Source organism: Ictalurus furcatus, chromosome 15 (genome assembly GCF_023375685.1).
Source record: "Ictalurus furcatus strain D&B chromosome 15, Billie_1.0, whole genome shotgun sequence".
Classification (NCBI taxonomy): domain Eukaryota; kingdom Metazoa; phylum Chordata; class Actinopteri; order Siluriformes; family Ictaluridae; genus Ictalurus; species Ictalurus furcatus.
The window spans coordinates 2,604,206-2,668,145 of NC_071269.1; the positions used below are offsets into that span (position 1 = coordinate 2,604,206).

The 63,940-nt window shown below is 40.9% G+C and overlaps 4 protein-coding genes across 5 annotated transcripts in view; 2 read left to right on the plus strand and 2 right to left on the minus strand.

Moving 5' to 3' along the window:
- Positions 1-7,905, minus strand: part of avpr2aa (arginine vasopressin receptor 2a, duplicate a) — a 16,673-nt gene extending 8,768 nt beyond the window's left edge. Inside the window, exon 1 of the mRNA XM_053643810.1 lies at positions 7,309-7,905. The gene's annotated coding sequence lies outside the window, so the exon portion shown is untranslated. The remainder of the gene's footprint in view (positions 1-7,308) is intronic.
- LOC128619387 (uncharacterized) lies at positions 4,914-5,504 on the plus strand. The gene has a single exon (XM_053643553.1). The coding sequence runs from the start codon at positions 4,914-4,916 to the stop codon at positions 5,502-5,504; it is 591 nt and encodes a 196-aa protein (XP_053499528.1).
- Positions 7,906-31,960: 24,055 nt separating the features above from the next.
- Positions 31,961-44,764, minus strand: idh3g (isocitrate dehydrogenase (NAD(+)) 3 non-catalytic subunit gamma). The gene is made up of 13 exons (XM_053642625.1): positions 44,658-44,764; positions 44,016-44,063; positions 43,584-43,595; positions 43,397-43,494; positions 42,896-43,011; positions 40,759-40,819; positions 40,408-40,540; positions 40,054-40,187; positions 39,583-39,685; positions 39,230-39,376; positions 35,790-35,884; positions 35,237-35,297; positions 31,961-33,105 (listed from the first exon to the last, which is right to left on the minus strand). The coding sequence occupies exons 1-13, from the start codon at positions 44,727-44,729 to the stop codon at positions 33,004-33,006; spliced, it is 1,182 nt and encodes a 393-aa protein (XP_053498600.1). The 5' UTR covers positions 44,730-44,764; the 3' UTR covers positions 31,961-33,003.
- On the plus strand, positions 35,292-60,465 carry fam3a (FAM3 metabolism regulating signaling molecule A). 2 transcript variants are annotated; one of them, XM_053642627.1, is made up of 10 exons: positions 35,292-35,353; positions 49,530-49,590; positions 53,061-53,168; positions 53,489-53,512; positions 53,600-53,723; positions 56,263-56,321; positions 58,109-58,159; positions 58,241-58,325; positions 58,534-58,660; positions 59,777-60,465. In XM_053642627.1, the coding sequence occupies exons 2-10, from the start codon at positions 49,578-49,580 to the stop codon at positions 59,873-59,875; spliced, it is 690 nt and encodes a 229-aa protein (XP_053498602.1). In that variant the 5' UTR covers positions 35,292-35,353; positions 49,530-49,577; the 3' UTR covers positions 59,876-60,465. The 2 variants fall into 2 exon arrangements, with proteins under 2 accessions (XP_053498602.1, XP_053498601.1); XM_053642626.1 differs by lacking the exon at positions 35,292-35,353 and adding an exon at positions 48,466-48,754.
- The last annotated feature ends 3,475 nt before the right edge of the window (positions 60,466-63,940 follow it).

Here is a 63,940-nt window from a genome sequence, read left to right on the forward strand (position 1 = left end):
AAAAGTCTGAAGTTTGTCTCATCTACCTACCTACTGAAAAGTCTGAATTTTGACTCATTTACCATTCCAGTAGTGCCGGCTAAAATCCAGGTAGGCAAATTTAAACCAGGCAGGAACATTTTTCTTTCCTCTATTTCCTTTGTAGTAACCTCATAAGAACTCCACTTGTCTTGTGTTTTTCTTAGGGTGGACTTGTGGACATTCTACTCCCTTAGCTGTCACTCTTGCATTCTTGATGGAGTGTCCTGAAACTGATGTTGGTAGCCTGCCTACTTCTAGGAAGGGGCTGAATTTCTTTGCTAGGTTTCTATGACAGACAACATGAGGGTGGACAAATTAGTAGCCCAGGCATCTAGGACAAGAAGATTTTGTGTCTAGAGTTTTTTTATTTTTTTATCTCCCATACATATCGTGTAAAGAGTTACTCCTTCTTGACTTTTGCATGACAATAGCTTTACTTTACTTTACTTTATAAAGCGAAATTAAACACAACAACAACAACAATAGCTGTACAAAGACAAAAACAATACATATAACAAACATGAAGTTGAAATATCCAACATGTCTCAGGTACTGATTTATGTACAGTTAAAAGATAAGAAACGGGTTTTTAATCGAGTTTTAAAAATAGTTAAAGCTGCTCTGACATGCAGAGGTCAACTGTTCCAAAGCACGGGGCCAGACCACGGCATGGTCACCCCTGAACTTTAATCTGGACTTGGGAAGACGTAAGAGCAGCTGATCAGAAGACCCAAGAGACCTGGTGGAAGCGTACCGTTGTAACAGATCTGCAAGGTATGGTGGTGCTAACCCATTTAATGATTTAAAAACAAACAACAAATTCTTAGACTCTATTCTAAAGCGTACCCGTAACCAATGGAGCGGAGATCAAATAGGGGCAGCGTACTCCTGCTTATACGTACCTATCGATAGCCTAGCAGCCGCATTTTGAACTACCTGTAAACGAGACAAGGCTGTGTGACTGACTCTTATATATAGCGAATTAGTCAAGCTGAGACCAAATGAAAGCATGGATGACCTTCTCGAGATCATTAAAAGAAAGAAAAGGCTTGACTTTGGCTAGAAGTCTTAAATGAAAGAAGCTGGATTCGACAACTGTATTTATTTGCTGATCAATTTGAAAGGTTTTGTCAAATACACTCAGGTTCTTCCACAACCGCGTTACCGTAAGGAGCCATTGCTTACTGCATGCACTTGCTCGCTTAACTAACTAGCTTGCCATATCTCATTACATTACATCAGCTACCACTTTTTAGTTAATGAGGTTTCCAGGCAACCAAAACATAAGTGTGTGCAACACATTGGAGGTAATGAATTTATGATTTTCCACTGTTGACAAGGATTTTTACATCCCACTCTTTCGATGCACAGTAGGACTTCCACTCCTAGGATAAGCAGTCATGGTGCCATTTTTAAAACTGACTGTAGTGAATGACAGGGAGGGACGGGACATACCGTATACGAGGAGCGTCTTTACTGTATTTATCCACTTGGTATTCTTATTATTGGACTTACAAGCAGACAGGTTAAGTGGCGGCAAATCCAAATCTCAAAGCCACAAAACAAGCCATAGAGCAAACCCAAAGAGGCTACAGAATGAAGAGGTTACAGAAAGAAGGGGCTACAGAATACACCAGAAATCAAAGGTGAAAAACGGGTTAATGGATAAAGGAAGGAAAGAACGATCATTCGACGTAAGAAAGGAATTACTAAGAAAGTACACAGGAATCACAAATTCGAAAATAGACTAGGATTAAAACACAAACATAATCCGGAGCAAGCGAGTTCACCAAGCAGCTCAGTAACTTATCATCAGAGTCAAACAAACAAAGTGGGATAAGTATAGAAACTGATGAGCGCTAATGAGACAGACAATTAAACACAGGTGCAGACAGAAAATAATGGGCGTGCACAGGAAGGGTGGGTAGAAGAAGAAGCGCGAACCCCAGAAGGCATACAGGAAACTTCTGTCACACTGACTTCTGCTACGGCGGATCCTTTGTAACCTTTTCAATGAATTATGAGCTTCAACAAGTCCCAAAATGTTTTTTTGATTAGAACATGTTTTACTTTTCTTTTTACTTTTTTTTATCAAGGGCATTGTTTACATAGTAGCCTTTCCAAGAACGCAGTGCACTTTAATGTACTTTAACGAGCACAATAAGTGTGTTACAAGTCCAATAGTCATATTCTTAATAATTCCTAAAGGTAAACCACATATCGGCTTGCACGTATCTCTTCATCGTTCGTCCACGGTAACGGCGTTATTCTGTTCAGGGTTGTGCTGTGCCCGGGGGAACACACTCACGGCAATTTTAGCGTAACCAATCAAAATACCTGCATGTTTTTGAATAGTAGGAGGAAACCAGAGCACCCTGAGGAAACCCACATGAACATGGGGAGAACATGTAAAACTCAGAACCCTGAAGCTTTGCTACCCACTGAGCCACTTCACATGTTTGTCTGTTTATTGTAATCACAAACCTGGCTAACATTCTGGAAGAGTGCCTTCGACAAGACACCTAAAGCTGCTCCAATTTTTCCCCAACTACTGCTCACAAAACATGACCAATTAACAATTTACAGAAGAAGTCCATCTTTGACACCATTGGGATTACACAATACACACTTTCCCTACCATAGGTCAAACAGTTTAGCAACACCAATTTGTTGTTGTTGTTGTTGTTGTTGTTGTTGTTTTATACTTGTTAGATAAAGCCAAAGTGTTGCACAGTAAAATCAAGTTTAGTCACCGGCCATTTTATTAGCAACACCCGTACACCTGCCTGTTCATGCAATTATCAAATCAGCCAATCATGTGTCAGCTGCACATTGCATAAAATCATGCAGGTCAAGAGTTTTAGTTAACTAGGTTTAGTTATCTTTAGTTAGTTAGACTTCTATTGTTGGTGCCAGGCAGGCTGCTGATCTTCTGGGATTCACACAACAGTCTCTAGAGGTTATATAGAATTATATGAAAAACAAAACAAAACAAAACAAAACATTTTCAGGGAGGCTATGGCAACGTAATCACTTTTTACAACCATGGTGAGCAGAAAAGCATATCAGACGCACTGGGTTCCACTCCTGTCAGCCAAGAACAGGAATCTGAGACGAAACCGAGTTGATTGGAAAAACAGCATGAATCCATGGACACAAGAATTAGGTATGATATTTGACACTTAGTGTATGCTAAATTTCATTCCAAAAAGTCATTTAAACACTTAAACCAGGGGTATGCAACTAAAAGGTCCATGCGATTCACTGCATGCAGAGGTTCAGATAAGCAGCTAAGCTTGACCATCAGTTGTTAGTTCATAGCTGTAAATACACATCATTTTGATGTGGTTGATGTTTTGTTTCACACTGGCGTGACACATTACCACTTTTCACTCATAACACACACTCTGAACAAATTAGACATCTGTTTGGATGGAGAAGCAGAGAATAAACACATACTTCTCTGTTTAATCCATTTTCTGTGTGGTTTTTTTTTTTTAACAAGCCATTTCGTCAATAATCAGACAAGAACGGTAAATTTATTTATTTGTTTGTTTATTTTTAAATCTGTGTAAATAAGTCTGTGAAAACTCTTTGCGTTCTCGATGAGCCACCTTATATAACTGCATAAGCCACAGCAGAGGTAGAAATGGTTCATGTTTTTGAAAAAATGTCATCACTAAAGTATTGAGATTATTATTATTTCTTTCATATGTTGAACAGATCTGCGACAGAACTAAGCACAGAGAGAAGTGCTCGGTTCGATCCCGTGGAATATTTTTCTTGGTCCACAACCAAACTGCCGTCCGCCAGCTGATCGCCTGGGACTTAAACCGTTTGTCCAATAAAAAATGGTGTATGTGCTGTTTATTAAGTCTTTATTTAATAATGTGACTTCAATCAGGGATGGGTTCACAAACTTTTGGTCACAGCTGCTGCTTAGAAAATGGTAAACAACGTCTACGTTCAGAGCCCAAAACACTGTCTGGACATAACAAATGAGAAGCGGTTCATTAGCTGTACAGCAGAAAGCTGTTCGGATTTGCAGCTGCACCATCTCAGGGTTCTCCTGAAGGACACTTGCTAAGAGCTGCTGCTTGCTGTCTGAGAGAGTGAACTTCTCAGAGTTCTCCATCTGAGTTCTCCAATGTGTTAGCTGACTGATTCTGCTCCGTTTCCGTCTTCACCTCAGAGTTTGGAGTGATGCATGAAGGAAAGAGTTCAACCATCTGTTTCCACTGCAACCTTTTCTCTTTTCCCTTTTTCTCTTTTGCCCTCGAAAGGCTATTTGTAGATCCTCACACTGCAGATTGTCAGACATGAGCTGACGTTTATCAGATATGAGCTCACTGATGGTTCAGTGGAAATTGCAACATAATGTATGTGCAAACATTTGCGTCTGGGTTTTGCTATATGCTTTTACTTACTGCTCTTATAAAATGGCTGATAAGGTGGGCGGGCAGTGTGTGAGTTATGCGAGTCTACTTGTTCATGTTGGAAGCACTGGTGTTTGAACTGGGTGTGACGATTCTATTAAAGCACTATAAGTATAATTTTCTCACTTAGATGCAAGTAATTATATTTCACTCATGATAATGACTATTGAATATTCGTATATAATGCTGTAGATTGCAAATAAGATACGTTGCTGAAAAGAGCTTACAATGGCTAACAATACATATGAGTTCTCAATGATTGCAGTGCAATAAATCATTAATCATTAGCTCCCCTTTGCCTGTTTTGATGTCTTGCAGTGTTTATAATTAAGGGGGGAAATAATGTGCAATAACACCATTTGGTCCAAAATAGTTTATATAATTGTAAAGAAAACTATGCTTTCGTTCATTCATTCATTGATATTTATCAAGTGCTTTATCCCAGTCAGGGTAACAATGGATCCAGATCCTACCCCGGGAACACTGAACACTACACCAGATCCTACCCTGGGAACACTCAACACTTCCCCAGAGCCTACCCCAGGAACACTGAACACTACCCCAGAACCTACCCTGGGAACACTCAACACTTCCCCAGAGCCTACCCCAGGAATACTGAACACTACCCCAGAAACTACCCTGGGAACACTCAACACTTCCCCAGAGCCTACCCCAGGAACACTGAACACTACCCCAGAAACTACCCTGGGAACACTCAACACTTCCCCAGAGCCTACCCCAGGAACACTGAACACTACCCCAGAAACTACCCTGGGAACACTGAACACTTCCCCAGATCCTACCCCGGGAACACTGAACACTACCCCAGAACCTACCCCAGGAACAATGAACACTACCCCAAAGCCTACCCCAGGAACACTGAACACTGCCCCAGAACCTACCCTGGGAACACTGAACACTGCCCCAGAGCCTACCCCGGGAACATTGAACACTGCCCCAGAACCTACCCCGGGAACATTGAACACTGCCCCAGAACCTACCCCGGGAACACTGAGCAGTACCCCAGATCCTACCCCGGGAACATGAACACTGCCCCAGAGCCTACCCCAGGAACACCGGATGTGATGCATGAATACACCCTGAATAGGACACCAGTCCATCACAGGACATCATGCACACACACACACACACGCACACACACACTGTGCTATACTGTGATTTCTATATTGTATTGTTATTATTTTATAATATTTATGCATGACATTTTATCCATTATCCTGCATCCTGACCTGATGGAAGGCAGTCTGAAGATACTAACAAACCATCTGCTATAAGTAACACGTCCGAGCGCTGCATGACTGATGACTTAGCGCTCAAATGCACCCACTCGGTGCACAGCATTACCACAAGCCATTAACAATAACTGTGTACACATGGCTAAGACAGGATTAGACAAATATCTGTCCCTTCCCTTCTCTTTTTTGTTGCTTTTGCTTACTCTTCTTGTACATTTCTCAGTTAGTCCTCACACTCGGTCATGCACCAGCTGGCCTAAGTGACACTGCAACAACCACATGACACAAATTTGGCACAAGTAAACTTCTCCTGTTATTGTTAAGCCTATATTTAGTCGTCATGTCATCTAGTGTGTCATTTAAAAACAATGAATAAGTTTTTGTATTGTCATGAAAACAGTGACAAAGTAACGTGCCAGAAACGTCACAAAGAAACGTGCCAGAAATGAAAGTAACTTATTAAGACAGGTTGAGGCAGATTATTATTTGTTAAAAATGCAAATTAATTTTCAAAAAAAAAAAAAAAAAAAAAAAGCTCCCAGTTGGATCTGACTAGATTTTTTTTTTTATATAGTTCTTCTTTACGTGTAAGTTATGAAATACAGCTGGCTCAAATAAGTGAACTTCCTCAGAAAAACCTGTAAAAAAAATAAATAAAATTCACCGCAACCTTAAAAAATATCACATGCTTTACAGACAGGTAAAAAGAATCCGGACTGCAATGTCACCCAGCTCGTGTTCGCCAGGCCCTTTTTCCATCATCCACTTCCTGTAATAACCAGCCTGTTTATGTTAACCATGAAGTGGAAGAGGTAAGCACATTTGCACACTAACCCCAGCAAAAAGCCGATTCGACTTAAGATACTTCTATGCGCACTGTGATATGATCATCAGAAATAATATTCTCTATACGATCTGCTGTCATTTCTGGTCTCTCTGAAGGTCATGTCTCTGAAAAACTGATAAATCAACTGCTCACATCTTGCCGTTCGTGATGATGGAGCGTATATGATTGTACGCAAGGCTGGTCTACAATGCATGTTCCTCTGAATAGGTTCTTGACAAGATTATCATTGAGATAGTACCTAAAGATAGTTTAAACCAAAAAAAAAAAAAAAAAACACTCTAATTTGCCCGTTCACTTTTGTACCAAATTTGTATACATGTAGAATTTTTCTTTTTATGTTCTAGGTATTTATTATATTTTTTAGTTTTAGTGCATAGTAATTTGCATATGTGTGCATTATGTGCACCTGGTTTTTAGTATTTAGTCTACACTCCAGTAACATTCAGCTGCCATAATCACACCAACACACTTTATATATATATATATATATATATATATATATATATATATATATATAAGCACATACTGGTCTTTCAAAAACCTTCACTCGTTTTTACTTCTCTAATCATTTCCCCATGCATTCGAGGTAACCCAGGCTCTAGTATATAAACACACAGTCACCTAACATACATTAATGTACTCACCTGACTGCCTTCCAATGATTTTATTTACATTCTTAAGTGACATAAAGAACTAGTTTTCCACATGCTGTATTCAGTGCGTCTATAGAAGACAAACGTAAACTTACTGTTTGCGGTTGTCCAGTCCCAGTTTGTTGACGGTTACCAGGTCCGGCACTTTTACTGCATCTCTCTACCTGTCCAGCCTTGCGCAGTACACGTGGTTTCTACAGGATTGGTGAACAGAGGTGTGTTATATCACCAGCCTAATGTGAACCAGCAAACTCGTTGTGTCATGTTCGGATTGACGCCTGAGCAAAACAAGGTGCCGTCCCAGATGATAGCAAGCAAGATATCCTTCAAGACTGTTTCACTCCTGAGTAGTGCTTGGAAAAGTCCTTATATCCCAGTCGAAATGGGTACTACTGCATTGATACGGCTGATTTTGAGCTCAGGCTGCTCTCTCTCTCTTTCTTTCTCTCTCTCTCTCTCTCCCCTCCCCTCCCTGGTTCTCTGGGAGGAGATAGTTAAGACAGGTGTTCTGTGACATAACTCTCCGGCACGAAATGTTCAGATAGATGGGTTGGGTGTAAAGTCAAATATCTACTTAGGTTTGTTTAAACCTGCTGAGGGAAGAGTGATTTGTGTTGAAGCGTACACTGTCTTCTCCCTTTAAACCACATCAGATTCACATAACCTGCTCTGTGAAAAGAGGAGGAACCAATGAACCAGTATGGTCCATTATGCAGTGTGTTGTTGTTGTTGTTGTTGATTTGCCTGACTCATGTCAATTAAATTCATTCTGAGCTGATGGTTCATTTTGTACTGTGACAGCAAGACATCAGTTTTTACAGGGAAGGATGTGTTGTAGGTCCAACGGAGAAAAGGAGTGTGAGAGGAGATATAAATTTGGCTCAGAGCCGCTGTCATATACTTGTCTCTGGCCTGGATCAAGAGCATAATGGTGTGTTGTGCCAGACGAACAAAATATGTGCTTACCCACAGTAGGTGACACAAGTAACCTCATGTGCAATATCTATCCTGGGGAGGACTAACACATAGCACCCATTGTCCTTACTCCACACTCTGACAAATATCTCTAGGACATAACACTGCAGTGTTCTTATGCATAAAGTGACATTACCCAGCAGTCAACAGTCATTTGCCAGTAGATTTTTTAAAAATAACCCATACACCACCTAAAGAGTAGAAGAGGCCCATACCGTATCTCCCGAGCCCTCTTTCTATGGAGATCTCAAGCCGGCTTGGCTTGAGCTAATCCAATGCACAAGGTTACGTTTTCCAGATGTTCTCATCAGCGGCCAGAAATAAAACTGACAGCTGATTTCCTTGGGGGGAAAAGACAAGGTTCCTCTGGTGATCGTTTTATTACCCTGTATTTGGTAGTTCGACCCAAGGCACAATTGCAATGAGCCCTTGACAAGTCATTATAAAGACATTTACTAAGACAGTTTTCCAGGAAAGACATAGTGCAGGCTTGCAGGCTGGGCTCTATTTCAAACGTCTATCTCAAATGTCAGTAATTTTAGAAACTCGAATCCCAGTGGATCGAAAAAGGCCATCCTGAGCGATTTGAAAAATTAACCCGTTATATATGTGTTCTGAACAAACAGAGGGATGTAATGAAGTAGCATGAGGCTCATGATATCAGACACCTACTGTATACTGAAGCTAAATAAAACATAAGGCATTATTTATTTATATTCATTCATCTTCATTAACTTCTTTATCTTGGTCATGGTCATAGTGGATCCAGAGTGAAGGGGAACACACCCTGGGTACATATATACACATACATTCACAATTTTGCATAACCAATCCACCAACCAGCATGATTCTGAGAGGTTGAAAATAAATCTTTGAAAACACAGAACCCAAAGGAACCACATATGGACATTTGTGAGAGCAGCAAAACTTTCCACTGTGTGGAAAATACATGATCACATGACACCTACAATCCCCTCCGAATCTATTGGAACGGCAAGGCCAATTTTATTAGCTTTTGTTGTAGACTGAAGACGTTTGGGTTTGAGACCAAAAAGATGAAAATGAGAAGAGAGTTTAGAATTTCAGCTTTTATTTCCTGGTATTTATATGTAGATGTGCTAAACGACATAGAACGTAGCACATTTTGTATCCGACCACCCAATCTGTAGGTGAGCAAATATACTGGAACATGATTGACTGACAGATGTTTCTTGTTACCCAGGTGTGTTCTGTTAGATTGATTGTTTAAACAATTAATAGCTCAATAAATAGTTTCACCCTTCTGCATTTGTTGTTAAAAAGGATAAGCCAACATGAAGATCAGAGAGCTGTCGGTTGGAGAAATGCAAGCCATTTTGAAGCTGAGTAAATAGGGAAAATCAATCAGAGGCATTGCACAAACATTGGGCATAGCCAGTACAATAATTTGAAATGTCTTGAAAAAGAAAGAAGCCACTGGTGTACTGAGCAACAGACACCGAATGGGTTGACCAAGGAAAACAACGACAGTTGATAAGAGAAACATTGTGAGAGCTGAAAGAGGCTGTGGTAAAAGCCTGGAAAAGCATCACAATCATGTTCGTAACCACACATTCTTTGGGAGGGGGGGGGGGGGGTCATGTACCCCCCAATGTTGAGGAAATACCAATCTGTCCCCCAATCTAAAGTACAAAATATTTTCTATATGTCCCTCTTTAATGAACCCTGCCAACGGATCTGTCTTTTCTTCATCTATTCTATTTATTTATGTCTATTCCTTTTTAATATATTTCCGTTTGTTAAGGAAAATCGGTGTGTGCCCCCCCTCCGATTGTACACTTGGTTGCGCCCATACTCAACGCGCGTTCGTTGATATATTTGAGCAGCTCAGTCTGTAAGAAATGGAGACCGCAGCCAAGCGTAGAAAAGTGCAGCAGAGCATACGAGCTTTTTTTTCAGACAGTAAGTAACTAGATACCTAAATAGTAGGTGACCTTAGCTTAGTATAGAAGGCATCATACCATGGCTTGGTTTGTTCTTAAGAACGTCAATTAACTTTTGATATTTGCACACCCACGAAGTAGGCGTGGCTAACGTCAGTTCCGGTTTTTGACCATTAACGTTACATTCACTTGCACGTCCTCCCGCCGAGTTCGTTGTGAGATACTGTTATAAATGCGAGTTGCACAGCATTTCGTTCCTTTACACTACATTTGCGCTAAGGACAACTAAGTGGACCCCTCAATGTCCATACCATGGTTACGCCCTTGATCACAATGCTTTAGGTCTCTAAAGATGACCACACTATGGGTCCATTAAAACAAAAGCAAATACAAAAGCACAGAAGTCGTAAGATTCTTGATGTAAAAATAGGAATGGTCCGACTTCTGCGTCCTGAAACGTGATATGTCAGAAAGCAAAAGAAAGAATATTCCTTTGTTTACATTTAGGGAGGATACCTTAAAGAGAACAATGCAATGCAGAGGGTGGGCAGGAACGGTTCAGAGGATCCCACACAACTTTCCACATTGCCGTATATTTACCATACACTTTTTCTCAGTAAAGCAGCCTGACACCTAAAAAACCCCCAGTCATACAACATATCCACAGTTCTCCATCAGGAAGCAGACACAGAACTATAAAGCACTTGGACTCACGGACTGTATGTATGCCTCAATAACCTCGTTAGGAGCACTACTGCACATATGCCACTTTCTAAGCCATTTTCTATATTACACATGTTACTTCTACTAGTTTTATAAAGAATGTCTTCTGTCTTTAATTTAAAAAAAAAAAAAAAGTAATGTCTCTTGTGGTTGAATGTTGGATCAGTGGTGTTTTGAATACATCTGGATTGTTATGTGTAGTCTTAAGGGATGATAAGCAAGGATTTCATTATACACTGATGTGCACATGAAAATAATGAGCTTGAACTTCTGACTTGGATTATAATATGGATGAATGTACTCCTGCTGAAAACACGCATTCAGCATTATGCTATGCCAGGAGCTATGATATTCTAGAAGGTGTACGATGCCAGGATTTGGCATGTGCATGAATGACACATAAAACCAGGAGGAATCTGATCAAATAGGCTATCGTTCCTCTCAGGAGAAATGGTATCAGTCTCTTAAGTCTAGTACAATGAAAATGAAACATGGCAGCGTGTGCTATTATAGGAAAATAATCAATGACAGGATGGTGTGATGCAGCCTGGCATGAGTTACTGTAACCACCCTGAAGCTGATCATTTTCTAGTAACAGCACATTCCACAGCATTTTATTCGTCTTATAATGTACGCTGATTAAAATTTATCTTAATTCAAGAACACTAGGTCTTACTTTTTATCACTTTATAGTCATATTTAATGTCTGCAAAACACGTTATTTCATGATATCGCTTATGTCAGCAGGTATAAACAATCGAATTTCGACTTTCCCTTGAAGTTAATAACAAAACAAAAAAAAATGCAGCTGGTTACCAAGAAACCGCAAAGACTTTCTCATAAAACAGCGTAACCTCTGCCTGTAACAAAGCACTGATACTGGAGACGCATTTCTTACAGAAAGCTTGGCCAAACAGTGATGATACTTTTTGCTTTGTTAAAAAAAAAAGGTTTTTTGTATGTGTATGTGTATGTGTATGTGGGGTGTCTGCCATTCAAGACTATGTAAATCAGTTGTTATCAGGTTTGGGGAGTAACGGAATACACATAACGGCGTTACGTAATCAGGATGCAAAAAACTGGTAACTGTAATCCGTTACAGTTACGTCAAAAAACAAAGTAATCAGATTACAGATACATTTTGTAAAAAATGGGAACACTATCAGGATTACAATTTTTTTTCATTTAAAACCAAAGAAATGAATCTTTTGACATAAGACGGTATAGACAGATGCTTGATTACACAATCTTTAACACAAATAGTTCTCTGAAATGCTTTTGTTAGGGTGACCATACGTCCTGTTATTCCCGGACACGTCCTCTTTTTCAGACCTTAAAAAAAAAGCGTCTAAATTTGAAAACTGTCCGGGATTCGGCTTTAGTTTCATTATGATGTGCTTATGGTCTAATACTGCATCATGTGTGCGCATGTTTGCATTGCTTTGACCCCTCTCTGTAATTCCCGCCTTCTCGCACACCGATTGGTTGATTATAAAAGGCGTGCAGCAACTACTGGCTAAATTCCTACTTCTCAACCTTTAGCCTACTCTCAGCGAGCGTGCGAAGGTGAAGCGATGTCGTGTACGGCGTCAAACAGTTGCTTGACAATAGCAGCAAACGACAGAGTCAAAACGATGCCCATAGCCATATAAGGTCATTTTTAATTTCATGTTATCACATTTTCTTCGTATTACATGGTCATTCAAATGTATAAATGATGGCAGAAGGTTCACTCGTGGCATCTGATATTTTATTATATTCCACGGACATTCAAAATAACGTAGGAAAAAATTTAAAGCGTGGACAGAGTGAAAGCGATTTTATTTATATATATTTCTGTGATGTTAATAGTGTGTCTTTTTCAGTGTATTAAAGCCTGCATTCATAGTAACACTGTTTTGTGGTAATATTTTTTTTAACCAAATTCCTTAAACATCCATCCGGTTAGCTAGACATGCACTTAGACCTTGTGGCTTACACTGCTTGTATGTAAAGAGTAGGCTACATGGCATACGCCTGTCAGCCAAGAAGAGGAATCTTAATTTGCTACAGTTAGCAAAGGCTCACCGAAACCGTGAGCCATATTGAATTCACAATGCGCAGGTATTAACAGGAACACACTAGATACTACCCGTGAGACTGGTTTGATATCATAGTACTTCAATTTCCAAACACACTCCAGTCTAGAAATAAAGAGCTCCGAGGCACTTGATTACCATGTTTGGTTGATTCAGAACCTGGAACCAAACAAAAACTTGATCTATCCAAGGCCTGGTCTGAGAAATTCTATTAATAATGAAAAGAGTCAAGAGAGAAGAAGAATAGTCATAGGAAAAGGAAGAGAGAGAGAGAGAGAGAGAGAGAGATAGAGAGAGAGCAGGGATGAAAAAAAGCATATATTTGACTAATAGTCCTGGTGCCTGTATCACATTGCACAGAGACTAAAACAATCACAATCACACAAGCGCAAACCTAAATGCTCTAATCAAGCAATGCCTTAATCTGACATAAATAATGAGACTGCATTATGTTTTTATGGACCAGGGCAATGCAAAACAGACCACAGCACCACATTTTAATCCAGCATCATAAACCAGATTGATTTCTGTTTGTAGCCTCGTCTGACACAGGATTACACATCATGTGACATGCGTATAATTCAAATAATAAAAACATGTTAGTAATCAATAAAACACACACACTGGCACACACATATACACTAATCAGCCATAACATTAAAACCACCTGCCTAATATATTGCAGGTCCCCTTTGCTAAACAGTTCTGACCAGTCAAGGCATGGACACTACAGGACCTCTCTGAAGGTGTGCTGTGGTATCTGACACCAACATGTCTGCAGCAGTCTTGTTAGTTGTGAGGGGGCGTCCATGGAATAGACTTGTTTGTCCAGAACATCCCAGAGATGCTTGGTCAGATTGAGATCAACAAATCAACACTTTAAACTCTTTGTCCTGTTCCTCAAATCGTTCCTGAACAGTTTTTGTAGTGTGGTAGGCCGCATTATCCTGCTGAAAGAGGCCGCTGCCATTACTGAATACTGTTGCTATGATGGCGTGTACTTGGTCTACAACAATGTTTAGGTAGGTGGGACGTGTCAAAGAAACATCCACGTGAACGCCAGGACCCAAGGTTTCCCAGCAGAAGATTACCCAGAGCATCACACTGCCTCTGCCGGCTTGTTTTCTTCCTGAAGTGCATCCTGGTGCCATGTCTTCCCCAGGTAAGCGACGCACACGCACCTGGCCGTCCACGTGATGTAAAGCAAACGTGATTCATCAGATCAGGCCACTTTCTTCCACTGCTCCATGGTCCAGTTCTGATGCTCACATACCCATTGTAGGTGCTTTTGGTGTTGGACAGGGGTCAGCATGGGCACTTTGACCGGACTGCAACTACACAGGCCGACAAACTGCAAGCTGTGATGCACTGTGTTCTGATACCTTTCTGTCATTCTTTCAGCCATTTGTGCTACAGTAGGTCTTCTGTGGGATCAGACTAGACGGGCTACCCATCGCTCCCCACACACATCAATGAGCCTTGCGCGACCCTGTTGCCAGTTCACCGGTTGTCCTCCCTCGGACCACTTTCGGTAGGTACTAACCACTGTATACCGGGAACACCACATAAGACCTGCCGTTTTGGAGATGCTCTGACCCAATCATCCAGCCATCACAATCTGACCCTTGTCAAAGTCACTCAGATCCTTACACTTGCCCATTTTTCCTGCTTCCACCACATCAACTTCGCAAACTGACTGTTCACATGCTGACTAATATTTCCCACCCACTGACAGGTGCCACCGTAAGGAGATAATCAACGTTATTCACTTCATCTGTCCGCAGTCTTAATGTTATGGATGATCGCTGTACACGATTTTCAACAGAATCTCACAGTTAATAGTCTAAAAATGTTGAATGGTTTAATCATCAAGAAACGATATATTTCTCAAATAAATGCCACTAAACTATAGTCATTTGGTAGTGGTAAAATGGAGGTTAGAATTTTGTTTTATGATCATTCATTTCTGAGTAAAAAAAAAAAAAATATGTTTATACCAAATGATTAAAACCAAATACACCTACTGTAAGTCAAATATCTGAATCTAACCTTATTTGGTATTTAATTGCAATTATATATAATTATCCCACAGCACTTTTTGATTGCTTGAACCTGATTGGTCAGAGTGTGTTAATTAATTTTCTGCTACAGTTGTGCCAGTTGCGAGGCAAATCACAGGTTAATTTTAATGTGTGCTTTCTAATATTGTATTATTTTTATAGCAACAGCTTACACATAAATCATTTCTATGGTGACGTTCATATCCTGTCCTTGCAAAAAGAAGCGAGCTTTAGTTCAGTTTTTATTCTGCAGTTATCCTTGGCTCCACTATCAATGTTATTTGTGATGGCAATTCTAACAATTTTACAGCAATACTAATTAAGGAATATAATAGAGCTTGATTAATGTTGCCATAGTGGTCATATCATGGCCTTGACCCTGTACCTTAAAATATATATATATATATATATATATATATATATATATATATATATATATTAAAGGCACATGGTTTTCTGGACATACGATAACATAATGGCTTTCTAAAATTTAGTTACACCATGGAAATTAATTTAATAATTAGAAGTTATACAAATAATAATGATGACATTTTAAAACACACTGTGTATGTATGATATTTTTAGGAATACTAGAATATTTGCCAAACCACTGGTAAAAAAAAATGTAAGAATTTTAGGGTTTTACGCTTACAGATACGTTCAGGTGAATTTCTATAGCAAACAGCCCTTTTTTATATTCTTGATCATGTTAACGGTTGCAGACACAAAAAAAAGAGTATTATGTCATTGATCCAAGTACGTCTGATGGTACAGTTAAAGACATGTCTTTATTAGAGCCATGCCAGAAAGAAGGTTTTATGTGAACGGCTTTCAGCCAAGTTCTTGCATTTAAATGCATCTGGGGCGTAGGAGAGAGAGCCGACGTCATCGAGCAAATAGGAAGCTGACAAAGATGTTTATGTTTGTCTGCAGAATATGGAAAAGTGTGGGTGAAAGAAGGCTCAGTCTGTGAGCGAGGGATGAGTGAAAGGTACAGGAAGAGTGAAGGAGGGTAGGTGAATGGGTCTCTGTGATGGACAGATGAGACAAGAGAGCAAGTCTTGTGGTGTGTTTTCACCATGTCAGTATGTCAGCATGGTCATGACTCACTGGACTGATATGAGTGTGTGTGTGTGTGTGTGTGTGTGAGAGAGAGAGCGAGAGAGTATGAAGGTGTGTGAAGGTTCTGAGAATATAATAGAAATGTATTGGCATGCTTATACGATGTAGTGTTAAGCGTTTACATCAATATCACGTGCACGGGGGTTCGAATCACACCTACGCCCTGTGTGTACGGAGTTTACATGTTCATGTTCCCTGAGTTCCCCGAGATAGGCTCCAGACTCTATCCGACCTCATGTAGGATAAGCGGTACGCAAAATGGACGGATGAATGGAAGTCGTAGACGGCACTCCTGACTATAAGAATGTGATTCGAAGCACCGATGATTAAGAAATGCCAACATGCCTAGAGGCAAAGGAGAAGACATTTGTTTCATATTTTTGCATGAATAAATTATGAGGTGGTCACCATGATCTCATGTGTCATATGGGAACAATTAATGTTGGCCTTAACTAGATGCGATGGATTCCTCGGAGCAGGGCACAACAGCACATGTTTTTCATTAGTTTCTCAACGTATTAAGAGGTGACATGGAGGAGGATGGAGAGATAGATCGAGAAAAACACTACCAAATGAAGGCATTATAAATCTCCTTTTTCAAGGAAAATTTCAAGGCGATCCTGTTTTTCACATTCTTTTCAAGGGCCACTTTTCAGGAACGAGTAATCCAGAAGGTCAACGCTGTCAAGAACTGTCTGAGATTGCATGAGATTGGCACGAGCATTTAAATCGCGCAGAATTCCGCCGTCGTTCACTAAAAATAAACTGTCTAACAAACAAGAGCTAATGCTGGATGGGGTGGGAATGACGCAGTGAGTGTCTTCTTGTAGGCAAGATGGGAAAAAGAGTATATACACTATACAGTGCTCAGCATAAATGAGTACACCCTGACAGATGTCTCAGAAAATCATCTGTCTCTCTTTAGAATGAATACTTTCTATGGGATCCTATGCGATGAAATATTCCAGCAACTCTATTGGTTGTAAATGAGATTTGTCAGTACAAAAAAAAAAGTGATTTAAGACCATGGTCCAAAAAGGAGTACACCCCAATGAAGCTTTTAGAAATGAAACTTGGTAAAATGCTGATTAACTGGAATTCAACAACAGACGAGTCTAATCGATCATCACACAGGTGGCTGCTAGATAATTGACAATTAAGAAGTGGTATTTAACCTATAAAATCTCCTCCCATTCGATGCTGACAATTATGGCACCACATGAAAATGTCACGAGTCTCGAGAACGAAAGTAATTTCTTTACACAAAAAAGGCCAGGGCTACAAGAAAATTTGCACAGCGTGGCTTGTGGCAAGCATCCTGAGACGTTCAGGCCGTCCATGGAAGCGAACACCTCGAGATGAGCGTTTTGTCCTAAGAAGAGTTGAGGAAAATCGCCATGCAAGTTCATCACAGTTAGGTAAAGCTGTAGAAAGCCAAACTGGGGTGACTGTTTCATGTGACACGATACGACGTATGCTGAACAGGAGTGGCATGCAAGGGTGTCGTCCACGATGGAAGCCATTGCTAAAGCCCATGCACATAAAAAAAGCCCGTTTAGCATTTGCTGTGCCCATGTTGACAAAGGTGAAGAACATTGGGACTCCATACGTTAGTCTGCTGAGACAAAGGTCAATCTTTTTGGAATTGATGGCATCCAAACTGTATGGTGTCGCAAGGGGGAAGAGTACAATGAAAAATACACGGTACTCACAGTAAAGCATGGCGGTGGCAGTGTTCTTCTGCGGGGTTGTATGAGTGCTGCAGGTGTCGGGGAATTGCGCTTCATTGCTGGCATCATGAATTTATATATGTACTGCAAAATACTGAAAGAGAAGATGTTACCATCGCTCCGCACCCCGAGTCGCCGTGCAGCATTTTTCAACATGATAATGACCCAAAGTATGTCACCCAATAGAACAGCTATGGGGAGTTGTGAAAAGACAGGTCGAGCATCATTCTCCATCCAGCATTCCAGGCTCTGAAAGAGCTCGTCCTCCAAGAATGGAGAAAGTTAGACGTCACCAACTTGTTCGCTCCACGTCCAGAAGTGTCGGTGTTGTTCTTGAAAATCATGGAGGCCATACAAAATATGAGATTTGGTAGAATTTGTTGTAGGGTGTACTCCTTTTTGGAACACCTCATTTGAATAAAATTCAGTGTATTATTTTCTTATCCTAATGATGTTTGTGACCAACTTTTTATGTTCTTAATAACAACAAATGTTTGATAAAACTCAAAATTTTCAAACTTGTCAAAATTCAGCGAATTGTTCTGGAGTTCATTGAGAAATAGATAAACATCGAAATTTTCATAGGGGGTGTACTCATTTATGCTGAGTACTGAGTATATGTTTCGATCTTTCTATCTATCTATCTATCCGTGTGTGTGTGTGTGTATATATATATATATATATATACTGTATATATGAGAAAGCGCGCATTCCTTTTGCCTACTGTAATTATTCCCATTAGCTTTTTGGAAGGTTTGAGAATGCAGTAGAGAAAACGTACTCAATGAATGAGTGGAAGGCATTGTGCCAAACACTGATTGAGACACTTAAGTGTGTCATGAGAAGTGTACCAGTTGAACTGTGTGTGTGTTTGTGTGTGTGTGTGTGTAGTCAGCCTGGGTGGAGCAGGAAATGTGAAACAGGAAAACGATTCAGATCTGGACAAATCGTCACTGGTTCTTCTCGTCGCAACGCGGCTTTGACGTTTTCTTTCCCATATCTGCAAACTGCGTATTTTTGTTCCCAGCTACATTCTATGAATGTGAACATGGAGCAAATCACAGAAATGAGAGCTGAATACACACAGCACACTGTGATGTTGGCTGAACTTATGGTTTTCACCGTTCACCTATCCCTTATAATCAGCAAGTACGTGCTAGACTGTCATACTCTGACTGAACGATGCCTCAATGAATCTCAGACTGGCTCCATCCAACTGCAGACCAATCAGACCTAATATTCTAACCGGATACCATGGTGTATCAAATGCATCAGATAAGAAAGTCAGGGTTGATCGGTCCAAATTCACTTTAATTTTGACTTTATTGCAATCAAAGTGTATGTCACATTACATAAACATTATTAACGAGACACGAGGTCACAAGAGGTGCACACTAGATTGACTAAAATATTTTTGAAAAAGCTTGAGAAATAGCACAAGGAACGCTAAGAGGCACTGGAAGATACTTACTGACAGGTCATTAGTCTGTAATGTAATTTCAGTAACAACGCAAGGTATTAAATGTCCTTTAGTAACAGATTTGGATCTAGTTGAACAAAATAAAAAGCTTTTTAATGCCAAGGTTAATTGCATCACTGTACAAATGGATTAAGACTTTTCCCACTGTACTCCCATAGAAAATAAAAGAGGAAAAAAAGCAGCCAGTCGACATTTCTAGGTTGGTGTACATCTAGGTTGCCATGTGATTTAGTGATTTAGTTTTCACGATTCGTTTATTTCAAAATGTTTCACATGTAGGACACATTTTCATTCTCACATCTCTCAGGATCACTTGCGAATGTTCTTGAGGGTAAGGGATGAAAAGTAATTGCTTGGTAGTGCAAAGGATGATTACAAGGAGGATGGATGGAGGAGTTCAATGTCCTCCTATGTCCATGACAAAAAAATAAAAGAGACTGTAAGCGTGAAAATGGTTAAATGATAGCACGTCATTAGGAAATTGTTATTAGCTATTAATAAGCATTCGAATGGGTTTGCCTATAGATGTTAAGCATGTGTACATGTTTTTGATACTGACATTCTAGCCATAGCTTAGTAGTTCCAGTTACCTGTATCCTACAGTACGAGAGTTTGTTGGTCTTTACGAACAGCACTTTCACAGCAAATCCCACATCCGATGCTGAGGTAGAGGATGACGTTTACATACAAAGTTATTCTGTATTTATTTGAACTGGAGCAGATGGAGGCAGAACACTGAAGATGAGATATGGAAATTACACTGTAACTCTCCTGGTGTTTGAGTCGCCCGAGAAGACAGGTAACTGACAGTGCACGTAAAAAAAATTACCTTTATAGACATAAAATGTATTTAGTGCCAAGAGGGACTGCATTAGAAAGAACCAGCAAATAAAGCAAAGTCTTACCTGCAGCTCAATTTATGACAACACAGATGTTTTCTGACATGTTTTTCCTGCCAATGAAATTCTCCAGTTCTGTTTGGAGCGAAATGCTCGCTGCTAGTACAATAGTACTGTGTTTATGTGTCTCTGTAACGCATTAGAAGCTCTATTCAAAACACTGTGTGGAAATTGATAAAAATCTGCAGGTCACCCCTTCATCATTTGTATCTAGCATGTTGTAGACAGCATAATGTCAATGCTTTATGTTGGCTTTCTTACCAGTTCCACATGCTTTCATTGGCATGTTCAGGAGAAGGTGAAAATAAGCCATCACTATGGCATGGAGTCATAAAAATCTGCCCAGATTTACAGTCGCTGATTATTTATCAGGTCTTAGCATAAATAGTTCAACTGGAGGTGAATGTTATGGAACTGCATTATTGATAAATGTGTGTAAAATACATATATATAATGAGTCTTTATTGATCACATATACATTAGAGCACATTGAAATTGTTTTCTACACATATCCCAGCATGTCAGGAAGTTGGGGTCAGAGCACAGGGTCAGCCATATTACAGCACCCATGGAGCAGAGAGAGTTAAGGACCTTGCTCAAGGGCCCAACAGTGGAAGCTTGGCAGGGCTTGAACCCCCGACCTTCCAATCAGTAACGCAGAGCCTTAACCGTGAAGCCGCCACTATATCTGGTCAACTATCAACCAGAACTTTAGTTGACTTTTAAACAGCGAAACACTGATTAGCTTTTTTTTCCAGTTAATTTAGGATAGTGAAATACAAAAGAAAGAAGATTTATGCTACAGGAGTGTGTGTATACCATGTCCAATGGAGTCAACATGCTAGCGGTTTATGACTGAGTTCGAATATTAATCCAAACACTTGTACCTGTACTAGCTTGGAAAGAAATACATTTTCATTCATTTATAAGCAAAAGTCAAAATTAGGCATCTTATAGTGGCATGTTTGTGGTAAGTGTGAGAGACAAGCAAAATAGGACACTAGATCGCACCCTTATGGTAAAATCATATACTTATCACATGTGATAAGTATATAAACATATAAATAAGTGCACACAGTAGCTTAGCGGTTAGCCTCACACCTCCAGGGTCGTGGGTTCGATTCCCACCGTGGCCCTGTGTGTGCAGAGTTTGCATGTTCTCTCCGTGCTGCGGGGGTTTCCTCCGGGTACTCCGGTTTCCTTTTCCAGTCCAAAGACATGCATGGTAGGCTGATTGGCATTTCCAGAGTGTGTATGTGATTGTGCCCTGTGATGGATTGGCACCCTGTCCAGGGTGTACCCCGCCTTGTGCCCGATGCTCCCTGGGATAGGCTCCAGGATTCCCCGTGACCCTGAAAAGGATAAAAGCAGTATAGAAGATGGATGGATGGAAATAAATAAATAACATGTGGAAGTGCATTTCGACATGTTATACCCTCATGAAATTGCACATGCATTTTCATGTGAATAATATGTCATAAATAAAAACCAGTGATCCCATATGTGGTTGTGAAAATTAAAAGTATGGGAGGGTCCTGTTGAAATAAAATGAATCATGGGTAAGAAATCAGATGTGAAAATAAATTAATCGTGTGGTGGGGGGGGGGGGGGGGCATCACGTGTAAATATGAATGAGTCAAGTGAAAACAAAAAGATGTGAAAATAAATCATCATGGGTAAAAACCACATGTTAAAGACAAAATATGTGAAATTAATGTGTAAAATTCACATGAAAATAATGGGGAAAAAATATGAAAAGAAATCAATCATGGGTTTAAATTTCAAGTGTAAATAAATGAATCGTAAAATTCACATGTGGAAAATAAATACACATGCTCTACGTGTGAAACATGTGTGAAACATAAAGTGCCTGAACTTGATTGTGAATCATTTGATTATTCAGATGTGAAGGTCGTGTAACTTTCCTGTAAGAACAAGGACCAGATTTGCACAGTAGGCACACGGAGGTAAGAAACATCGGGTAGTAGAGTTAGTAAAGCTCTGTGTGCCTTATTAGATGCGCCCAGTGTGTTAAAGTGAGGACATGTGTGAGAAACCTGAGATGGACACTAAACAGGACCATAAGAAACAGACAACTGCTGGACATTTTGGCTAAGGGTGTTTTCACATATAGTTCATTTGAAAAGAACCAAACCCAGGTCACTTAAAGTGAACCAGAATGGGAACCAGCCGATAGTGACCTCAGTCCTTTTGGTGTGGACTCAAAAGAGAACCCGTTTTTTATTGGGTTTTTTTGGTCCTCTTCAGCAATGACGTGATCTCACACCCTTTCTTGTTCACATCCCAACTTCATAAGAACTCAGACCCCAGCTTGCACCCCAAATTTCATCCAAGTCTTCATAGAAGGGACAGGAATCCTTCATTTCAGTGGACTCACCACTTTGAAGCGTTTTGTCACAGGAGCTCATGTACTTCAGTCGTAGTTTTGTTTGTTTTTTTAACTTTTACCCGGCATTGTAGCGCTGTCCTGTTATAGCCTCTTTCCTTCATTTTTTGAGAAAACAAAAGAAACACTTTTGTGTTCTTTTACGGCTTTCCTCCTGAGACCACACGACCCCATGACCTGACATGCTGAAAAGATTTGTGTTGTTTTCAGCAGTGACGGAACACGGCTGCAGGTATGGGAAGCCTCCAGGTACACATGTCGAAACGAAATGCAAAGCGGACCCTGACCTCATCGCTTTCACAAATCATGGAGAGTTCGAACCACAAACTGACCCACAAACCACCTCCAGAGGTGGTCTGAGTACAGTTCGCGTTTGAGTCCTTATAGGGGGGTCTGAGATCACTTGGGTTGTTCACATAGACACGCTGAACTGCTCCGAGACCGTTTGGAGGGCTCAAACGAACTTGGTGTGAAAACACCCTAAAACACTCGAGGAAGGATTGGATTACTGGGATTACTGTAGTAAGTGTTAGGAAAATGTACTTTTTCTTGGGCTGTGTGATGTATGTAAGAAGAACAGGTTGGGTGGGAGAGTATGAAGACCACACATTTATCACTCAGTTATGCCCAATTAGCACAGAATACCGAACAGCTGAGTAAAGACTGCAAGTTAGGAGTGTATTCTGATTTACAGAGGTGGTAGGAGTCAGCTGGGGGAAGAAAGCCGGAATGTGAGTTATGAAGGATGTTTCTGACTCGAGGCATGGAAAAGCTGTCATGTTAGATCAGAACACACACACACACACAATGTGAAAACACATTGTATCATTGCATTGCCTTATTGCAGTATCATATTAAATAACCGCCTGCTTCAGATACAGTGAGAAGAGCATATGCATCAACTTCACATTTATACACGTAACGCACAATCTTTTTACTTTGTTCTTGTGAACATGAACCAAAAAAAAGTATGTATTTATAAACCTTAGATATGTCTTTAAAAAACTGATAGGCTGAAATGCATTCAGACACTATAAATAATTCAAGTTCTGGATATAAATGCTGCTGGGGAAAAAAAAACTGCACCTGGTGTTGTTATAAAAGACATTGCCGTTTGGTTTTCACGCAACAAGAGAACAGTTTCAGAGAACAACATCATTAAACAACAATGAAATGGATAAAGGTACAGAGACGTAGCAAATAAATTCAGAAAATCTCAAAATAGAGAGAAGTCAGGAAACTCATCATCCCTGGACAGGTGCGCCACACAAGGTTTTACAAAACGCTCTCAAACTAATGATAAAGAAGGAAAGATAGAATCCTGAAGTCACTTGAAAAGTGTTGCAGGAAGACCTGAAAGCAGCAGGAACAGCAGCTACACAAAGAACATTGAGCAACGAACTGCACTACAATCGTCAAACTCACATAGAAGGCTTCTGCTAAAAGAAAATAAGCACAGAGATGCACATATGATCCAAGAACACCATACACACAGTGACGTATATACAGAGGTGAGAGCACCATATGGGGCTGCTTCTCTGCAAATAGTCCTTGGCATCCTTCCGTCTTCGGGAGACGATGGTGTAGCATCCGTTTCGGGTGAATTTATTTGCACCTTCTCGAGTGGCTGTACAAGCTAACCCGTGACTGGCAGTCCCGGTTGCAGTTGCCGCAGACAAATCGAGTCACACGCTGTGGCTGAAATTGCCGCGCCTTCCTCCTGTCTCTCTTGTCAGCAAGGTGTTTAAACCTGTCCTTCTCCGCTTTCTGACGGCAAAACGCCAGGCTGTACGGTCTTCAGCGCTGGATTCCCATGAACTAGGGTTGATGCCGCATAATCTCATGTCCTTCTTGCAGACATCTCTGTATCGCAGTCGGGGGTGTCCAGTTAGCCGTGAACCCTCAGCCAGCTCACCATACAGAAGATCTTTGGGATTGCGACCTGGATCCATTCTTCTAACGTGGCCAGGCCAACGGAGACGCTTCTCACAGAGGATGGCAAACATGCTGCTCGTATTGGCGTTGGACGTGTTGGCCAACACCACTATCTGCAAATAGTACTGAGGAATTATACACCATTGAAGGAAATATGAAGAGCAATGTGCCAGGACGTTTTAGAGGAGAATTTAATCTTAGCGACTGAAGAAACTAAATCTAGGGAGAAGATCGTTTCAAGTTAACAATTCCAAATATACGGCCAAAATACACGAAAATATCATCTCGCTTGAATCCCATTGAGAATGTATGAAGGATTTTAAAAATTGTGAGTCCATCAGAAGGGGCCCTCATAACCTTGGGGAATTGAATCTGATTTGCCAAAGAGGAATGGGCCAAAATCGAGCCACAATTTCCAAACCACAACCACAATTTGCACTGTAAACATATCTGTTAGTGCTTATGAATACATACTTTTCAAAAGTCAAAATATATCACCATCTACATGAAGATTTTTCTGAACATCACGGTGCCGCAAGCGAGACCCTCATAAAAACATTATTTACGAATACGTGTAAACATGTCAAAGTGTCACCCTTTGAAGGCTGCACTTGGAAATATTCTGAATGTGCAGTAGAAGTAAGCCAAGGCAACTGGACTTGCTATATGATTTTCGAAAACATTTCACAACTCGCCCAAGAGACTTCATCGGTTTTATTGAGTGGTGGAAAATTCTTCAGCATTTAAGTCTCTTTCTCTCTCTCTCTCTCTTTCTCTCTCTTACACACACCCAAAACACAGAAGATACACAGACATAAACATTTAAAAGACCAGACAAGGTAACACAAACACCCTCCGAACAAAAATATACAAATTACTCTATTGGTGGAGAAAAAAAAACAACAAAAAAACAAAAAGATTTATTTACGAGAAACCCTCTTTAGTCTACTATTTCAGATCAAGACAATACATGTAAGGACAAGGGGCACTTGTCTGAGGACAGATTTTAAACAGACAAAACACTTTATCTGAAAGAGGTGAAGTAAGCCACCCCTCATTGTTAAGACCTGCGACACCAAAAAATCAGCTATGACAATGTCATCTGAACTATTTTTACCAGTTCACCCCTCAAAATTAAAGATTAATCATATGTGACCTGCTGAAAAAAAACAATAGAAACTATTACAGAAATTTTAATGGTTTCTGCTACTAATACCATTACAAACCATCAGCTAACCATAAAAACCATTACAGTTACCATTATTGGTTCTTAATGGTACCCATTAGACATAGCATGTAACCAATAGAAGGCAACAAATTACCATTAGAGACCCACAGGGAGCATTACAGTTTCCACTAAAATCAATTCAATTCCCATTATTACCATTAAAACCATTACAAATTCTATGAGGGTTTCTATTGTTTTGTTTTTTTTTCAGCAGGGAAGTTACATGACACTATACATACAGGGTCCTCACTGTTTTTATGAAAACATTGTCCATAGTCTGTATATACTGTAGTCCATGATGGACGGTTACTTTAGGATAGCTTACATCTGCTCACATCCGTAATGTTAAGCTCGACAGTATATAACCTCTAACAGCTCCTTTATGACTGACTGAAACACAAACACTTGCCGGCTACTTTAATAGGAACACCAGTACCCATGCTTATTCGTGCACTTGTCATCCAATCATGCAGCACCAGTGCAATGCATAAAATTATGAAGATACAGGTCAAGAACTTAAGTTAATGTTCACATAAACATCAGGTCAAACATCAGATTAGCGAAAACTGTTAGCACGGTGATTCTAACATTGGCATGGTTGTTGGTCCCAGCTGGTTTGAGTATTTCAGAAACTGTTGATCTCTTGGTATTTTCATGCATACATGACCAGTCCTAGATGAAGAAATGCCTTGTTGATGAGAGATGTCAGAAGAGAATGGACAGATTGGTTGGAGTTCATGGGAAGTAACTCAAATAATCAGTCTTTACAGCTATGTGAGCACAGTTGAGGCGGATGGGGTACAACAGCACAACTGGGTTCCACTATATCAGCCATCCCAGCTGACAAAAAAAGGTCCCCTGGAGATCCCCTAAATGGCCTCTACGAACGTCCCACGAACGTCCATGTGTAGGGTCCTCTTGACGTCCTATGGATGTTCAAGGAGACGTTCACAGGATGTCCAGCAGCCATTCGGGACGCCTAGGGGACTTTCGCTGAAATGAACACATTCAGTCGTTATGAGTTGCGACGTCCTTGGAACGTCCGGCAGCGAAAGTTATAAACCGGACCAAATGCGGACCTAAGTGGACGTCCGTAACGTCCGGGGGACGTCCCCTGTTTGCTGGGATGAACCTGAATCGGAGGCTTCAGTGCGCACAGACTCATAGAAACTTGACAGTTGCAGATCCCAAACTAGAACACTTTAAGGAGGCTTTGTAAGTATACAAAGAACCTCTTAAAGAACCCTTGAAGAACCCTTTCCTAAGAGTATCAATAATGACCTGACTTCCCACTGATCTTTTTTTTTTTTTTTTTTTAATAAAATATACTGTCAGTAAAGGAGAAAAGCAATGGCTTAATAGCCCAGCTAATATTTCCAGCATATTTATTTTTATTTTCGTTTGGAAAACTATCATCAGATTTCAGACCATAGTGGTGAACTAAAGTCTGCAACAACATTTCTGGTTATTACATATAAGTTGGGGTGTAATGGGCAGGAGCACTTCACATTTAAGTACTCTCCTTCTTGATCTTCGGGGACTCATCACAGCAAACAGTATTTTACCATGTGTCAAAATTACTTAACTGCTGGAGCCTACAAAAACAGAAGGCAAGCTGGTTCATCTGAGTGCAATGATTCAGCAATAGGTGCAGTAAATTCACACAAATGGTCACTGGATAGCAATTTAGAGCTTTATTAACTATGCCGTAACTGGTATATTCTTCTCAAGTGGAAAATGTGCTGGAAAAACATAAGGTGTGAAGATACTTTTGGGAAGTTTGGAAAAAGCCAAGCAATGCCAAGATTCCAAAACAAATAACCATTGTAAAATCAGATGGGTCAAATTACCTCGTTTGGAAGAACAAGTTTATCTGCTCTCTAGTATCCATGGCAGATCTTCAAATAAAGATTCAGTGATCTACACTTTAGTTCTCTGAAATAACAGTATCAAACCGTACTTTTCTTTGTCCGTGGTATATCTTTTGTAACTTTAGTACAGTACAGTGGTGCAGCAGGTAGCGTTGCTTCCTCACAACTCCAGGGTCTTTGGTTGGATCCTGACCTAGGGTTACGCTCTGTGTCGAGTTTCTTCACATGTTCTCCCCATGCCTGCATGGGTTTCCTCTGGGTTCTCTGGTTTCCTCCCAAAAACATGCCAGTAGGTGAATTGGCTAAGATAAATTGCCCCTAGTCGTGTATGGATGTGTGTGTGAATGGTGATGGACTGGCTTGCCATCCAGGGTGTATTCCCACCTCATACCCAGTGTTCCGGGGATAGACTCCGGATTCCCTGTGACTCTGAAAAAGCACGCACTGAATGTGAGTGAACGAGTATGCACCTTTCACCTTTAAGGTACCCGTAAGGAATACTCATGTACCTTTAAAGCCTTAATCTAAGAGCCGATTAAAGGTACGCCACATGCACCTTCCCAAATTAAATATACATACCAAAGATGCAAAAGATCTCAAGAATTTAATGATAAATGATGAAAATAACTTCCCAGCTGGAAAAGCTGATCAACCAGCTTGACCAGATCAGTCTGTATTTTGGCAGCTGGAAGCTAGCCAAATAAAACTGGAACTACCTGTCTCACACAAACCTTGGTAGGCATCCGAGTCCCTTTGCCCATCCTGAAGGATGTGCCCTAAACAGATACCCACTTCAAAACAATGTGTTCTAATTGGTTTACTTCCAAGTTCAAAAGAAGGATGGTGGTTTTCTGTTCATTCTAGGTTTGAGAGGGTTGAAACAGTTTTTCTCCCTATGTTAAGGATGTCAGATGCAGTAGAAGTACAGGTCTGGCTCACATCAGTAGCTCTGTGCCATTCTTATTTTCATGTCCCATCACCCCAGAAGAAAGATGCTTTTTAATGTTTGTCTTCCAAGGATAGGAATTCCAATTCCAGTTGCTCCCCTTCGGTCCCTCGCTAGTGTCACAGGTGTTTTGGAGATGTATGCAAGTGGCCTATTCTCCGTTGATGGCCAGTGACCTCAAGATACTGGCGTACTTGGACAACTACCTTCTATGTGTGCCATCAGGGACAAAAGACACTGTAGTGAGCTACATTACAGCCTCATGGGAATGTCAGAAAAGACCTTCCTAACATCCAAACAGGCCACACAATTTACTGTGTCTGATTTCCTAACTGGTGCAGCTTGATTGAGGACTGGTCTGTGTGCTGGTTAGACAAATAAGGAGGCATGGTTGGATTGACCAGTGTAGGGCTGTATAGGCCGCAGAATTTTGTATGCTCCACGTATGTTGCTGTATACTGTACATGGTCCAAACACAGTACACCACATAGGTATCTCTCTGTGGCTTATTATGGCCTTCCTGGAAGGGGCAAGGCACCTCCGTTTGCCATAATTCCCAAAGTAATATGAAACTAACCCATGTCTAGACTCACTTCTAGACTTACTCTGGCTATTGTGTGCATGTAAAGAGGCTACTGAACTGATTAATGCAAAGTCATCAGTTAACTACGCTTGTCATGTTCTGGGGTGACACGGTGGGGCAATGCGTAGTGATCTTGAACTCAGGTTACAGTCTTTGCAGAGTTTCTGTGCATGTTTTCCCAGTGCCCATGTGGGTTTCCTCCAGGTTGTCTGGTTATATCCAACCTCCCCAAATATTGGGTGAATTGGCTATACTAAATTTCCCCAGGGTGAAAAAGAATGAATGTGTGTGTGTGTGTGTCATGTGATGGACTGGGGTCCCACTCGGGGTGTGTTCCTGGAACACTGTGTTCTTGAGGTGGACTCCGCATCCACCACCACCACCCTGACAAGGATAAAGTGGTTACTGATGAATGAATGAATGAATGAATGAATGATCAGGTTTAAACACCACTGTTAAATAAAACAGTTTGTAAGCAGTCTAAATCTTAAAAAACTTAGAAGAAATAAAAGAAATATGTAACTTATTGCATATCTAGTCAATCTCTTGCAGCAAGCCTACACAGTGAATTAAAACTTTCCTCTGAATGGCATTTGTACAAACTCAGTATGAGTCATACTTGTAGTTTGGAGTTCAGTTCTGAAAGGCCCAGGCAAATCACTCATGAATCATAGTAACAGAACCCTGAAGAAAGTGTGAGAGTTAGTGAGGATATATAGCAATAAAACGATGGCCAGTAATCACTGGGGAAATGAATGACCTTTCAGTCCATAAACACTGAGTAAAATGAACCGAAGAAGGATCGAGTTATACTGCTCTAGTGATGTGTCATCGGTATTGCTTCCATGTCTCGCTGTTATATAGCCCTAAAACAACAGGGGTCCAGTCAGTGCGAACATTTGCGATTAGGTGTAAAACATATCAAGCTGTGTGCAAATCTTCCAGAATGTGATTAAGCAATCCTTTGGGCATATTTACATCTGCTTTAAGATTTTTACCATAAAGGTTCACAGACCTGTGACATAGACATGCATTATTTATAGATAACATTACTCTGGTAAGGGGCCAGATTTGTTGCTGTGTAGATGAGTCATTTCAGCTTCCTAACATTATTGCTACTGATGCAAGCATTACAACGCCAGCAGTGTCATGCCAAGTTCTTGATTCCGGCGTTGCATCGCTCATCAAAACGATCAGCCAATGTTCTTTTGGAGAATGCGGAGTTGATTGCAGCTCGTGCAGTGATTGTTGATTAAATACTGGAGTATTGAGCTGCTGCCACCTTTATTTTACCCTGCATCAATGGCGTTCCAACTCAGATACACAGTGGGAAGACACAGTGGGTTGAACAAATATTCATCCCCCTGAAATATACACAGGTTTTTATGTTACAACCTGGAACTCAAACAGATGTAATTGTAAATGCAAATCTACATTAAATAACAATCCTATTGAAGTGTGTGTGCAAAATAAATTTTTTTGTTTGCAAAATTATTTACTAATTAATTTTTATTCTTTTTTTTTAAAGAAGGGGTGATTGCATAAGTATTCAAGTATCGTTGCCTATAAGTGGTGAATTGTTATCCTCTAGACTAGAGGGTCAATGTGGACACAAAAGATGTAGAGGTGAAATGACTAAACTTGACAGACTTCAGGACTTAAAGTGTGCTGTAACACGGAAATGGATTCTAAACAACAGCAATCAAACTTGGAAACGGGACCTAATCATGGAACAAAAGATCAATGTGTGAGAGCCAACGATTCGCTTCTCAGTGACATGTAAGTTCCAGGAAATGAAAGCCCGAACACTCATGCATGCCTCCTAGCAGTTTGCATACTCTTTGCTAACTTGGCACCTCCAGTGCTCCAGTAGTTTTCTCCATTCTAACTTTCCCACCTCGTCTCGTCTCACACACACACCCCCCCACCCACCCTTCCATGGAACCTTCCATGTTTTCCTTGGTAGTAGTGCTTGGATTGCTAATCCTAACTTTGCTAGTCGTTACCAAAATCCTTCAGGAGTGTGTGATTAAAAATATTTACTACCATAATAAATATTCTAAAAAATAAAAATCTAGAACTTTGACTTCCCAATAGAGAAAGCTCAGAAGCACTAAAAAGGTCTATAGAGACTTCCTTGTTTTCCTCCAAGGGGTTCACGGCCATTGATTCGTTTCAGTGTTAGCCCATGTTAGCAGTTAATTGCAGTAATTATGTGATGGAGTTTCACTTTGTTAAACTTGGCCGGGTTGTGTGGACTCACGCCATCCATGACTCTCGAGAACAGAACAGCATTCATCGAGCTCTCAGTGGTCGCCCCCTGGTGAGCCGTTCAGAAACAAACACTTCAGTCTTCTTGTTACGGTTTGTCATGAGCTGAAAATTGCCAGCGATTTCGTTCCTCTTTTGCAGCACATCCTCAACCTTTTTAATCCTTGTAACTTTCAGCTAAAACTGAATTTTAAACCATACCGGCACCCTACCTCTAATGAGATAACAACATGTTGTCATGAGCTAGTAACCATATTAACCTTCGAATAAGCACAGAATAGCAGGAAAGCTGGCAGCAATACAAGCAAAAGGTTGTAAATAGAAGTAGGTTTGGCAGGTGTCCCCTGCCTCATAGAGAGGTATTTCTCAAGAGCAATCTAAGCAAGCACAGAAAACGTCTGCTAGAGTTTGTCCTGTAATTAAACTTTACCCCATGTGGTCTAACCATATGTTAACAACTTGACAGCTACTTGTGATTTTCACAGCTTATAAAGCACAGGAATCATTAGCAATAAGGAAGTTTATAATCCATTTTATTGAAGTAAAATATCGGGCCCGATATGTGTTGAACCATACATTTCTTTCTTTCTTTTTTTTTTCTTCCCTTCTCCAGGATGCACTGTGTAACAATGAAAACGCGATAAGATTTCAGACCGGTTTACAGATATATATTGCCGATAAGGTATGCATGAGAAAGACAATGAACCATGTTAAAATAGAAAGCATAAGATTACACTTGCAAACACTACTGTATTGAGACAAAGCAAAAGGTCACTGGGAAATTTTGAGAATTTGATTTGAATACATCAATTCTGTATGATTCCATATTTACATCCAGGGAAGTTCATATTCTACTCTGTTTCTTGGATAAATCATTATTTCCTTAAAACATTAAATGATTTTAGAAAACACTCAACATAAATTCAGTGTAATCAGCACTTCATCAAATAACTTGGCTTACTTTTCTCTATAGCTTGGACAGAACAATGGATTTCGTAAATAATTAAATAAACCACTCCAAAATGACTACGTGGCTACATTAAACATATTCTTAAACTCAAAGCTGTTTAACCATGGAATGCTTTTTGACATTATAAACCATATCCTCTGCATAAATATCACGTTAACACATAATATAACCGTTATGTTACATGACACGCAAGCGACACTAAATGGACACCAAATAGGACAGACTGAATCCAAACAAACGTCCAAGTCTCCCAGTACAACCTGTACACAGCATAGACACAGGATATCTTGAGCCTCTGGACAGATGTTGGAGTGATGATGTTCGAGAACATGATTTGTTTAAAAAAAAAAAAAATAAAAAAAAATAAAAAATTCATCGGTGAACAAAGGGAGCAGAACGTCATGCATCATTTACTCAAATTCCACCTGTGTGTGTGTGTGCGCCGAGTTACTCAGAGTAAAAGCGCACACACACCTGCAGGAGTATTTTTATATTTTCTTTTTTTACTTCACAAAATGATTCATGATTTTAGACACACAGTTATTACACAGCGTTTATTTATTACCATCTAGGGCTGTTTAGTTATAGCATTACAGCTCTGAAGTGAGAGGTCCCCTGCTCTTGATGTTCCTCATGACGGACTGTACCACCTCCGAGGTAGTGCCCTGCCCCCCGATGTCTGCGGTATGCAACTACAACACAGCAGGCAACACACACACACACACACACAAAAAAAAACCCCTTAACATTCTGTTAAGTGCCATCCCATTTCTCAAATACATATGCACAATATTGTACACTCTCCAGCCACTGTAACTGGAACATCTGAATTGTTCCTATAACTGCTCATCCATGCAATTATCCAATCAGCAGTGCCTAAAATCATGCAGATACAAGTCAAGAGCTTCAGTTCAACTTCACATCAAACTGGACCAAAATTAGACAGCTAACTACAGTACAAGTATGGAAAAAGACCAGGCAACATTTATCCAAATCCAATACGGTATACAAGATGCTTCAAAGATCATGTATTTGCTGCCTTGTAACCGTTTTCCCTATTTATTGTTGTCCATGTACTATGTTTTATTTATTTCACATATAGTGATATGTATTATTATTATTGTTCTGGTATCTACACCAATATCACCCTTATGTTACTTATACGTGAGACATAAATACATACTTAAGTATTTCTTTAAATAGATGAACGCATACATATATGCACATTCACATAGTCACGCACATGCATACAGAGGCATCTCAAAAAGTCCGAACATCGTGGAAAAGTTCGTTTATTTTCCGTAATTTAATTGCATTATAAATTCTTTATTCTAATATTTTGAGATCCTGGAGTTTTGATTTCCGTGAGCCGTAATCACCGAGATTAAAAAAAAAAAAGGTTTGAAATATTTAATTTTATGTGTAATGAATCTAGAATATATGAAACTTGAGAGAAAATCCCAGACCATCGGATTCTGAAATACTCAAACCCAACCATGCCGCTGTCCAAAATCAGCGAGATCACATTTTCCCCCCATTCTGAAGTTTGATATAAACACTAACTCTATCTGCATGATTAAATGCACTACACTGCTGGCACATGATTGGCCAATTGGATAATTGCATGAATGACCAGGGAACAAGTGGCTGGTGAGCGTATATAGAGATGCATTCATTTGTATATTGTACCCGGGGTAAGGTTCTTAAGCCTCAACCGCTCAGCTTTATGCTTGGGTTGGATTTTGCCTCATTTGTAAGTCAATTTGCATGAAAATAAATAAATGTACACGTACAAATCGGTGAGATTTGAATGTGACCAAAAACTTAGCCAATATCTAAACAAACAGGTTTGTGTTCATGTTAAAGCAAAACTGAAAAGATATGATCAGCATTCGTTTACACCCTTAAAACACAAGCACACTGTACAATAACTTCCTTATGGTCCTTTCAAACTTGATTCCTGACCCAGACAATTGTTTAGATTCTAATAGGGCATCGTTTATCAAGCTGAATATGAACGTAAATCATTTGCAGGAGCATTTCCACAAAAAATAAATAAATAAATAAAAAATTGGGGTATACATGAAAATAAATGAATAATTAGTTCAAAATAGTTATTTCTTTCAATCACACAGATTTCGTGAAAATGTGAAACTCAGCCACTTCATATTAATAAATTGAAAGGAAGTAATAATAATAATTAAAAAAAAAGTAAGACAAATAAGACCAGCCATTATATTAGGGCAAAAGAAATGGCGACCTATACAAGGAGGACGAGTTAGAGTCTGGGGGAACGAGCTGCACTGGCTGAGCTGCATTACTGTTCACATTTACATTTCACCATTTAGTCATCGTTTTGACGTTTTCAGCTCTCTGTGCGCTAAGCCTGTTATGGAGCTTTGTCACTGACACGCCTGGTAATTTACAGGCGATTGGTATTAATCGGAAAGTGCATGTGAATACACACGTGAGCTGGTAAAATTGTATACACGACTTTATTTTAAAAAGGTGAACATCGTTAATCTTAATCGCTGTCTAATGAGATAATGAGTGAGTTGAGCTACTGCAGTACAACAGTAATGAATTCCAAATGTGGTTAGAGAGGAATGCTGCACTTGGGCAGGTACCAGCGAGTTTCTTTCACAAACTTCTACTGTAATGTATACAAGCCTGTCAAGCAACTACAGTACATATCTACCTGAAACTTGTTAAACAATTTCAGTTGAATCAGCAAACAAAGGAATTAGGTGGAGCATTATCTTTGGGATCTGTTTCATAAGAATACAAGCTCATGAGATCAGCTGTCGAATTAATTGACCTTACCTGGGTTTCGTTCATAATGGTGAAAATAGCAGTACGGATCATGCTGGCATACTCGTGAAGTCTAAGGAAGAAAAGCGAAGAAAAGATTACACAGGTTAACATCGTTTATATTTTTTGGTAAGTAACAAAATTACTTCATTTTAAGTGGAACAGATGAGGGGTAAGGGCCCAGAAATGATTTTACAAGTGCAGTCTAAACAAGTCAATTCTTGAGTGAAAAACAGACACAGACAGCATGGTTAAATTCAAAATTAGGCTTAATGTGTAGCTGTGTCTATGTAACCAGACCTTAATGTTATGAAGTGATTTAATCATTAAAAAAAAAAAAAAAAAAAAAATTACACAAGGGAAATAAATAAACAAATCAATAAGCAAAAAGACACACAGTAGTATGAGTCAGGCCCCAAAATGTCTGGATCCAGCTTGACCACTGATTATAAGTGCTGAGAGAAATGACTAACGTCTCAAAAAGAACATTATGTCAAATCATCGAGTGTGTGATGACAGCTGAAAATAACAGACGGGGTCGGTGTGGCCGACGTGCTGAATTTACTTGAGGTGATCCAGCATAAGACAGCTGGCCAGTAGCATAGCAGTGGGATTGGCGATGTTCCGGCCAGCGATGCTCTTCCCAGTGTTCCGAGTGGCCTGTCAGTACAAAGAATCCACAAATCAATTCAACACATCAGCATTAAATGAATTATATAGCGCTTTTAACGATGGACATTGACTACGTTTACATGGACAGCAGTAATGTAATTACTGACCTTACTCTGAGTAAGATAATAATGTGATTAAGGTGTTTACATGAGTCGCTTTTAGAATACTCCTGTCATGTTCCCGTTTTACATGTTCTAGAACATAATTAGACTAACGGCACGCGTCATTACGTCACCGCGCCATGCCATCCGACGTCCCTCCAGAATTTCACGTATCGACATACAGTTGGTCTTCACTATGGGACTGTATACAGTTTTGGGTGTTTTTTTATTTAATTTTTTTACGAACGCTTTAAGTGCAGTTAATTATTTGTCATGCTGTACGTGCAAATAGACGACTGCTTGAAGCCGTGGAAACCAACTGTATGTCGATACGTGAAATTCTGGAGGGACGGCATGGCGTGGTGACGTAATGAGGTGTGCCGTTAGTCTAATTATGTTCTATAACATGTAAAACGTGAACATGACAGGAGTATTCTAAAAGTGACTCATGTAAACACCTTAACTCTCTTGTTCGCAATAAAAGGTTGAGCACTCCCGTGTGTGATCGTGTCCTGTCGCAAAATGCGGTGAAAACTCTCACACGACGTTCATAATGTGATTAAGGTGTGTACATGTCTGTAATACACCTCCATAATGTGACTAAAAGAGGAGTACTCCACCTGTCTTAATTCCATTAGAGCTTAATTCAAGTATGACCTTAATTAGATTACGGTAATTAAAAATTGCTGTTTACATGCTAGTTTCTTAATCAAAGTCTCGTCTTAATCGGGTTAAGAGTGGATTATTGTTGTACATGTAAACGCACTGATAGTCTCGAAGCAGCTTTACAGAAACATTTAAACACGGGATAGAGATTTTAAGCATGTGAATTTATCCCTATTGAGCGAGCCGGTGGTGAGGAAAAAACTCCCGAAGATGATATGAGGAAGAAACCTTGAGAGGAACCAGACTCAGAAGGGAACCTGTCCTCATAGTGTGGATAGTGTGAAAGTAAAAGAAACTTCATTATGGTTTTTACATGAAGTCTGTTTGTTGAGCTAGTCCACTGGATCAATAATATCAACCAAACCTATGTATGGCGTGACTGTTTATTTCCACACCTTAACCCCCGACCCACATCTCCACCCCTAACCCCCCCCCACAGCCCACGCTTCCCAACCTCCTCCCCCCCCAACGGCCCACGCTTCCCAACCTCCCCCCCCCACACAGCCCACGCTTCCCAACCTCCCCCCCCACACAGCCCACGCTTCCCAACCTCCCCCCCACACAGCCCACGCTTCCCAACCTCCCCCCCACCCCACAGCCCACGCTTCCCAACCTCCCCCCCACCCCACAGCCCACGCTTCCCAACCCCCCCGCTGCCCACGCTTCCCAACCCCCCCGCAGCCCACGCTTCCCAACCCCCCCGCAGCCCACGCTTCCCAACCTCCCCACAGCCCACGCTTCCCACGCTTCCCAACCCCCCCACAGCCCACGCTTCCCAACCTCCCCACAGCCCACGCTTCCCACGCTTCCCAACCCCCCCACAGCCCACGCTTCCCACGCTTCCCAACCCCCCCACAGCCCACGCTTCCCACGCTTCCCAACCCCCCCACAGCCCACGCTTCCCAACCCCCCCACAGCCCACGCTTCCCACGCTTCTCAACCCCCCCACAGCCCACGCTTCCCAACCTCCCCACAGCCCACGCTTCCCACGCTTCCCAACCCCCCCACAGCCCACGCTTCCCACGCTTCCCAACCCCCCCACAGCCCACGCTTCCCACGCTTCCCAACCCCCCCACAGCCCACGCTTCCCAACCCCCCCACAGCCCACGCTTCCCAACCCCCCCACAGCCCACGCTTCCCAACCCCCCCCACAGCCCACGCTTCCCCACCCCCCCCACAGCCCACGCTTCCCCACCCCCCCACAGCCCACGCTTCCCACCCCCCCCACAGCCCACGCTTCCCAACCCCCCCACAGCCCACGCTTCCCACGCTTCCCACCCCCCCACAGCCCACGCTTCCCACCCCCCCCACAGCCCACGCTTCCCAACCCCCCCACAGCCCACGCTTCCCACCCCCCCCACAGCCCACGCTTCCCACGCTTCCCACCCCCCCACAGCCCACGCTTCCCACCCCCCCCACAGCCCACGCTTCCCACCCCCCCCACAGCCCACGCTTCCCAACCCCCCCACAGCCCACGCTTCCCACGCTTCCCAACCCCCCCACAGCCCACGCTTCCCACGCTTCCCAACCCCCCCACAGCCCACGCTGCCCACGCTTCCCAACCCCCCCCACAGCCCACGCTTCCCACCCCCCCCACAGCCCACGCTTCCCAACCCCCCCACAGCCCACGCTTCCCAACCCCCCCACAGCCCACGCTTCCCAACCCCCCCACAGCCCACGCTTCCCAACCTCCCCCCCACCCCACAGCCCACGCTTCCCAACCCCCCCGCTGCCCACGCTTCCCAACCCCCCCGCAGCCCACGCTTCCCAACCTCCCCACAGCCCACGCTTCCCACGCTTCCCAACCTCCCCACAGCCCACGCTTCCCACGCTTCCCAACCTCCCCACAGCCCACGCTTCCCACGCTTCCCAACCCCCCCACAGCCCACGCTTCCCAACCCCCCCACAGCCCACGCTTCCCACGCTTCCCAACCTCCCCACAGCCCACGCTTCCCACGCTTCCCAACCCCCCCACAGCCCACGCTTCCCACGCTTCCCAACCCCCCCACAGCCCACGCTTCCCACGCTTCCCAACCCCCCCACAGCCCACGCTTCCCAACCCCCCCACAGCCCACGCTTCCCAACCCCCCCCACAGCCCACGCTTCCCACCCCCCCCACAGCCCACGCTTCCCAACCCCCCCACAGCCCACGCTTCCCACGCTTCCCAACCCCCCCACAGCCCACGCTTCCCACCCCCCCCACAGCCCACGCTTCCCACCCCCCCCACAGCCCACGCTTCCCAACCCCCCCACAGCCCACGCTTCCCAACCCCCCCACAGCCCACGCTTCCCACGCTTCCCAACCCCCCCACAGCCCACGCTTCCCACGCTTCCCAACCCCCCCACAGCCCACGCTTCCCACGCTTCCCAACCCCCCCACAGCCCACGCTTCCCACCCCACCCCCCCACAGCCCACGCTTCCCAACCTCCCCCACAGCCCACGCTTCCCAACCTCCTCCACAGCCCACGCTTCCCAACCCAACCCCACCCCCACAGGTAAACAACTGATTGTAAGCTTTTCATTAAAAAAATTAATATACCGTCTTCTCGACTAACGCGTACTCACTGTTTCAAAAACGGCATAATCATTCCCGTAGTTGGCTCCAGGCACCAGCCCGGGTCCGCCCACTAGCCCCGCACATACGTTGCTGACCACGTTACCATACAGATTAGGCATCACCATGACGTCAAACTGTTGGGGCTTGGAAACAAGCTGAGACAAAATACAATGCAAAAACAAAAACACAAAAATGAGAAGGTAACACCAATGAGGCCAAGCATAAGTTCCATTTTTACCACTGTCTTTGTATCAGTATACTACAGCTATATTATTTAAATATGCCACATAGCTTGAAAACACAGACAGGACATATAGATTTGTGAATTTTTTGAATTAGGACCCATTAGAATTATGCTCACCTGCATAGTGGTGTTGTCTACAATCATGCTGTCGAAGGCAATATCAGGGTATCCAGAGGCCACCTCCTTACAGCACTGGAGAAAGAGGCCATCACCCAGTTTCCTGGTGAGACAAAAAGAGAGGGGGAAAGACAGACAGACAGTGAGGGAGAAAGAAAGAGCGAGAGAGCGATAGACCCAGAGAGAGAGAGAGAAAGAGGCAGACAAACAGATTCAGAAATCTGCTTATGGCGCATGTATCAATGTAGCTTCATATCAATTCAGAAGACTAGCTATACTGTATAATGACTCACAGCTGGACAATCAAAGCAACAGGAACATTTGTGCAGTTACTACTTTAAAAAAAAAAAAAGACTTATCTTTTATTTTGTTTTAATTTCTGAAACAATTTAGCATGAGATATACACAAAAACAGAAGAAATCTGGAAAAGACTTTTTCACAGCACTGTATAAACACGCAGAACAACTCACATGATGTTGGCCTTGTGCACAGCTGTGACCCTGCGTCGCCCTTTCTCTCGGGCCAACTTGAAGGCATACTCAGCAATACGCAGAGAGTTGTTCCGTGTGATGATCTTTAGGGATTCCACCACACCGGGTACACTCTGACACACACACACAGAGACGACCAGACGCTCTGATCACCTTTCTAATATAATGTGGACTAATTGTAGACAGGAAGGTGGCACAGTGAAGAAGCCTGGCTTGTGTAGAATGAACAGGAAGGGATCAAAACTGCAGTTGAAACCAGTCGAGCGCTATTTTTAAAGGAAAAAGCTAAAGAAAGTGAAGGCACTGATGAATGGAGGGATAGCTAGTGTTTACCTCATGCTCCAGGCTGCTGTACTCGCCCTCAGTGTTCTCTCTAATGATGATGATGTCAATGTTCTTGTGACGGGTCTGGACCCCTGGCAAGGACTGGCAGTGCATCACATTAGCATACAGGTCCAGACTGGTGCTGAGAGAGACGTAAGGAAGGATGAATAGAAAAACACATACACACAGAGAGTAAGAATTTAAACCAGACAACCGTGGAAGAGATTCAAATACCAAGTTAAAATATGCTGTTGATAATGAAGATCAGCTAACAAACAAAATCTGACAGTCTACTGCAGAGAGGGAAAAAAAAATCTCCTGTCCTTTTGGAAATGATGTACAGAAATACAGAAGCCTTACCGGAGAAGATTGTTCCTCGACTTGTGTGAAGGTGGCAGCGTGTGGTTTGTCTCAATGTTACCTACAAAAAAATATAATAATAAAAAAAAAAAAGAACTTATCAAAAGCACAAAACAGCATCAGTTCGCAGCATGCTTAAAGCTTCAGACTAAATATTAACAAGATTATTTGCTTTCCCTCTTAGCACAACTATTCACAGGTATAATATGGCAGCGTGATGGATTTGTAAACAAGGCAGTAGCATTTCATCAACTCCATTAACATTATTTTTTTTCTATAATGGAAATTTGAGCATTAGTGCGCTTCATTAAACCTGCAAAAGATGATAGTCTTGATAATCGATGAATAGTATTTACGATTGATCAATCTGTTGGGTTGTATTTGAACATGATTTGGCCCTGGGGCTTAGTGGTTAAGACGTTTGCCTCACACCTCCTGTGCTTTAAGGGTTTTCTCTGGGTACTCCAGTTTCCTCCCCCAGTCCCCATGGAACGTGTGTGTGATTGTGCCCTGCGGTGGGTTGGCACACAGTCCAGATTGCCCCCCGCCTCCTGTGTTCCCTGGGATAGGCTCCCTGTGACCCTGTGTAGGATAAGCAGTTTGGATGGAGGGATGTTTGCATCAGGTGAATAATTTTCAGTGTGTGGAATCGACTTTTAAAGCATTGGGGTTTACTCGCCTGGATTCAGCGAGTCAACTCCCTAGACTGACTTTAGGATCAACTCCCAGAACCACTGAGGTGAACCCAACGCAGGATGGTGAACTGATACACAGCATACAGTGCTGTGAAAAAGTTTTTGCCCCTATCCTGATTTCTTCTGTTTGTGTGTGTTTTTGGCAAAATTCAGGTGAGCCTCAATGTTCTTCTGGGTTAGCAGTGGTTTTCACCTTATGATTCTTCCATGGATGCCATTTTTGCCCAGTATCTTTCTGATAGTGGAGACATGATCAATACTTTTATTGATGCAAGAGAGGCCTGTAGGTCCTCTGATGTTGTTGCTGTGCTCTTGGAGGAATTGTAGAAGGTCGGACACTTCTGCGAAGGTTCACTACTGTGCAGAGTTTTCCCATTTGGAGATGGCTCTCACTGTGGTTCTTTGGAGTCCCAGAGCCTTTAAAATATCTTTGTAACCCTTCCCAGACTGATGTATTTCAATCACCTTCTTCCTCATCATTTGTGGAATTTCTTTCAACTTTACCATAGTGTGTTACTGGGTAAGAACTTTTAACCAACTTCATGCTGTTGATAAAGTTCTATTTAAGTGCTGATGTGATTGAACTGGGTTTGCAGTAATCAGGCCTGATTGTGTCTAGTCCAGCTGAACCCCTGCATTATTAATGCAGTTCCATAGATTTGGGGAATTAGTAACTACAGGGGCAAATACATTTTCACACAGGCCCAGTAGGTATTGGATAACTTGTTTGCTTCAATAAATAACATTATCATTTAAAAACTGTATTTTCTGTTTATTCAGGTTGCCTTTGTTTTATCTTAGATTTCGTTTGAAGATCTAAAACTACTTAGTATGAGATGTACACAAAAACAGACAAAATCAGGATGGGGTAAAAAAAAAAAAAAAACTTTTTCACAGCACCGTATATTAAAAATATCAAGAAAATGAAGTGACGTAATATTTATAATGATAATGAGTTGAAGGTTATTTATTTAGAATCTAAAAAGCTTTGCTACTTAATAATGTTAGTTGTTCCAGCCCAACACGTCATTATTATAAAGCCTTGTAATACAACATTGCATTTCTACATGAACCATTAATTATCGCCTCAAGCCTGGTGTAATTTATACACAGGTATGTAGTCTTAGTACTGCTTCTGTATTTTGCAATCAATTGGCTAGGAAATAGAACCTCCTACTTCTGTAAAACGTTCAAAATGAAAGAAAAGTTCAGTAAATACAGCAAATCTCTGATTCTGAAAATGCTAAGAATAAAAAAAAAAAATTACAATAAATTTGTAGACAACAACCGACCAGACAAAGTTTAAATGACATGAAATATTAAGAGGTAAAAAAAAAAAAAAAAAAAAAGTGTGCAGAATAAATATAGTGCACTACAAATTTTAAAACCCTTAGATTAATTCTCACAAAAACATCTAATAGAACCAATGGCACAGCACTAACCCTTAAGAGCAACTCCATTACGGCGTACAGCCATGATGGCGTTGCTGATGTCGTCCTCGGTAGTTAGGGAAGAGTTGACATTGACCACCTCAAAGTCCACGGGAACGCAGCTGAACCTACAATGCGATAAAACACTTTTCGACTGCATATATATATATATACACAATGATACCACAGCACTCCTTTAGAGGTCTTGTGGAGTCCATGGCTCGATGGGTCATAGCTGTTTTAGTGGCACAAGAAGGATAGACTACACAATATTACACAGGACGGGTGGTTTGGCTGATCAGTGAACAGTCGGCTTCAGAATTTGTGGATGGGTTTTTTTTTTTTTTTTTTATAAAGCCTCTGTGGTGGAACACTGAAAATATGAGAGAGTGTACTTGAGTATGGAGATGCATACTGACATTATCTCCTCAATGCCATTAACAGTGGAAGCCATTGTACATGTTACATTACGTTATATTATACTGACTGAAAAAAAGCATTCTCAAGACTGACCTGAAGAGTTCTCGCACGTGGTTCAGCAGCTCTGGGCCGATCCCGTCTCCTGGGATCAGTGCGACCGTGTGTCTGCCGCCATATCTGGCAGGGGGAGGCTGAGGACACCAACACATCGCTCAGACTTGCGCGTTTGTCATGATACGGCACTTACAAGTGTTCGAAAACAAAGTCGCATGATACTTACTATGCATTTTCCCTTAGAGGTGAAAACCGATGAGAGGAGAAAAGAGGAGGTTAGAAACAAATTGAAATCAGTGCATGTCTATAACGGTTCTGGTCAGTACGATTATTCGGTGCTCAGCTTATTGAATGGAATGCGAGTCTGTCTTGGGAACCCCTTACTCTAGGAAAATCCACCCTGAACAACCTGCCTATTAATCTTTATAATTAACATGAATCTTTGTGTTTCTTTCTTTCTTCACCATGTCGGTCTACATTCACATTACGCACAATGCCTTTTGGCTACCTGCTGCACCAGTGTAAATTCATCTCTACATAAGGAGAGCGATGCAGCAGCGCTTTAGTCCTTTAGTCTGTCTAGCTCTCAGTACACTCAAATAAAATCACTGGAAAACAGTGTCCTCCTGAGTCATCAGCCAACAAAATGAATACCCACTGTGTATGTAGATTTCTCCCTTTGGTTGAAGAGTGCTGTTCCAGATACCTAAAGAGAAAACAGTTACGTACACAGTTAATTAAAGCCAGCACGATGAACATCAGGATAGTAAGTTTGGTAAATGTGGCAAGTCATTGAGATCACAGACATATAAATACATGTATGAGATGCCGGGTTAAACTTGTGTGCACATTTTCTTATCTTTCCTACCGGTTTTCCGACAAACCCCACCTGCTCTACTCTAATTGGCCGATAGTGTCCCATATGCTGTGCTCTGATTGGCCAGTTGCTTATACAGACAAGCGACGAGCCAATCCTAACGCGAGGTTTTAGATTTCGATGAGAAAATACAGGTACCAGCTAGTTTGCATGGCTAATGTTATAACTCACTGTAGCGCAACTGTTTTCTCTTATTTCCACAAGAACATCCGAACTTATTCTCTGTTTTTCCACAGGGGTTTATACGTCTCATTTCAGGATGTCTATGCCAAACTGCTAGGTCATTTATAAGCTAGCCGCACATTTTCTTGGCAAACTGCCATGCAGTAAAAAAATAAAAATAATAATAATACAATAAAATGTAAGTCATAACACTAGTTTGTCCAATAAATGTATAAATAAAAATAATAACTAATACATTACCTTAACCGTATTCCCCAGCCGTATTGGGTTTAAGGCTTTGGAGAAAGACATCACTGCTCTGGAGGCCGCCATTTTAGAATTCAAGTTACTAAAGCCCGGTTGAATACCAAATTCCTCTATGCCCCCTATACAAGTGCACTACATAGGGTTTACAATAGTGTTGTTTACACCCACTGTAGTGCCCTATGTTTTAATTAAAAAGCCTTTTGGGATTTAACCAACTTTGTGTCGTGTTTCTGCATTTACTGGGACGCAGAGATTGAAAACATTTTTACAAATATACTTTGTACTTTTAATTTATTCATTTATATTAGATGTAACTATGAACAATTAAAAAGAGTTATGTAATTAATTAATGAATAAAAAAAATATTTGTTGGCTGTGGTATAAGAGGACATACAAACTCTATTCAAAATACTACATTTTAACCTATTAATTAAAGTGAGAAAACAATAAGAATCATTTTAGGGGAAAATATGAAATATATATATATATATATATATATATATATATATATATATATATATATATATATATATATATATATGTGTGTGTGTTTTTTATTTTTTTTTTTTACAATAACCTGGTTGCATAAGTGTGCACACCCTTTTATAATTAGGAATGTGGTAGTGTTCAGAATCAACCAATCACATTCAAACTCATGTTAAATATTAATTAGTATACACATCCATCAGTGAAGTGATTACCCACAAATAAAGTGCAGCTGTCCCTATAAGATTTTCCTGACATCTTGGTAACATCTAACTGGAAAAAAAATCATCGGCCACAAAGAGCTTACAAAGCAGGCACTGGATCTCCCTGTTGGAAAATATAAATCAGGAGAGGATTAAAAAAAATTTCAAGGTATTGGATATACCATGTAACATTGTAAAGACAATAATTAACAAGTGGAGAAAATATATGGCACAAGAGTTACACTACTAAGTACAGGACGTCGCTCTAAAATTGATGGGAAGGTCAAGAGAAAACTGGTTTGGGAGGCTGCCAAGAGGCCTACAGCAACATTAAAAGAATTTCAGCAATTTCTGGCAAGTACTGCACGTACCGCCTCTTGGATATGGGGTAGGGTGGCAAGACAGAAGCCTTTTTAACCAGAAATGAAGAAATGAAAAATACATACAATCTCCAAAAACTACGTGGAATAATGTGTTATGGTCTGAAGAGATCAAAGTTGAACTTTTTGGCCATAATACCAGAAGATATGTTTGGCACAAAAGAAAACATAGCACATCACCAAAAGAACACCATCCCCACAGGGAAGCATGGTAGTGGTAGCATCATACTTTGGGACTTTTTTTCATCAGCTGGAACTGGGGCTTTAATCAGAGTGGGGGGAATAATGAATAACTTCAAATACTGTTCAATTTTGGTGCAAAGCATGAAGGCATCTGCTAAAACACTTCAAATGAAGAGGAATTTCATCTTTCAGCTTGACAATGAGCCAAAGCAAACTTCCAGATCAACAAAGGCACGGCTTCGCCGAAACAACACCAGAGTCCAGACCTAAATCCAATCGAAAATCTGTTGGGTGACTTGGAGATGACTGTGCAAAGGAGATGCCAAGCTAATTTGACAGAGTTGGAGTGCTTTTGTAAGGGAGAATCGCTAAATATTGCAAAGTCAAGATGTGCCAAACTGATTGTCTCTTACCCCCAAAAAATTGAATGCTGTGATAAGTATATGCAACATGAAGTTGGTTAAAAGATCTTACCGAGTAACACACTATGCCAAAGTTGAAAGAAATTCCAGAAATGATGAGGAAGAAGGTGATTGAAATACATCAGTCTGGGAAGGGTTACAACACTATTTCAGAGGCTCTGGGACTCCAAAGAACCACAGTGAGAGCCATTGTCTCCAAGTGTAGTACCAGAAGTGAACCTTCCCACAAGTGCACCTTGCAAAATTCCTCCAAGAGCACAGCAATGACTCATCCGGGAAGTCACAAAAGAGCCAAGGACAACATCAAAGGAACTACAGGCCTCTCTTGCATCAAAATAAAGATCACCGTACATGAAATGGCATCCATGGAAGAATCACAAGTTGAAAATCAGTGCTAATCCAGAAAAACATTAATGCTTGCCTGAATTTTGCCGAAACACACCTTGATGATCCTGAAATCTTTTGGGAGAATGTTGTGATGATTCATGAATCAAAAGTGGAACTGTTTGGAAGACTGTTTGGAAGATGTCTGGTTTACATCTGGTGTAAAACCAGACACAGAATCCCACAAAAAGAACATCATACCTACGGTCAAGCATAGTGGTGGCAGTGTGATGGTGTGGGGATGACTTCCTGCATCAGGGCCTGGGTAACTTGCAATAATTGAGGGAAACATGAATTCTGCTCTTTATCAGAAAATCCTATATAATAATAAAAATATATCCGGTCTTCAGTCTGTAAGCGCAACTGGATTATGGAGCAAGACAATGGTCCAAAGCCTATGAGTAAGTTCACATATGAATGACTCAAAAATAGCTAAATTAAAGTTTTTAAGTGGCCTAGTCAAAGTCCTGACTTGACCCTGCTGTGGCAGGACCTTAAATGGGCAGTTAATGCTAAAAAAAAAAAAGAAAGAAAGAAAAAAAACCTTCATCCTTGTGGCTGAACAAAATCAGTTCTGTAAAGAAGAGTGACCTAAAATTTTCACAGTGATGTGAAGGACTGATCTCCAGTTATCAGAAGTATTTGGTTGCAGTTATTACTGCTAAAGGTGGCACAACCGGATTATAAATTTAAGGGCGCAATTAGCTTTTCACATGAGTGATAGGTGTTGGATAACTTTTTTTGCTTCAATAAAAATAATAATAATAAAAACTGTAGTGTGTGTTTACTCAGGTTGCCTTTGTTTTATGTTGTATTTTGTTTGAAGATCTAAATATCTATTTAGCATGAGACACACAAAAACAGAAGAATTCAGGGTGGGGAGAATACTTTTCACAGCGCTGTGGGTGTGGGTGTGTGTGGGTGTGTATAGATACAATATTACATATCTGTGACATTTCTTTTTTTGAGGTCCTCAGAACACTCCTTTGCTCATGCCACAATACACTTCCACAAACATGTGTTGTGAAGATCAGGCTTTGATAGATCCCTGTTCTTTAAATATAACAGGACGCTCACTCACACCTGATTTTGTGGAATCTTCTGGTGAAAGCCACTTTCATCACAGTGAGGCACTGTGTTTCGTCTTTGCCCTGCAGCGAGAATTTTGAAATACTTTTTCCTGTCAGGAAGTGATGAAAGCTTTTCAATCGTCTCTCACAAATAAAACAAATTAAACTAAACTTTTAGGGCTTGTGTGAAAATATGATCATGTTTTAGGTCATATTTATGCAGATATATAGAAAATTCACTCTGTGTGTGTGTGTGTGTGTGTGTGTGTGAGAGAGAGAGAGAGAGAGAGAGAGAGAGACTTCCTTACAACATTTGTTAACAATAATAATCATAATACATTTTATTTGTTGGTGCCTTTCATTAACACTCAAGGACACCTTACAGTACCACAACAGTAACAGTACATAATCAGTACATATCTACAAAGTACACTTATCTCTCACTCACTCACTCACACTCTCTCTCTCTCTCTCTCTCTCTCTCTCTCACACACACTCACACACACTCACTCACACACACACACACACACACACACACACACACACACACACACACACACACACACACACACACACACACACACACACACACACACACACACACACACAATCTGGGGGCGGGTAAATCAAAGCAGGTATTTATGGGGCAGGCTTGTCACGTGGTCTGTGACGTAATCCTCTAGCAACATAAACCGGAAAAAGACGCGCTTGCTCAGATTCGCTGGAGTATTTGCGTGGTTCTGTTTGCCTCCGCTTTCGCGAGCTTATCTTAAGCATTTCAGCGTTGGCTCGCGGTTCAGGAGGTTTGCTCTGTGGAGGGTTTAGGACATGTTTTGATGATGTGCGCTGCGGTGCGCGTTCGGCGCAGAGGAATCAGTCACACGCGCATTTCTCTCGGTCATTGCTGCTTTCTGGAAACTTCCTGACTGAAACAAAAACAACGAAGAAACTAACACATTGACGGTAACTCAACTTTCTTTGTTATTCAGCCGGTGACCTCTAGCTGACGGTTAGATAGGTTAGCTAGGTTAGCTAGCATTGAACCTGGCTATCTATATGGCGTTAGAAACGCGTGCACGTTCTGATTTGCGTCTCTATAAACCATCTCATCCCGGAAGTCATAGGTGTTTATGGTATGTTGATCACTGCAGGTACGTCGCTCAGATGCGTCTCTAGAGGCCGGGTGTTGTCTTACATCCTTTCCAGCGACTTGTATCTCAAATCGTGTGTTGTTCCGTTGCTTGCATTTCTGTACTGGAAACGCATATTGTGTCATAAACGAGGCTCTGTTTCATTCAGGTTTGTGTGTGTGTGTGTGTGTGTGTGTGTGTATATATATAATCATGTGTATTCTGTACCATCCAAAATGGAACCTTTTTATACACAAACCTGTTGCAGTACATTGTGGGATTTTGATAGTTTTCTGGATTGGGAGGGAGTGCTCCATCCATCCATTTATTTATTTATTTATGGAGATGACTACAAATCTCAAACCAGACTAAATTATGCACTAACTATGTAAAAAGCATGTGACTTCTAAACATGATTTCTGGTTTCCCAAACTGCGTCTCATATCTCCACACCTTAACTATATGTTCAATGACTTTGACGGCTTGTGAGATAAGGAGTGGAAGAAAAACAAAATGTGGACTTTCAAGGATGTTACCCAGGAACGGTTTGGGAAGTGCCAGTGAATCAGAAAATCAGTCTGAGTAATGCTTTTCTTTCTCACAAACAGGAGGCTTCTATATCTTCTGTACTGTTCAGGATCTGCAGTCTGGATACCATGAGGTTGGCAGGTGCGTATACTTCCTACTTGTGTGCTTGTATTTATAGAGTTCGGATACACCGCTTTGGGACAGAGAACACGACGACGTATATCTTTGTTGTATATGTAAGCTGGATTAGAAGTTGAAGTGAGGCAGCCTAAGCATTGAGCCATTAAGTACTGTAATGTAGCTCCAAAGACAAACCAGCTGACCAGAATCAAGTTTACTCAAACTTTTTAGGCAAATGACCTCAAATGGACATTATGAATTTTCTGTGACCTCTAGAATTGACCGTTCTTCCCCCCTGACCCACCCCCGATTTATAATATAGGACTATTGTAACATGAATTTTTTTTTCCTAAATGGCAATAACAGACACATTGTACGTGTAACACAAGTGACTAAAAGCCAAACTAATATTCCTTCCAGACTAGTAGGAACTGTTGTTCTAGGACAACTTGTGCTGTAGCGGTGTGATACAGCCTGAGAGTTTATACTTGACACGTGATTGTGTGCCCGCACAGAAGCAGCAGGAACATGAACAGCACTGTTCACACACTATCTGTGTATCTTGTGTACATCCAGAATATTTACAGGCGGTACACATTGGACAGATTTTCAGAGCCCAAACAAGGCTGTCAAGTTTTCATGTTGAACTGTAAAAGGTTTAGGTGTTCTATAGGGATGTTAAACACAACGACGAGCTCCCCCTCTCTCAAAACGTTCCGTTGGTGTCTGGATTATTGTCATGGTCTTCATCTCAAATCGAAAACCTTACATTCAAACATATTTACTAATCCAGAAGGCTGATGCGCAAAACAGACCATTCGGTAGGTTTGAAGACGACACGAGGGGGACTTTAAAATTCAAACAAGAACTGTAATAAGAAAAAAAAAACGGTTAGGGTTAGTACTCAGTAACAGTCTAGAAACATACTTAAGTGTGTGGTATAATGTGTGATATTCATAGTCTTGGCAATTTTACGTTGAGGAACATTATTCAGAAATTGTTCCATAAATTGTAGACGCAGTTTTTCGCAGATTGGTGAACCTCTGCCCATCTTTACTTCTGAAAGACTCTGCCTCTCTAAGATACTCTTTTTAAACCCAGTCATGTTACTGACTGACTAGCCTGTCTAGCTAATGACTAGCCAGTTAACCTCCAGCTGTTTCTTTTTAGTAACGCTTACTTTTCCAGCCTTTTGTTGCCCCCGGCCCAACTTTTTTGAGACGTGTTGCGGCCATCAAATTCAAAATGATCATATTTGTCTCTTAAAATGCTGCGTTTTACTTGGTTTAAACATTCGATATGTTTTCCATGTTCTCTTGTGAATAACATACAGGTTTATGAGATTTGCAAACCATTTCATTCTCTTTTTATTTACATTTTACACCGCGTCCCAACGTTGTTGGAATGGGGGTTGCAATACTCCGTTTTAATACGTTACAAAAGCGACTTGTGTGGGTGAAGCTACAGGTAATATAAGGCTAATTATATTATAATTAATAAGGGATTCAAATATTTATTTAAGGAGGTAAAATGTGTAACTGTAAATATGGTGAAGCTTTCTGCAAGGAGATGTTTATTTAAAAGAGCAAAGGTGTGCGAGAGCGACTGTTCATAGTTGATAAATATACGTAACACGTACTTACTTGTATTATTGACACACCAGGAAATGAAGATTAAAATCTATGATGTAATATAATTTAAAATTGCAGTAGAAGGCAAACTGCAGTGGTATAAGAGGAGTTAAGTTGGGGAGTGGGGGAACGAATCACATCACCCTGTAGCTGATTATTTTCCTATAACAGGATCCCCTGTCATGTTTTATTCCTTACAATAGCATGATTATACTGCTCTGTAAAGAAATCTGTGTTGCAATATCATGATCCCTTGGCCTGAAAAGTTCAAATGAAAGCTGTTGAAAGCTGCTGGAGAGTTCAAGGAACAGGTTATTAAAATAAATCAACACATTGTGGTGCAACAGAAGAGAACACACCTAGGCAGACATGTTCAAAGTTCAGTTGTTATAGGAATGCTCTAGTCCTTTCTTGACCGTTGCGGTTTTATATAAACGAGTGTTCAAATAATAGTCACTGAACGTAGCTCAACTGCATTATCCTGGTCAGTGTTGAAGTGGATCCGGAACCTATCCCAGGATCAATAAATGAGGCTGGAATACTACCAGGATGGGATGCCAGACCGCCACACACACACATTCACACCTTCATTTACGTCTAGGTGCAATTTAAAGCCAGACCAATCCAATCCACCAGCGTGTTTTTTTGGGAGGTCGGAGGAAACTAAGCAAACTGAGCTCAGGGATGCTGGAACTTTGAACTTTTTTAAAAGTAAAAAAAAAAACAACTCTAAAGACAGATTTTTTTTTCCCCCCCCTCTTTTTCAATACAAATTGTATATATTTTGATGCATATTGTAGTATGGTAGAAATGTCATAGTAAAGTTTCATTACTTCAAAGCACTAAATACAGTCCCTGAAACTATTGGAATGGCGATGCCAATTTATTTGTTTGTGCTATACATCAAGGCCAATTCATTTATCTGTGCTATACACCAAGGCCAGTTCATTTGGTCTGGTCATTGACGTGGCCAGTCTAGATCATCGTTGTCTAGCTGCATGATAAAATTCCTCCCAATTAATTTGGATGCATTTCTCTGTAAATTGGTAGATAAAATGTTCCTGTAGACTTCTAAATTCATTCTGCTGGTACCATCATGAGTTCCATCATCAATAAAGATTAAGAAGCAGAAGCAGCCACGCAAGCCCAAGAAACACCTGTGGGTCACGTGTTTTTTGCTCACATTCATATTGGGTGGTCTGATACAAAATGTGCTGTTCTATGTTTGACACATCTACATATAAATACCAGGTAGTGAAATCTAGAACTCTCTTCTCATATTCATCTTTTGATCTCAAACCCAAATGTCTTCAGTCTACAGCAAAAACAAATGAATTGGCCTTGCCGTACCAATAGTTTTGGAGTCAGCCAACCAAATACTTTTTCAAAATGGGAAGACTAGAGCATGATGTGTCCATTTAATCTAATAATCAGCATATTAATCTAATGGCCTCGGGCTCCATGATGTTTGCACGTCAACATTTTCTGTAGTGTTTATGCAAACCTTTGACTGATTAAAACCTGCTGTTCTGTTGTGCCGAGGTTTGCAGAATTACAGCAACCAGCACCACTACTCAAAATGACCCAAGTTCTCTAGGCTTCATTCCTTAGTTACTTGATCATTTTCCCATATCAATCACATTAGTCATCTTTTTTTACACATACAACATGACTACAGGAATGCAGCAATCCTGCTTGTTCTGGCTGCTTGTTTGGAAGCTCGCACAGATATCATTTCTGAGATGGAAATGAGTGTTAGGCTTCCATGCAAAAGAGATGCGACTCGTGTACCTAAACCTCATGCCTGATGCTTATTGTGTTCATTCTTAAAGGTTGACTTTATCCCTCTGTATCTCACAGGACCACTGCGTGCCGTCGCCATCGTATTCCTTGTAGGCTTGACTTGGCTTCTGGCAAGTTCCATACTAGGAGGAGATGGAAGTTCTGTCATGAAAATGTTCTTTACTGGTGAGCAGAAGAAAAAATATAACTTGTTTTTATTCATTTGTCAACAACGTTGTCTCTCCGGCTCGTTGCCAATCACACTGCAGGACAGGACATGTACTTTGTTATATTATTGCAGAAAAGCTCAAATCTAACCCTTAATAATTTAACCCTGGGGCTGGTTGGGTTTTATATATATATATATATATATATATATATATATATATATATATATATATATATATATATATATATATATATATATATATATATAGCATGCATATATAATATAAAAATTTCAGTAATCTTTCACTGATCATTTCTGACTTATTTCTGATCCACAGGTGCACAAGACGAGTCCACTACAGGTACAAACTTTACTATTCGGGACCACTGCATTATATATTTAGTGTTAAAGTTTGGTTTAACAATGCTGTCTGTGTCTCTTCTCTTAGAACCATCACCACACAAGTACAAGTGTGGCCTCTCCGCCCCATGTCCTCCTAAACACCTTGCGTTCCGTTTGATTTCTGGAGCTGCGAATGTTATCGGACCGAAAATCTGTCTGGAAGATAAAATGTAAATATTTACTGTATCTGTATATCTTTGCTTTTCCATCTTTCCATGCTCAGAGTGTATTGTCTCTCACTTCCATCATTACTGGCTTCATCACTCCATTAGGTTCCAGTGCATGTCATCGTCTTAGCCTCCTTCCTACTACTTTATAACTATTAAAACGAGTGTAAGACTTGGTATGTATCCAAGTAGAGTTTGTGCTAGATTTCATTTTAACGGTCAAGGTAAGAGAGAAAACACTACAGGGCATGCTGCTGTAGGAGTTTAATCAACAGTGAGGTGGTGTGAATCTGCGTTCCTGTGGTTAATTTCCCATAAATTCCTACTTTTAATCCGTTTATAGTTACATTTAATGTTACGGAACACTCACAACATTAAACAAGTAAGTAATCACTCACATTGTAGCAGATAGAAACAGTCTTTTGTCCTGTCAAAAGACAAAATTTAGCTTGTCGTGTTACCGAGAAACAGGAAATGGGAAGCTTTGCATCTGCTCTGACACTGGAGACTCCTTCCATAAGCGTTAACGTCTCCTTGCAGAAAACCTGTTGGTGATTATACATGGCTTTTTTTTTTATATACCCATTTATATATTCTACAATTCCCTGTGAGTGAGCTGTTATTATAGAATTGACAACGTATTAGAACTAGCGTTAATATAGACCTGCAGTTTGCCTTGCAGGAAATGTGATTAAAACTGTTATTTGACATGTTTCTTATTTTAACTACAGTTGAGTGGACAGAGAAATTTTCACTTATCCATCATTCGTCAGCTATACAACTATAAATATTTACATAAGTATATACAAAGGAGTTAAAAGTTTACTAAATGTATACAGAGCCCTCCACTAATATTGACACGCTTGGTAAATATGAGCAAAGACGACTGTTGTACCTTTTGATCATTTTGTTAAAAAAATTCACAAAAATACTCTGCTCTCATGGATGTCAAACAATTGCAAAATAATATTTTTGTTAAATATAGGTGTGCAACAATTTTTGGTACCCTTTGTCAATACTTTGTGCTATCTTGTGCTACCGCCAAGAGAACAGCTCTGAGTCTTCTCCTATTATTCCTGATGAGGTTGGAGAATACATGGTGAGGGATCTGAGAGCGTTCCTCCATACAGAACCTCTCCAGATCCTTCACATTTTGAAGTCCATGCTGGTGGACTCTCCTCTTCAGTTCACCCCACAGGTTTTCTATGGGGTTCAGGTCAGGGGACTGGGATGGACATGGCTGGACCTGTATGTTTTGGATCATTGTCCTGCTGGAAGATCCAACCACGGCCCATTTGAATCTTTCTGGCAGAGACAGTCAAGTTTTCATTTAATATCTGTTGATATTTGATAGAGTCCATGATGCCGTGTATCCTAACAAAATGTCCAGGTCCTCTTGGAGAAAAACAGTCCCAAAACATTAAAGAGCCTCCTCCATATTTAACCGTGGGCATGAGGTACTTTTCCATATGGCTACCTCTCTGTGTGCTCCAAAACCACCTCTGGTGTTTATTACCAAAAAGCTCTATTTTGGTTTCATCTGACCACAGAACCCGATCCCATTTGAAGTTCCAGTAGAGTCTGACAAACTGAAGACGCTCGAGTTTGTTTTTGGATGAGAGTAGAGGCTTTTTTCTTGAAACCCTTCCAAACAACTTGTGGTGATGTAGGAGACTTCGGATTGTAGTTTTGGAGACTTTCTGACCCCAAGACTCAACTAACTTCTGCAATTCTCCAGCTGTGATCCTTGGAGATTTTTTTTGTCCACTCGAACCGTCCTCTTCAGTGTGTTGAGACGATATAGACACGCGTCCAATTCCAGGTTGATTCATAACATTTCCTGTTGACTGGAACATATTAATTATTGCCCTGATGGTGGAAATCTTCTTCTTCTTGACACGTCCCATTTTGTGAAGCTCAACAACCTTTTGCTGCACATCACAGCTATATTCCTTGCTCTTACCCATTGTTATGAATGACTAAGGGAATTTGGCCCATGTGTTACCTCATATTTATACCCCTGTGAAACAGGAAGTCATGGTTGAACAAGTTCCTGTTCCTAGTCACCCAGGTGTAATATAAAATATCAATGGGAATATACTTCAAAAATATTTTTCCTCATATGAATTCATAGGGGTGCCAATAATTCTCACGCACTTACTTTACAAAGATTTTTTTTTTTTTAAATAAACCCGTGTTGTGTTTGATATACAAAAGAGCAGAGTGTGTTTGTGAATTTTTGAACAAAAGATCAAAAGGTTAATCAATAATACAAATTTTCACAACCTTCTTTTGCTCATATTTACCAAGGGTGCCAATATTAGTGGACGGCACTGCATTTAAAAGTTTACACAAAGCGAATGTGCCCGACTTCTAAGCCCTGAGCTCTCACCCAGTTTAATCTCTGGTTGTAGATGATGCAACTGTTTTCTTTTCCGTACACAATCAGTTACTGCCCGCTTGAAGACGTTTCTCAGACAGACGTGTGCCTGCAATACACTATGGCGCAAACACAATCTGATGACCTTCTCTGTTCTTTCAGTCTTATCAGCAGTGTGAAGAACAATGTTGGCAGAGGACTTAACATCGCCTTGGTAAACGGTAAGCTAGCTGTAGCTGTACATATATAATAATGATGGGGAGTATTCTATGTCATATACTGTACATGGTGACGTTTTATGTCTAGAGTCATACATAACAATTGGACTATTAAAGCCTGCGGATGCTGCGTTGCTCTAGAGCTAAACAAATGATCTGGTTTTGCTCATTTGCCTCAAGTACAAGACAAGCCACATTTATGTGCATGAAATGTCTTATTTGGAACTTGTAAATGAGATGTGAACTCCTTTTTTTTTTTTAAATTTATTTAATTAATTTTTATTTCAGTATCTAGAAAAAGATGAGCGTTAAAAGCCTTCTAGAGCAAATATAGTGATGGGACTCACTGCCTCTTCATGGCATTTCCATTTTAGTCCATATTAACGTCATATAAACTAAAGAAGGAATAAAACACAACGGGGTATGCTGTTAAAGGAAACTAATCTGTGACAAAGTGGAGTAATGCAATCCAATGACGGGTTAGTTCCTTCTTGCTTGAAGTCCATAAGAGGAAGAATGTAGTTTTTCATGTTGCCAGACCCGAGAGCACAAACGTTCACCGTCCTGATGAATTTCCCTCGTCGGAAATTTTGGTTACAGCTTTACCTCCGACTGTTACAAAGCACTGACACTATAGACGCCTCCTTATGAAAAGAAAAATGGCTCCTTACAGAAAACATTGCCATATCGACAATTGTACACTTTGTGGTGGGGGGGGGATTGTTTTTGTTCATGTGGAGCATCCACCGTACAAATCGCTGCGTACGTTGTTAATGTAGAAACTATCATTTATTCGAATGTGTGTATTAATCTAAACCTGTGAGCTGCTGATATAGAAAATTAATTAACACCTTCTGACCAATCAGAGTCAAGAATTCAAGAAGATTGTGGTATATAAATAGTAACGTTATTGAATCTCATTATTGAATCTATCGGTACGTTTACATGGACAACAATAATCCGATATCAACCCGATTAAGACGATACTCTGATTAAGAAACTAGCATGTAAACAGATTATTGATGATCTTAAGACTTATCTTAACAAGTCACACTCAAAGTAAACACATGGAATTAAGACGTGTGGAGTACTCCTATTTTAGTCGTATTATCGACGTGAATTACAGACATGTACACATCTTAATCACACTATTAATGTCGTGTGGGAGTCTTCACCGCATTTTGCGACGGGACACGTACACACGGCAGCGCTCAACCGTTTCACGGCAAACGAGAGAACGGATGCGTCTCAAACCGCGTACTTGCCTGCTATATGCTAGGCGAAATACACGTATATCAGCTACTATAGAGACGGTAAGTACGCGGTTTGGGACGCAGCCCACAGCTTCGAGCGGTCGTCTATTAGCACGTACAGCACGACAAATAATTAACTGAACTTGAAACTTTTGGAAAATTAAAAATGGAAACACCCAAAACTGTATACGGTACCATAACAAAGACGAACCGTATGTTAATACGTGAAATTGTGGAGGGAACGTTGGACGACGTGGAAAAAAACAGGAACATGAAAGGAGTGTTCTAAAAGGAACTCGTGTAAACACCTTAATCACAATATTGTCTTATTCAGCGTAAGCTCAATAATTAGATTACTGCTGTCCATGTAAACGTAGTCTATAAGTGCAGACCATTTATCTGATTGGATATGCTATAGATAATATATTTGCATGGTAATTATAAAATATATATTAAGGCACCACAACACTTTTTAAAAATTTTTTTAACAGCATGATGATGATGATATTAATATTAATGCTTTGTTCGTTTCGTCAGGGGTCACCGGAGAGCTGTTGCAAACCAACTCATTTGACATGTGGGAAGGAGGTTGGTTTCTTCAAGTCATAGCTGTTTTTGTTTTCATCACGGTCTGAATGCTGGCATAACCGTCCTTCTTGTTTTCCACAGATGTGTCCAATTTGTTGAAGTTTCTGCGCCCTCTGCATGAAGGAACCCTGGTGTTCGTGGCATCCTTTGACGATCCAGCCACCAAGTAAGAACGTGCACACCGTATCTCCTGCACACATCGTAAATCGTTACTCCCTCTTGTGACGACCGAATCGATAACAAAACCCGAGGCTACTCCAGAATCTCGTAAACCCATCGCTATCAAATCCCCGTCTGGCTTTTAATAAGCACGTAATATCTCTGTGTTTCTCGGATGTCCTGGAGTTAATGGTTAACCCATCTGCGGCTTTCAGGTTGAATGATGAGGCACGGCGGCTGTTCGAGGAGCTGGGCAGCACCGCGATAAAGGAGCTAGCATTCAGGGACAGCTGGGTGTTTGTGGGAGCCAAAGGAATCCAAAACAAAAGCCCATTTGAGCAGGTAGGACCAACATTATAGTTAACAAAGAACAAAAAAATTGTTTTTGAATAGCATACAATTAAAGTACAGTACAACCAATAAAATAAAATACATAGAAACTGAAATAAATTATTTAAATTAAAATCCAAGACTCATTTCTGATAAGTTTGTTTGTTTTGTTGAACTATACCATGAATCTATTCATTCATTCATTCATTCATTCATTCATTCAGTTTTTGTAGTCCATTACTTACAAAAATGCTTGAATCTGATCAGTCAGAAACCTGGGTGTTGATTAGTTCCCTATAACAGCAGCTCTGATCGCATTTCCATCTGCAAAGCAAACCCCAGGTTTATAATTAACGCACTCGTTCTAATACGGTATCGTTTCTGTGGTAACGGAGGTTTGTAGGGTGGACACGCCACATAAATAGCTCGAAAACGTGTGTACGTGTTGATGAGCTGATGTTTATTTAACATCGTCGAAGGAGTCTCCAGTGTCAGTAATTTCGTACCAGGCGTAAAGCTGTAACTTTCACAGGAAAGCATTTACGTATCAATAGTTATTTTGTCCTATTAACATGAAGAGAGGGGCGGGGGATGACCCCAAGCAGTGCAGCCTAGAGATCGCTGAGGATGGTGTCGCTTGAAGTACCATGGAAATGGTTTTGGACTTCAATTCCACATGGACGTTCTCGCTGTGGTTGCTGGGACTACGGTCGCTGCGATGGCCTTGGGACTGCGATTACCACATGCAGTTCTGCACTCAAGTCTCCTTCAGTGGACCAGTTCAACAAAACAGACTTCATAAAAAAAACCATAATGAACTTTCTTTTACTTTCACACTATCCGTCGTTACCCAGATGAGGACGGGTTCCCTTCTGAGTCCGGTTCCTCTCAAGGTTTCTTCCTCTTAACATCTCAGGGAGTTTTTTCCTCACCACCGTCTCCACCGGCTCGCTCAATAGGGATAAATTCACACGCTTAAAATCTCTATCCCGTGTTTATATGTTTCTGTAAAGCTGCTTTGAGACGACGTCCATTATTAAAAGCGCCATACAAATTGAGTTGAATTAAATTGACCCCGTTTATGTTGAATCTGTATGACAAAAACCCCCTCTCTTTTTCTTTTCTCAGCGATTGAAGAACAGCAAAAGTAGTAATAAATACGAGGGCTGGCCGGAGTCTTTGGAGATGGATGGCTGCATTCCTTTACGTGCCCCCTTAGAGAGCTAATCTCTCGTTCGGACAAGCATCAAAGAAGGAAGTGCACAATACACCACCACTGACTACACCGGTTCAGACAGGGTGAACCCTTGGATCACACTACCTAAACGTTTACTTACAGGTGGAAGGGAAAAAAAAAAAATTAAAATAAAAAATCCAGTTGGTAACAAGTCTTTATTGTAAAAGTCAGCCTCAACACTTTTAGGACAGTACAAGATTTAAAATATGCTATGACTGTACCTATCTGTTGTATACTAGCCATAAGCACTCACATTTTTATATGTAAAGCGTTAACTTAACATTATTAATCCATGCCTCCGTTGACCAAAAGTATGTTGTGCTTCATGGATAAACGTATAACTTCTAATATTTAGAAACATTCCTAGTAAATGGTGTTGGGGAGTTGGTAGTGTTATGCAATAAGGAATGTCTGTCTTTGTGTTTAAAATTTTTTTTAATACACTTTTGCCATAATTTAAATGAAATGTGATCCATAGTTGCTGTGAACGTCATGCCGTCATTTTATAGTAAAAAAAAAAAGAAATGTGTGCGCTATATTTTAAGTAGAATTGATCAAATAAAATATTAATGTGATATTACATGAACTCAGCATGCTAATAATGATTTTATTTTTTTTTTTTGAACATCATAGCTGGTGGAGTTATCAGACCGTGGCCACTAGAGGGTGACATAGATTCAAGAATTGTGTAAGAACCGTAACTATGCTGAGCAATGACGAGAAACTATAAATGGTATACAGGTGACCATACTTATTTTATACACCTCCATTAGAATACAATGGAGTGTGCAAGGTTTCCAGAGAATCAGGATGCTTCGGACGAGCCCATCATGTAGAGTTTTGGGCTGTGTGGTCCTTTGTGTTATCTGTGTCTCTACAAGCATTGCACACCTGCATTTGGGTCTCTCATTTTTTCTTGGCAGATACTCTCAAGCTCAATTAGGTTGGATGGGGAATATTTGTAAGTCTTTAGGTGTCTACACAGATGCTCTATGGGGTTCAAATCTGGGTTCTGACTGAGACATTCAAGGGGGTGAAAGCCACACTAGTGTTGTCTTGGTTGTATGCTTTGGATCAGTGTAATGCTGAAAGCTGAAACTTCATCCTAGTATGAGGCGGTGTGTACTCTGGATCATGTTTTCTTCAAAGAATCATGTATTTGGCTGCATTTATACTTTGGTCAATTCTGACTACTCTGCCCATCCCTGCCTCTTAGAAGCATGCCATAGCATGATGCTGCCACCATAAGGATGGTATTGTATTATCAGTTCATGAGCAATGACTGGTTTTTACTAGACGTAGTGCTTAGAGTTCAGCCCAAAAAGTGAAAAAAAAAAAAAAGCCTCATCAGACCATCCATCCATCCATCTTCAACTGCTTACTCCTTTTCAGGGTCACGGGGAACCTGGAGCCTATCCCAGGGAGCATTGGGCACAAGGCGGGGTACACCCTGGACAGGGTGCCTATCCATCGCAGGACACAATCACACACACACCCATTCATACACTATGGACACTTTAGACACGCCAATCGCCTCATCAGACCAGTCGACCATAAACACCTGATTGATATTGATATTTCTGGGATGGTTGTCCATCCAGCAGGTTCTCCTATCTCTGCAGTGGACATCTGAACCACTGTTTGAGTGGCCATTAGGTTCTTGGTCACCTCAATGATCAAGTCCCTTTTAGCCCAGTTACTAAGTTTGGCTGGATGGCCAGCTCTATGAATCCTGCTAGTTCCAAACTCCTTCCATTTCACAATGGTGGAGCCCGCCATGCTCTTTGGAACATTCAAAGCTTCAGAAATGTTTCTATACCCTTGCCTAGATCTATATCTCGACACAATTTAATCCTAGAGGTCTGTGGAGAACTCCGCCATTGCTTGGTTTTTGGTCTGGCTGGCGTGACCAGCCTTTCTAAATCATATCGTCAATTGAATTTGCCCCAGGTGGACTCCAGTCAAGTTCTAGAGACGTCACAAGATCATCAAAGCAAACAGAGATCATTTGGAGTGCTTTCGATTTCAGTTTTTGTTCAATTGCTAAAATCATGCTTTCACTTTGTCTTTTATGGATTATTGTCTGTAGATGAATAGCCAAAATGTAAATTTAATTAATTTAAAATGAAATATAATACAATAAAGTGCAAGAAGTGAAGGGTTCTGTAATTGTCAAAGAGTAATGATTTACAATCCTATGATCTCATGTCACCAAGAAAAGGATGGGTTCCCCTTCAAGTCTGGTGCCTCTCAAGGTTTCCTCGTCATGTCTTCCTCCTCAGTTGAGGTCTCCCTCAACACTGTTGCCTCTGCTTTGCTCGTTACGGATAAGAAATGGATCATCTTAAAACCTAATTGAAACCTCATTTTTCATCATCTAGATTACAGGTCATGAGCTACTCTTTTAATGCTGTGGTTTTAATCTACTGACATAATTGTAAGGTTTTTCCTACGTATGGAATATACTACAAATCATGCTGTGCTCAAGAGGACTTTTAAAGAAAGCAACGCAAGAAGAACCATTCCAACCACAAGACCCGTTCCCAGTGATTTAGAACTGACGGCTATAGAGTGACCTGTGTGATCCAAAGGCCTTCGATTTATACTAAAGGGTCTATACCCAATGAATTCATTGATTGTAAGACCGTAAATTATTTTTTCATTTGAGGCCGCATGGTCACTTTATGTAATGAGAATGGCTAAAATACACGATCTAGACTTCCTCAATACAGACCTTGTAAATAAAACTCCACTAAATCAAACTGGACACCTTCGACAGGAGATATTCAAGCACTGGATTTATATACGTTTTTAGATTTATATAAAGAAAAATGGCGCTTAGTGGTTAGCACGTTCGCCTCACACCTTCAGGGTCGGGGGTTCGATTCCCACCGTGGCCCTGTGCGCGCGGAGTTTGCATGTTCTCCCCGTGCTGCGGGGGTTTCCTCCGGGTACTCCGGTTTCCTCCCCCAGTCCAAAGACATGCATGATTGGCATGTCTAAAGTGTCCGTATTGTATGAATGGGTGTGTGAGTGTGTATGTGATTGTGCCCTGTGATGAATTGGCACCCTGTCCAGGGTGTACCCCGCCTTGTGCCCCATGCTCCCTGGGATAGACTCCAGCTTCCCCCGCGACCCTGAAGGAAGGATAAGCGGTATAGAAGATGGATGGATGGATAAAGAAGAATGAGCAAAGTAAAGTAAGAAAAAAAAACACATAAGCTGTAATCTACCAAGGCAGGAATCTGCAGCGCTGAAAGACCGGTGATGGAAGATGGAGCAGTTGTTGATTGGAGAAAAGCCATCTACATTAAAGAAGCAGAGAGAAAACTTTCTGATACCAGCTTTTATAGGCATGTTGACAACGATACCTCTCGGTACATGAATGCTCCATCCAGTTTACTATTACTAATGCTATAACAGCAGGACATCTAAATACTTCTGCATCTGCTCACAGAACCTAATTGTAGATCATCCTCAATACACACACAAAAAACTGTCCTGGACATCTCAGCCTGCAATGTTAAGTCCAGTCGCAAGTCTTCTTTAATTTGATCAAAGTCGAGGTGCAAGTCTTCTTTAATTTGATCAAAGTCGAGGTGCAAGTCTTCTTTAATTTTGTCAAAGCCGAGGTGCAGGTCTTTAATTATGTCAAGTTGAGTTGCAAGTCGTCTTTGTATTTAGTCAAGTCACGAGTCTTCTTTAATTATGTCAAGCTCGAGTCGAAAGTCAGCAAATGTGTGACTCCAGTCCAAGTCATGTGACTCGGGTCCACAACACTGCGTGAGCACGCGTGCCTTTGTATAAGCAGTCTGTAATTATCGCCATAAAGAGATCTTACTACATCCAGTTCGTAAACGCGTCTAATTACTAGGCACGTGCAGTCCGTTAAACGTGTTACTTATTCGTGCTGCTCTCTGCATAAACGATACCGCTGACCTGTCGCGAGCTTGGTTCCAGTGCGCGTTCCCGAGCAGGTGGCTAGACGCAGGAGCGCGCACCTTAAACCCTTCCCATCGCATCTCCCTCCTTTCTGTGCTGCTATAAGAGACATC

What these genes read in the sequence shown, in the direction of transcription:
- fam3a (XM_053642627.1), top strand. An exon ending in TAACATCGCCTTGGTAAACG is followed by an intron (nt 56,322 to 58,108) that starts GTAAGCTAGCTG and finishes TCGTTTCGTCAG; the next exon opens with GGGTCACCGGAGAGCTGTTG. An exon ending in ACAAAAGCCCATTTGAGCAG is followed by an intron (nt 58,661 to 59,776) that starts GTAGGACCAACA and finishes TTCTTTTCTCAG; the next exon opens with CGATTGAAGAACAGCAAAAG.
- idh3g (XM_053642625.1), bottom strand. Translation starts at nt 44,729, where the DNA reads ATGGCGGCCTCCAGAGCAGTGATGTCTTTCTCCAAAGCCTTAAACCCA. An exon ending in GGCTGGGGAATACGGTTAAG is followed by an intron (nt 44,064 to 44,657) that starts GTAATGTATTAG and finishes TTTTCTCTTTAG; the next exon opens with GTATCTGGAACAGCACTCTT. An exon ending in CTTATGCTGGATCACCTCAA is followed by an intron (nt 35,298 to 35,789) that starts GTAAATTCAGCA and finishes TTTCTTCCTTAG; the next exon opens with ACTTCACGAGTATGCCAGCA.
- LOC128619387 (XM_053643553.1), top strand. Translation starts at nt 4,914, where the DNA reads ATGGATCCAGATCCTACCCCGGGAACACTGAACACTACACCAGATCCT.